The sequence below is a fragment of the Amaranthus tricolor genome, chromosome 4 (genome assembly GCF_026212465.1).
Source record: "Amaranthus tricolor cultivar Red isolate AtriRed21 chromosome 4, ASM2621246v1, whole genome shotgun sequence".
NCBI lineage: Eukaryota > Viridiplantae > Streptophyta > Magnoliopsida > Caryophyllales > Amaranthaceae > Amaranthus > Amaranthus tricolor.
This window is the reverse complement of record NC_080050.1, coordinates 30,816,293-30,888,381: the sequence shown is the minus strand read 5'-3', so window position 1 is coordinate 30,888,381 and position 72,089 is coordinate 30,816,293. Positions and strand designations below refer to the sequence as shown.

At 34.2% G+C, this 72,089-nt stretch overlaps 6 protein-coding genes and 1 long non-coding RNA gene across 9 annotated transcripts in view; 4 read left to right on the top strand and 3 right to left on the bottom strand.

Moving 5' to 3' along the window:
* LOC130810221 (uncharacterized WD repeat-containing protein C17D11.16-like) overlaps positions 1-2,545 on the bottom strand; it is a 7,122-nt gene extending 4,577 nt beyond the window's left edge. The window contains exons 1-6 of the mRNA XM_057676198.1: positions 2,378-2,545; positions 2,113-2,254; positions 1,192-1,358; positions 959-1,032; positions 779-874; positions 304-424 (exon numbers count right to left, since the gene is read on the bottom strand). Of these exons, the coding sequence (XP_057532181.1) occupies positions 304-424; positions 779-874; positions 959-1,032; positions 1,192-1,358; positions 2,113-2,231 (577 nt within the window). The 5' untranslated portion in view covers positions 2,232-2,254; positions 2,378-2,545. The remainder of the gene's footprint in view (positions 1-303; positions 425-778; positions 875-958; positions 1,033-1,191; positions 1,359-2,112; positions 2,255-2,377) is intronic.
* A 2,726-nt stretch (positions 2,546-5,271) lies between these two features.
* Positions 5,272-7,541, bottom strand: LOC130810454 (uncharacterized). Its single transcript, XM_057676526.1, has 3 exons — positions 7,167-7,541; positions 6,593-6,648; positions 5,272-6,032 (listed from the first exon to the last, which is right to left on the bottom strand). Exons 1-3 carry the CDS (start codon positions 7,258-7,260, stop codon positions 5,823-5,825), a joined length of 360 nt encoding a protein of 119 aa, XP_057532509.1. The 5' UTR covers positions 7,261-7,541; the 3' UTR covers positions 5,272-5,822.
* Positions 7,542-9,152: 1,611 nt separating this feature from the next.
* LOC130810406 (uncharacterized) lies at positions 9,153-15,012 on the top strand. 2 transcript variants are annotated; one of them, XR_009041044.1, is made up of 3 exons: positions 9,248-9,752; positions 12,199-13,913; positions 14,374-15,012. It is a non-coding gene; the product is annotated as an uncharacterized LOC130810406 (long non-coding RNA). The 2 variants fall into 2 exon arrangements; XR_009041043.1 differs by having other exon boundaries at positions 9,153-9,752; positions 12,199-15,012.
* A 5,050-nt stretch (positions 15,013-20,062) lies between these two features.
* Positions 20,063-22,726, top strand: LOC130810641 (subtilisin-like protease SBT1.7). The gene has a single exon (XM_057676775.1). It carries the CDS (start codon positions 20,126-20,128, stop codon positions 22,451-22,453), a length of 2,328 nt encoding a protein of 775 aa, XP_057532758.1. The 5' UTR covers positions 20,063-20,125; the 3' UTR covers positions 22,454-22,726.
* A 16,940-nt stretch (positions 22,727-39,666) lies between these two features.
* LOC130810522 (uncharacterized) lies at positions 39,667-45,152 on the top strand. 2 transcript variants are annotated; one of them, XM_057676620.1, is made up of 6 exons: positions 39,667-39,787; positions 40,000-40,099; positions 40,422-40,536; positions 41,249-41,890; positions 41,984-42,167; positions 44,891-45,152. In XM_057676620.1, exons 2-6 carry the CDS (start codon positions 40,023-40,025, stop codon positions 44,914-44,916), a joined length of 1,044 nt encoding a protein of 347 aa, XP_057532603.1. In that variant the 5' UTR covers positions 39,667-39,787; positions 40,000-40,022; the 3' UTR covers positions 44,917-45,152. The 2 variants fall into 2 exon arrangements, with proteins under 2 accessions (XP_057532603.1, XP_057532604.1); XM_057676621.1 differs by lacking the exons at positions 39,667-39,787; positions 40,000-40,099 and having other exon boundaries at positions 40,422-40,532.
* Positions 45,153-46,963: 1,811 nt separating this feature from the next.
* Positions 46,964-51,809, bottom strand: LOC130810596 (uncharacterized). Its single transcript, XM_057676713.1, has 3 exons — positions 50,294-51,809; positions 48,177-48,524; positions 46,964-48,096 (listed from the first exon to the last, which is right to left on the bottom strand). Exons 1-3 carry the CDS (start codon positions 50,732-50,734, stop codon positions 47,461-47,463), a joined length of 1,425 nt encoding a protein of 474 aa, XP_057532696.1. The 5' UTR covers positions 50,735-51,809; the 3' UTR covers positions 46,964-47,460.
* A 3,375-nt stretch (positions 51,810-55,184) lies between these two features.
* Positions 55,185-63,499, top strand: LOC130810506 (QWRF motif-containing protein 2-like). Its single transcript, XM_057676597.1, has 6 exons — positions 55,185-57,809; positions 58,774-58,893; positions 60,045-60,161; positions 60,256-60,345; positions 60,960-61,067; positions 62,475-63,499. The coding sequence occupies exons 1-6, from the start codon at positions 55,635-55,637 to the stop codon at positions 62,547-62,549; spliced, it is 2,685 nt and encodes an 894-aa protein (XP_057532580.1). The 5' UTR covers positions 55,185-55,634; the 3' UTR covers positions 62,550-63,499.
* Positions 63,500-72,089: the final 8,590 nt, after the last annotated feature.

The following is a 72,089-nucleotide window of genomic DNA, read 5'->3' as shown; positions in this document are numbered from 1 at the left end:
TCTGCAAATATTATCTACAACGTTACATAAAATAAGACGTGTACATGATTTAAGAAGTCAACTGAATAGAACAAGCAATATTAATGGACAATCAAGCAATATTAACGGACAATCTAACAGAAACCATGAAAGCCAGGACCAAAATTTGGAAATTTGGGTACCATATTCATTTAATTTGTATGACGCCTCACATCTAAATCTACAACTTCCAACAAAAGTCCAACAATAGCCAAAAAGTAAAATACTAGACAAGTTAATATTTCAAATCCAATCACCTAAATTTATAAGGAATTATTATCACACCTTTTTCTCCGCCCTTTAATGGGCAATCAAGCCATGCCGTGGACAAAGGGAATGCTGAAATAATAATATCATGGTGAACATACAAGTTCGGACCATCTTCAGTTTCCTCTAGGATATAAACCTGAATGTTAAGATGCCATCAATTAGTATAGGTTGAGCCAATGAAAACCTGCATACATCCACATACCTCTTCCCTGTCCATAAGAAGAAAAAGACAGCAACAGAAAAAGGAGGAAAAAATTGTGTACACCCATAGGCTATAACAAAAAGAAACGAATGAAGGATATTAATAAACATCAATATTCTAAGACTAGACGTAAATCAGAACTTAATGAAGTGCACTGGTGCGTTTGCACATAGACATGCATATTCACATCAGTCCAATACCCTGCCTGGGTAGCTCTATTCAAGCAACAAACTGTTTCAATAACTACGCATCTCAGATGCAACAGAAAAGGTTAAGTTCACAATGTACCTCAAGCTGACTGATTTCTTCATCATTACGAGCACAAACGATTACTGAATCCTCTGCTCTTATGAACAAATCCTCCTCTTCTTCTGAATCATCATCCTAGTAAGAAAAAAAAAAAAAATTTCAGCATATATATGGTAGACTAATGAACCTAGATTGCAACATATGAAGTGTCATACTCACATCCTTATCCTTCAAGTAAGGGTCCAACTCATTACTGGGATAATAAGCATCACCAAGCCCTTTACTGAAAATGCCTAATTTTCACAACGTAAGATATAGATCAAGAAACTCGTCTTGATGCCCAAAGATATGGCACAAAACAAATGAAGTCAACAGCTAAGAAGTAAGCATAGACTAACAAACAAAAAATCCTGGCAGTATATATAGCAATGGAAATATTTCACAGGATGTACCATCTTCATCATCGTCGTCATAATGGTCCATGTCAAGTTCCTTAAAAGCATCTGCTATATCATTAGATTCCTTGCCAAGTGCCTGGGCAGCAGCTGATGCAAGTAGAGCTTCATCAATCTCCTTGGAAGTATCCAAATCCATGTCTCCATCATCATCCTCGCCATCTCTACCACATGAGAAAAGCATCAGTCTGATGGAACTTACACAATAACTTAACAAATGGGCGAAACAAGAAAAATCTAAGTCAAACTACAGTCATCCCCTTTTCACCTTCCAGCAAAATAGGCCAACAATCAACAAGAAAAACCAAAGTTACATACAGTTATCCCTAATATCATCACTAGATACTTGAACAAGAACTAAGAAAAGAAAAAACTCGAAAACATGGAGCTATGCAATGACGCGCGGGCGAGTTTATGCTATGGACTACCGAGCTTCAAACAATCACAATTTAACCGAATTGAAGTTAAAATACTATGTGTGCATTACAAGCAGTGCCTCGAGAGTGTGCTACCAAGCTCCAAACAATCTACAATAAAACAAAAATCATCATCATCATCATATTCATACCCGTGTATCCCGCTCATAGAAGCTATGATCAACATACAATAAAACAAATCAAACATAAAATACAGTTATTCCTTTGTCTAACTTCCAGACTAAATAGGCCAACAATCAACATATATTACAAGACTAATATATGCTGTCTAACAAGACAGCAACACAAAACAAGAAATCTATGCCCATGAAACAAGAGAACTAACCCAAAACTGTATACATATTCAAAAAACAACTACACCCTTGATTTTCCTCAATTTCCCATTAACAAGAAAAATAAATAAATCAATTTTAAGATTTCTAAATTCAACATAAATAATCGAAACAAAAATTAAACCGTAAATATGAAAGAAAAGGATTACACTGCATCAAGAGCACCGCTTTGAAGCATCTCTTCAATTTCTTCTTTAGAGGGAAGTTCAGCAACTTCAGGTACTGATTTAGCAACTCCCTTTGGAACCCATGAAATTGCCGCAATCATCTTCACTGTCTAAATTACAATCCCTATAATCCATGAAATACAGAAAATTTTAAATTACAATAATAATCATGGAACCCAGAAAGCAATATAACCTAATATTGTATAATCAAAGGAAAACCAATCTGAAATTTGATCAAAGAACGTACAGAAAGAGAGGCAATGACCGCTGGTGAGGCGCGAAGACAAGAGGTGGTGGAGGCAGTGCCGCCGCCGCAGTGGAGGCGAAATGAAAGTAGTGGGTTTAAGGTTTTCTGAATTTCTTTTCTAATAAGGCTACTTGTATCTTTAAACCTATTCCAAATGCAGTCTCTGGGATTCGAACATCCGACTTTGAGTAACTACAGGATACAGCCCACAATTTTATATATATTTTATTATTTGGTAGTGCCCGTGTATTGCACGGCTTTATCAAATTTTCTGACATATTTGTATAATTAAGAAATTAAAATTTTAAAAATAAATTGTACATTATAGTTATATTTCGTTTCACTCTGAATAGTTATATACATTAAGTACATTATATCATATTTTGCATTGTGCACAATATAATTATATTTATACTTTTATTTTTTATTTGAATAAAAGAGTAAATGGTTCGTATCCTGAGTACAATACGACTATTGATTATTTCCAAATAATCCAACCTTTGTATATTATTTCTAAATAATCCAACCTTTGTCCTGAATAATCCGACCTATTGCCCATCTGCTGTGAATAATCCTAATTATTGATTATTTTTTAATAATTCAACCTTCGTATATTATTTGTTGACAAAACCCCTTGCCACATTTAAACCGACTATTGTAGGTACCTACTAGTCATTACGCTCACTTCTTCTTCCTCCCTATGCTTCTTTATTGGTCTACCCCAACTCCTATTTGGTGGTAGGTAGCTATTGTAGTCGGTTAAAATGTGAAAAGGGTGATGTGAGCAAAAAAAATTCAAAGGTCAGATTATTTAAAAATAATCAATAGTAGTGATTATTCACAGCAAACTAACAATAGGTCGGATTTTTCAGGATAAATTTTATCTAAAAAATAACATACCAATTTTTGCTAAAAAAAACTATTACTTTAATTTATAGAAGTATTAAATATTATTACTATTAATAACGCACTTTAAAATCAAAGATAAATACATAGAAATATGAAAAATTATCTTATTAGTTTAAACGACAAAGATAATTTTTTCTCGTAAGAAATATAACTTATATAAAGATAGTCATAACCTAAATCATATTTGTTAAATTAGGCTGGACTTATTGTGAATGCCAGTATATTAACGGGGGACACAAGTGCACATACTTCATAAGCCAAGGAGATATATACCATCCCAAAACCATATGGCTATGGGAAGAAGGTCTCTAATAGCTTATAAAGCGTGCACACCATTTTCAATTTATCGATGTGGGATAACTCATCCCAACACCCCCTCACATGCGAACCCCCGTCAAATTCGCATGTGTGAGTAATCAATTAGGGTAGGAACGCCATTCTTTTCGAACCTATCATTTTTTTTAAATTGTTGATCGAACTATCGGCTCGGATACCATGTTTTTAGGTTTATCACCAAGTTTTGGAGTGGTTTTGAATATTTTTACTGTGTTTCTGATTATTGTTCAATACTCAGTTTCATTCAATAATGGTGAAGATAATATATACAAGAGACTTCAGGTAACTGCTCCTAATATTCCTAGTAACCACTCCACTACTCTCCACTAATAAAAAACTGTCCTATATGAATAACCGAATATAACTGTCACACAATCTAACAATATTAGAACTAATCATTGCATATTTGCATTTAAGTAACCAAGAGTATAAATAAAAAAACAAATTCTAATAAAAGTATATTGTGTTTTAACCATTTCAAAATATCCAATATACTAAATAATATTTATTTAATAAATTTAATTGAAAACATGTAACAATAACAAAAATAATAAAAACTCAAAATAAGAAAGTAGTAACTCAAAGATAATCATAATAACAAAGACATCATCATCAGATTTTAGAGAGATAATTTTTAATGAGGAAGCGACACGTAAGCAATGTTAAAAGGTGATGATGTCAGCCGTGTTTTGTTTTAGTAATAGTTATAGATTATAGATATAGATTATAGATTTTGTTAGAGAATTCTTACGGACCGGACATATAAGGGTTAAAGAAAAATGCTAAACCGTTGGGCTAACTCATATAATTTTCCTTAGAAAAGTCTTTTTTATTTTGTAATATTTTTATTTTTACAAACTTTTAGATGAGATCTCATGATAATACTATTTTTATTGTGTTGACTCATATACATTTAGTTTATTAAAATGATTGCTTATAATATTTAATAGTGGGTTTAAGGTTTCATACAAGACGATATAATTTTTTGCAACTTTTTATACGTGCATTTTCTTTTATAATTCCTTTTTTTTTATTTTTAGCACAATTTTAATGTTTTCATTTTTGCATATTATTTGTGCAAAGGTGTATATTTGTAGCCTACTCATAAAAACCAAGTATATTATTTTTACCAACTTATCTAATTTCATCCTTGAGTACTACCCTATGAGTGCCATTGAAATAGCAATATGGGCATATATCACAAATATTAAGAGAAATGAAATATGTGAATAAGATTTATATAAAGTGATGAGAGCGTTTCTATAAAAGAAAAAGCAAAGAAAAATAAAGGGGCTAAAATATTAAGTGTGGCAATTTCAAAGGGACATAAAGTGATTTTTTTAGATTTAAGGGGGGACAGTGGACCTTACCACTTATTAAGAGCACTTTGAATTTGCCCATCTACGAGAATATTGTTAGAATATTGTTGTTAGAGGTGTCAATGTGGGTTTAATATCTAATCATGAAAGATCAAAAGGCCTAAACATATACTTCATTATCATGATTAAGTACTTAAGTAAACTTGTAAATCCTAATAAATTATTTTTCATTAATCACTATCATAGTTATAATCAACTTAATTTCATTTTATTACAGAATTTAGAGGATCAAATATAGGCAACTTTACCTTATTATTGATAAAAAAATGTTTTAAATTGACTCTTAACAAACATTATTTGCAAATTACAATGTACTTCTCACATATATAAAAAGTACACATATCGAACCATTTTAATCCAAAACTAAATAAAAGCATCCAAATGAGAAATTACAAATCAAAATGTTGGGAATACATTGTACATAAAATACCAATCATACAACATAATACAACTACCTTAATTGAACCATAATCAGCAATAGGGTAGTGCAAATACTTAGCTTAGCACAAACCCAAGAATATATACATACATACATTTTAAGCATTCATGACTAGAACACAAGCATAAAATTGTCAAGCAAACACTTAGGATTATTTACTTTTCCTAATGCACAATGACTCGTTTTAGAGGGTTAATAAAGGTTATATTATTCCGACTCTTTAATAATCTGTAGTACCCATGTCGGATCCTTGACACTCGATTATGGATAGGATAAGACTTGAAAACTTCAATTTGGTACAAAATCTCGAAATTATTTCACAAAATAGCCAAGTACTTTGTTTCAGACATGGGTATACGAGTCTGAGTAACATAAGGTATGATTAAGGAGATTCGTCATGGTTAGAGGAATGAGGAGGGGAAGGTTTCGGCCTCGGGCTAGGAATGTAAGGCATCAAAGGTGTGCCATGCTCGATAGGGCCAGGTCGAACTGAAGCCTTGGAGCTTGGGCTCGGATCAAAAGGGCGATAGTCTTCCAAGTTCACTTCACCATCTGAACTTCCCTGATTAATTTTTGAACCATATTTGTTTTCCTGTAAAGGAGCAAATTTCGGGTTATTTGCAATTCGAAATCGAGAAATGGCTCCTAGACTACTAAAATCGAAGCAAGAGAAATTCAGACTCGGGCCTGTCTAAATTTTGGCCTGGATTCATTGATATCAAGGACAAACTCAACTACAAGTTTAACTAATATTTGAGGTCCCAGGATATTATATACTCTAACACATTCTTTTACATGAAAACCTTTTGGTTAGAAGTGTGGATGTATGCATACAACATAGACCCTCCTAATACATAGCGCTAAATATTCTACTTTTAAATGTGAGATGATTGAGATTCGAGCCTTGTAACACTGGCTTCTAATACCAAGTCAAAAACTAATTCAACCAAAAGTTTAAACCAATAATTAAAGCTTTAGAATATGTTGTGTACTCTAATAATTAATTTAAAACTCTATTAATGTTAGATTGAATATGGAGTAATACATAAGAATGACAGATTGAGCACACATGCAAAGATTTAGGTTCAATCCACCCTATACTAACATCCTGGATTCACCTGAACTACATTCATTCCAAAAGAATTTTTTTACCTTGAGATTGCTACTAGTTGCCCTTGAGATTGGATCGTCACCGTCAAACACGCTGCCTGTAAAAATTGTTGTGTTTAAATCATAATGTTGAAACAATGGTTTACACACTACACTATTCATTATATTTGACTAACTTTCATCCTTTAATTCATAACTACGATTATGGATTGACAATTGAAATGTGTAGCATATAATACACAATGATAATCAAGTTGATTCAGTACACATTAATTATAATCAGTATTTTGTATTCAACCCTATAGTTTTATATGAATAAGAAATACAGATGATTTAATTAAGATTAATAAAAAATATTTATAATAACTCAATCAAAAGTTTAAGTTGATGGTTAAATTCTTCATATATACTATATACTCTAACCCAACTCTAAAGAGAGTTAATTGGATTAGAAATGTGTATTCAGCATTTACGCTTCAAAATATTACACTTTAAATAAATGGTAATTGAGATTTAAATTCGTAATATCTTATAACTTTGATCCCTGATACCATTTAAAAAAATAAACTCAACCAAAAGCGTAAGTTCGTATATATAAAGAAGTAGAATCAGTTACCTGAAACAAGCAAAGATGGATTAGCTCTACTAAAGGAGTTGAATGAGAAAAGGATAAAACCAAGAAGCAACATGCAAAACCCAAAAGCCTTCATTTTGATTTCTCTGAAATTTTTTTTAAAAAAAACCCAAAAGGAAAATATATATAAAAAAGTGTTGTTCAGTACTGTAGTGGGTTGTAGTCACTGAAAAACAAAGTGATGATGACAAAACCCATAAATATTGACCCAAAAATAAGGAAAATTAGATAAGTAGATGAGATCAGAGACAAACAGAGATGGTAAGGAAGAGGTTGGACAAACAAGAAATCATCTTTCTTTTACTTCGACTTGTAAGATGATATGCCCATTGCCCCATAATGAATTTTGGTGGAAAATAATATATTTATTAAATATTTTTATAAAAAAAAATTGAAATGTTGGTATGGAAAAGAATGATGGAGCATACAGGGTAGGTGAATCATGAAAGATGATGACATGTGTTGGAGTAAATCACCTCTTTCGACCCCACTCGTGTGGACACACCCACATAACACCAGTGAGTTCGAGCTTACAAACCTATTAGTAATGAGTGTTGATTTGATACACATTTGATATGTTCACTCTTTTTCAACTCAATTATCATTCGTTGACAAATTCGATTTTACGGTGATATCATCTCTATTAGGTTGATCCAATATATATTTTATGTTTTAAAGTGATCATTTTTAACCTTAAAATGATTACTTACAATTTTAAAGTAATCATTTTTTTAGCCTTAGATATATCACTTATAACTTTAAAGTCAAAACTTACAATTTTAAAGTGATCAATTAAAGAAATAAATTAATTATATGATCTTATTTCATGATAAAATGTTTTATACTTACCTTTTATTCTTTTGTTTTATATGCTATGTGATTATGTGTTGCATGAAGAGTGGATGTCTTGGATTCTTGTCGACTCGTGTAAAAAACGTGATAAAATATATACAACATAATTTAGGTCTCAAAATATATTATATATACTTTATTAAATATAATATAAATATATTTTATATTGAACGATTTAGATTATAGGCAGATTCGAGCCTAAATTCATTTTAGTTTGGTTGTGTTTTTTTGAGTAGAAAGGGAAATGAACAAGTGTATTGATTGTGTTCTTTTATAATTTTCTGAGGGATGTCAGATCTTTCTGTAGGATTTATAGTTGAATTGCATTAAATGAAGGGAATTGAATGCGAAGTGTTAATGGAAAAACGAGTTGTCTGTCAAATTTATTTTGTTTTTGGCTTCTCCACATTAATTATTCTATCTCTTCTCTGCTTCTTCTTTTATAACATATTAAAGGTACATAGCTTTAGTTATTATATCTACCCACTACAAATTTATGCCCTTAGGTGATAGTTAATAATTAATTTTAAATAATATAATAAATACTAATAAAATTTTATGTGTAGTTGATGAATAATAAATATATAATTTTTATATCTTTAATACTACTTTGGATGAGTAGTTATTTAAATAAAGTTTTCATCCTCACTTCACCACCTCACCGACTAGAACGTTAATCATCAACAAACTTTTAACTCGTAAAGAACGAATGAATAAAATAACAATCACAATGTTAAAGTTTTTTGAAACCCCATGATATAACTACTCAAGTAGTATGAGGATATAAGGGTGATGTTTTAACTATTGTCATTTAACTTATTTCTTTTCATGGCTTTGAATTTGCCCTAATTTATGAGTCTTTTTATTATATAATGCAACATTTGATATTTATTCGATATTTTAGTCGAATTTGATTTTAATGCGGCTTCAAAATTAATTTAAAATCATGTGAAAAAAATTAATATAAATATAAAATTTAATTTTAAATCAATCTGAAATATTTAACTTAAAATCAACTCAATTATGAAAATAAATGGCTTTAATTGAAATGAAATAGGCATCTTATATATAGCCTTGCAAATATGAGTTTAGTAAATTAAGAGCCCGGCCTAGAAGTTTCCATTGAAACTTGTAATGGCACCAAACCTACCATCTATACCTATGTTCTCCTATTTAGAATAACAATTAATTGTACATCTTTTATTTTGATTAAATTTACATAAATGTCTTATTTTTGTTTTTTGGTATGTTTTTGTTAAAACTTTTAAAAGATAATAAAAAAAGTAAAACCCTTAAAAGCAGAAAAAAAAAAAATTATAACTTTTAAATCAATTTTTTTAATAAATCATACTATCATCAGACAAAACCGGCTTCTAAGATACGTGTTTGCTTGGTCAATGGGCGAAGGTCCAATTGGGTTCTTATTTGGAGATCCGATGAAATCGGTACGCTTCATATTCATCCCATTCCTATAATTCACCTTACAGCAAAATCAGTGAAAACAACTGATGAATCTCCCCTTCGCTAAATCAATAAGTTCTCGTAATGGACTAAAAGAATTGGGCATTTTCTATGTAATATGGTCAATAAATTGGCAGTCGCAAGCAATTACGAAATAACAAATTCTAGGGTTTTGGCATATACAAAATCCTGATTAAGGAGGGATTAGGCATTCAAAGAAGACCATTTGAAGGCGACTAAGAATCGAAAAACATGGTAAGTACCTGCGATTTATACTATTCAATTTCATCCCCATTTGAGATACTCGCATTTTTGTATTTATTCAAATTGTTAGAAAAATGAACCAAAAGAGTATTCTTATTGATCATTGTAAATTACTAGGAGTACTGAAGATTAAGACTTATTCTATTAAGGTGCCCGTTTGGTTGTTGTAATGACAATAATTTATAGTATAAATGTTAATGAATTGTTCACCAGCCAGGAATGATCATTAGTATGATATCATCCGATATAATATGTTTTCTTGCACCACCACTTCACCACGGAACTTGCTTTACTGACAACCATGTCAAGAAGACTCTCGATACAACATATAAGTCACCAAGACCAGATTCTCTCATTGTGAAGTCACACTGAGAACTCGTTAACACATCTGCCTTAGCAATCCAACATGCTACCCACGGTGTTGCTCAATTGTACATGTATTTTTACAGTCAAAGCTTTGGCTTTGATACCAATTGTTAGGCCACCTGCCATGACTGATCCGCATTAATATGATGTTGTTCGCTTTGTGCCGAACGTGCACAAATTTGTTTTTGGGTATCTTCATGTTTGTTATCATTTTCTTATTTTTCCGATGGTACTTGAGATGTACACTCAACTATTCCTTCAACATTACAGCAATCTTCTAATCATGAGTTATAACTAATGCAAAATGTCACTATGGTGACGAAACTTTGATTATAAAGGTTTTTGTTTACAAATTTTCAGTAGACCTGATACCACCTCTTCAAGTTGATAGCATGATCATTTACTACTGACTGAAATCTACCTACATCTAGTATGCGACTAAGTTTTTTTACAACAACCTATAACTAACTAAATCTAAAGTCTAAACTAACTACTTTGCATAGGCTGATCAAGGACCTGTCATCCCAAGTAAGTAATGCCCAGGGTAGTGGTCTTGAAGGTTGCTTGGACGAGTATTTGAGGAAGGCCAAGGTAGTAAGTGGCTTGTGCTCAAGCGAGCAACTATTGTAGCGCCAAAATATTTCTGATCCGAAAGTGATCAAGCACAATTCCGTTTTGGGCATGCTAATGTTGTTGGAACGATCACGAAGAGGAGATTCCAATGTTGTTTTGCTTGATCTTACTCGTACTAGGGAAAAGAATATGTGCTCAAACAAGCACATGTCGTCAAAACCTTGGTTTAGTTTGTGGGGTTCGATAAATGATTCCTTTGAACTTCTGTGGTATTTAAAAAGGGTGTTGGAGACTGAACTTAGAATGTTATGAGGCTAATGGAGCTTTGTAGATGTTCATCAACTAGCAAGAGAAACTCTAAGCACCTGTTTGGTATGGGTACAAAAAAAGAAATGAAATGGTATTGAATAAGGAGGAGAATGGAATGAAATTTATCCCATTCTGTTTCTTTACAAAACTTGTTTGGGAAAGCATGCCTTACAGAATCGTTTTAGGATCCCGATTCAAAACCTTCATTTTTTGCTCTCTTCCTAGTTCTGCACACACAATTAACACTTCATTTTTTGCAAAAATCAAATTCAGTTCTACATTTCTCTAGAAACTATTTTATTTCCCATTATTTAATGTGAGTATCTTTTCCAATGCACTCACTTTATATCTTCAAAATCAATGATTTGATAAGTAATATCTACTTTTCTCTTCTTTGTTTCTAGTCTTGATTTGATGGTTTATGAATTTCTCTGATATGCTTCATGCCCATAGAGTTTAGTTCAAAATCAATTTCTCGGTCCTTTGACTTGTTCATGTTGAAGATGCAATCTGTGATAGTTTTTGTGGATATGGAGTTAGAAGTTGTATGATATTATTAAGCGAATATGTGAAAATTTTTTGTGTCCCTCTGATTTCAAATACCGAAAAATAACATAAACGAAGTGAAGAAAGCTTCACCAAACAAAAAGAAACCGATTCACTCTTCCGATTCCGTTACCAAGCCATGAAAACAATACAAACAACCCCTAAGAGTTGGAGTGAGAAGTGAGAGTCACCATTGAGGGGGAGAAACTTGTTGAAGCTTCTCCATTATTGTTGGGTAAGGGTAGCTTGTGTTGTGAGCTTATTGAAGTTATCATTGATTCCTCAAACACTTATCAGGGAACGGAAACAGAGAGCCAGAGATAGCTTAGAGAGCGAATCTTCTTCATGTATGTAAGAGCAAACACGATTGTAAGTTTGAGGTTGAATGGCAAACACATCGTGAGTGTTTTATTCATTTGTAATTCTGTATATTATTACTTGATGAAATACAATTAATGATCAAAGTCAAAAATACCTGTCCTCTTCTTCAACTATTTCTCAAAATTTTTTTGTGTGCTTAAGACCATATGCCTTGCCTTTGTTCTTTGAAGTTTTTCCTCTCAATTTCACTTCCTTGTGTGCCTCTAATTCACAACATAGACTATTGATAAATGTCTTACCTTCCATTATTCTTTTGTCTAAGAGATGCAGGTAATAAATGAAAAAGCTTCTCACAAGCCTTAAGATGCCTGGAAGACTAGGATCCTATTGCATCCGTAGGGATGGAAACATCAAACTATTTTGCTGAGGGTGAGGTATACCACGAGACCTCTGTTCTTTTTTTTTCTGATGTTGGTACTAGTTGGGTTCTAGATTCCAATGTCTCTGGGAACAGTTCTGGTCCATGATGACTGTATGAAAATTGGTAATCACATTGATCAAGGTCTATACAGAATGAAAAATCTGCTTTCCAAAATGTTAAGTTATAAAGTAAAAATAAAGTTTTTTCTCATAAGTTCAGAGGTTGGTTAGGAAAAAAGAATTCATGATGCATCTATGTGAACTTAAGCTCAAGAACATTGATGTTTTCCTTGTGTTCCCATTTCTACATTTTCAAAAACTCATGTTGTAAAGGTATAAAAAACTGCATTTGGGGCCGTTTCAAGAGATATCTCATGCTTTTTGACCGATATTTGGTGTTACGATTGACCTTTATAATAATTTTGCACTATGATTGTGAGACCTACATTCTGAAGCAACTTTGCCTTGATAAATACACCCACAGGCCACAATAATGTATATAATGAATGGTCTAAACATTATACTCCAATAACTTTGTTTTAATTTGTATCCTCAGTTGTCACATCAGTTTGACAAGTACCTTTTGCCTACCAATGTTATTTTGATTACCCATCTTTCTGGTCAGGCCTGTCAAGCATATCAGATCGGGTTGAGTTTGGGTCCGTGTCATATATAAATGCGTCAGATATCCTTTAATCTAAATCTAACTCGTTTAGCTAATTGGGTCGAAAATCACAACCCTGACTTGATCTGTGACAAATCAGGTTGACCTTTTCCCTACCACTGTTGTGCCAATGCTAATTTTAATTACCCTTGTTTGTGGGTATGTTAATAAGATCCTCAAGGCAAGAGGTATATATTTGCAACTTTGTAATGATGGGTGGGTTCTTGCACCATGTATCTTTATTAAGCTTTAGCTGGACATTTCTGCTGTCACAACAAGTTATCCCTTTCTAATTCGAGAAATAGGACCCTCTTACCTCACAAATGGTTTCTAGTTGCACCTTAATTCTTATTTGTGGCCCTACTAAATTTGATTTACCAATCAAGAATGATTTTTTCGCAATTGGTTTCGTGATATTGAATGTTGGGTTTATCTATGTTGCTCAGCTCCGATTAGTATCACATAATTTGCTAATGTCCTCGGGAAGTGTGCATTGAATTATGGTCGGCTTTGGCCACCAATTTGGGCAGATTGCGAATTGAAAAGGCAAATCATCTAGCGAATTATGTTTAACGTTTAACGTCCGATCTAACCGTTAAATTGATTTATGAGTCATAGTGTTTGATAAGACTTGGAGCTTCTGTTTTGCTTTTCAGTTTCTGGGTTTTGTGATCTTGATTATTTGCCTTTTCACAGAAACAAAGCAAATAAAAAAAATGGAAGGAGTCTTTTAGGACCTTGCTTAATTGCTTTTATATTATGTAGAGTCTGTCACAAATTAATAATTATTTGGTTTTCGATGATAATAAACTCTGAATTATTTACACTTCTTTCTTATTTATATGTGCTTGGAGAGGATATTTGCATTCAAGAGTTTATTGGAAATAATCTCAATATTACAAGGTTATGATGTGTTATCTAGCCTTTCAAACTCTTAAGCACGTGACATGGGGGTAATGACATTTCTCACTTCTTTCTAATTGATTTGCTTTTATATTAGCTAAATTCAACTTATATAATATGTATTGTAATTATTATTATTATTATTATTATTATTATTATTATTTTGTCAGGACCTGTCAAAACGGTCAATCGGTTGGGTTTGGAGTCAGGTTGTTTTCGGGTCGAGTTTTGATCAACCCAACAGATCAAAGATTTTTATAGTTTTTTCTTATTTAAAATTTTTTTAAAATATATATAATAATTTATTGTTGCTTTTATAAAAAATATTTGTGTATCAAAAAAAGCAATATACCGTTATAATAAAGAATGTTAGATCAAAATATTTTAAAATTGAAAAAATATTGGTTTCCAGCAAAAAATGATGATGTGAAATTGAAAATGGATCGAAACAGTTGGGTTTGATCTAATTTTTTCTCATTTGGTCGGGTTTGACCTAATTTTTGCTGACAGATTGACTAATTTTCGGAGTTGGATTAAATTTTGAGTGGCCTAATTGTTTCAAATGTTAATATACAACTACCGTAATAGCTGTTAGTTTTGACCTTTTCTCGGATGCGGTTATGAAGTATTTACGTGGTTTTGGAAAGGCGAGCAAGAACTGTTTGGTTTGTGATAATGCTTCGTTTTTATTAGTAAGCCAGATATTCAGGGTCCCATTTGATTCATTAGATTTGATCAATACTGTGAAATATTTCATAAGCTGCCTTTGGCCGGGTCCTGGAGCTTGTTGCATCCCTCCTCGAACTCGAATCTTATCTGTGGCTGGGTCAATAAACCGTAACCATGCGTGGGAAAACGAAGAGACTATTGGTGATGTTGGCGGCAAATTTTGATCTGATGGACTTTAAAGCTCTCACCTTGATACATTTGGGTATCTCTAACAAAGCCTTTTGGAATTTTGTAAAGGAGGAAATGATTAGCTAGTCTCCTGAGAGACTGTCTCTCTAAGAGTCATCTCTCAGGCTTAGACCATTATAACTTAATGACTACGTATTGTATTTTTAATGTCTTTTTCTTACATCATGCTAAATGCATAACTACTGTATCTTTAATACTTATTTATATCATCCTTAATACCTACTTACTATATTTCTAGCGTCTATTTATAATATCCTTAATCTCTATTTACAGTATATTTAAATGTCTATTTATAGTATTCTTAATGATTTTTACATCATTCTTAATGCCTGCTTACTATATGCCTACTTATAATATCTTAAATGTCTACTTATAGTATCCCACTTGAGTTATATTTTCTTTTTCGAAAATGACTCATACTCTTACTAATTCTTTATTTACACATTTAATCCCTCTATTTTTTTTTTCTATTTATGCAATTCAAATAATTTTCTTATATTCTTTCTAAAACATAGCAAACTTAGAAGTGTGAATTTGCATTTATACAAAATTTAATGAAACAGAAAATAGGTATGTCATGATTGTCAAAATGAGGTTACACTCAAAAGGTTTGTTCATAGTTATTAGTTCATGTTAGACAAGGTTTTGTTCATAGTTATTAGTTCATGTTAGACAAGGGTAAGGAGGATGCTAATACTTTCAAAAATAATACGTCTATGATTGTCCATAGTGATGTTGATTCTAGTTGAGTCAAGTAATAGTCTAACTATCAATGCATTTTGATTTGGGTACTTATCATATCACATTCAATAAGACCTGCTCTGCTATATGGGACCGAATGTTGGCCTGTAAAGAAAATTTTCGAACATAAGATGGAAGTTACAGAAATGCGTATGCTGAGGTGGATGTGTGGACGCACTTTGATGGATCGAATTAGGAACCAAGAGTTTAGGGACATATTAGGGGTAGCCCCTATATCTGGAAAAATGCGCGAGCATAGATTGAGGTGGTTTAGTCATGTGCAGAGAAAGACTTTCGACGCCCTTATGAGGAGTGTAGAAAGCATTATAGTAGAGAGTAAGAGGAGTCGAGGAAGACCCAGGAGAACTTGGGATGAGCAAATAAGAGTTGACTTGCATGAGTTAAACCTCTCTGCGGATCTGACTAGGGATATGAGCAGTTGGAGACGACATATCCATGTCCTAGTCTTCTAATGTCCACTTAGTTTTCCTTTTAGTGTCCGTAGCCTCATGCTCTTATCGTTTCCTTTCTTTTAGTTCTGTGTTTTCCTCTGTAGTAACTCTCCTTTTTATAGGCCTTTAAGTTATCTTGCACGTGTAATCACGTCTCTTTATCTTCCTCGAGCCGGGGGACTCCTTTGGCCGCGCTCTCCTTTATAGGTATGAGTTGTCGCCGTCTTTTCCTTCCCAGACCATGCGTGAGATATACTAGGTAGGATGATGATGATGATGATCCAATAAGCATTGGTTCATTATTTATGATTGTGTTTAAGGTGAAGTGATACTAATAGAAATCAATGAAATCAATAAGAATTTGTTTGGATGGAAGAAAATGAAGAGAAAATCTAGAGGGATTAATGATCCTTTATTTGGATAACATAATGAAAGAAAAGAATTTGGAGGGATAAAGGATAATTTGTTTGAATAACGGTGGGACGGAATTTGAGGTGAGAGAGTAGATGAATAAATATTAGTTAAGGTCTTAATCTCTCTAAGAGCTTGCCTGCACTACACATAAAAACTTAGGGAGTAAATAATTCAAGGACAATGGGGAAAAAATTTGAGTGGAGCAGTAAATATTAAGGATTGGCATAATTTTTTTTTTGTACTCCTGTCACTCTTTCTCTCCTGATTTCAATCCCTCTTCTTCACAACAAAATTTTTCAAGCATCACACACCATAAACAATCCACCATGAAAACCTTCAACCTCACTCAAACCACACCACAACCACCATTATAAATTCGACAACCCGACAATATTTCTATTTTTTGCATTGCTGATTTATGTTGAAATGGAAAAATTTTTAGATATTGATTTTTTTAGTAGTTTTGAATTAAAATCTTAGTTTTCTTGCTCATTTGAGATATTTGAGGTTGTTAATGAGTAATGATTTTATGGATCTTAAAATTTTAATTTGAGTTTTTTTTTGATACATTTTGATTTTAATTAGGTGGTGACGTGGGCGGTGGCGGCAGTGGGTGGTGGGAGGTGGCAGCAGTTGTCGTTGTAGAAATCAGGATGCTGATACATAGGTTTTTTTTCCCTTAAATATTTTTGTTGGGAGAGGGTGGGGTGATTATTTATCCCCAAATATGGAGGGAAAATTTACTCCCTTTAAATTTATCTTCAAATTCAGGCATTTAAATTAATCCAGAATATTTAATTGGCACTTTTTATTTTTTAGTTCATTCAATTCAAGCAGACCCTATAGTTCAAAAGATTTCAAAGGGAACACTCATCTCCTTCCCTTTTCTTTCCAATTTCGTTCCTCTTAAATAAATAAGAGCTACTTTTGATCCCATTTCTCTTCTCTTTTTCCCTTTTCTTTTTCCCTTTTCTTCCTTTCTTTTCTCTCTAAAATTGATATTTAAACATAGTGTAAAAGTTGCAGATCGAGATGTTTAACATTATGGTTTATATTTTGCGAGTTTTTTCATCATATTCCTCATCTAAAGAACTTAATTTTGCTAGGTGAGTGACGATAGTAGATGCGTGATTAATAAGGATAGATTGAAGGTTGCTATAAAGTTTCTACTTGATAGCAATGATAAAAAGGCACAAATAAGGGTTCACTCCAAGTATGTCAACTTAGACAATTACAAATTCTCAACGTGTTCATTAATGACTGATTTTGACTTACAAAATTATCTATGAGGTCCACTATGTGATCCATGGGAATTTCTTGTGCTTTAACAAAGGGGAATGCAAAGCATACATAAAGTTAGTATTAATATTGAGGTGTTCATTAGGATTATTAAGTTGATTTCAGATCAAGTGTTTTAAGATCGAAACTTGTATTCATATTGGTTTTTAAATAATTGTAAATCTATTTGAAGTCGGGTCAACGTTGAGTTCGATTACAAGTTCGAGTAAATATCAAATCATGAGTCTGTTTTGAACACAAAGTATAAAGTTATAAAAAGTTTTCCACTTTGTCCATAAAACAAGATACCTTAACTACCATTAAAATGCCTACCTTATAGTTATAGGTGTAGGTAAAGTCTCATCCTCAACATGAATGCTTGAAGTAATATAGTTGAGGGGCCAATTTCCAGCTATTAGCCTAATGAAAAGCACTTAACTCATGGCAACAACTAACAAAATACCAACAATTAGTAGTCTAATCCAAATGTCACTTTCTACCCATTTTATGTATTTCCTCTTTGAATCTCAACCGTTGGATTTTGATAATTATGTAAAAATTTATACTCCCCACCTAGAGTAAACTCAACAATATCCTATAAAATACATACAATAATTGATCCACTCATATTATAAAAGTTACTATTGGTGGATTGTTATGTGGAAAAAGGAAGGCATTATTGTACTAACAAGTTAAGCTTAGTCAAGTGATTGGTGGTAAGATATGATATTTTACATTAATTAACTTTTTTGTATGGGATAAAAATATCCTAAATATGGAGTTGAGTATTTGAAAAGTTTTTACTTTGTATTTTTTTTTCTACATATTTTTCAATAAATTTTCATATGAAGAATTTAAATATTGTAAATTTTATGGGAATTAATATCGTTTTAGAAGCTACTATTTATACGGATTTTAAAAGTTAAATGTGTGTAAGTCTTATTATTGTAAAATTAAAGAGATTGTTTTCGATTGATTTTGATGGTAATAAATGTGTATTTCACAAATTTTTTTTAGCCAACTTTAATTGACTTTTGACTTTTGGTTTAGTAATTAGCGATATAATAAGAAATATGTTGGTTAAATAACTTCTAAGTTTGACTTTTGATCCAAAATCAAAAAAACTTCTATAAGCACCTTTTTCATTAACTTTTATTTTTTAACACATTTTTTTCCAATAAACATCCATAAACTAATAACTAATTTTTAATTAAACATCTTATTAACAGTTAACTTACTAAATAAAAAAACAAACATTACCAAAAAATAAATAATAAAAAATCAATACTACCAGCACTTCAAAGAAGTTAGTATTATTGAGAATTATCAAACACCTTATAAAAAATAATTTAGGAAATGGATGACACCATGACAGCCATATTATTAGTGATTTATGCAATCAACAATCATCACACATCAAGACAAATGAAATATCCTCTCCTTTTGGCAAAGCAGTAAAGCACCAATTACTACTGACTACTGAGATAAAGGACCTCCAGAAATAGGGTACTTTGAGCATCATCAATACATTATGCACTACCATAATAATTGTGATAACAAAGAAAAGAAGCATTTTTAAATGTTGTACTCAACTTTTTATAAATTATGCTCCAATATTTATAAGATCACAATCATTTAGTGATTTATATTTTTTGTTACTTTAAAATTGTTGATAATAGTCATATATTATGAGATTATGTGAAAAATTTACCTTTTTAAGCCTATAATAAGTAAATATTACGATTTACGATGAAAATCAATTTAAGTAAATAATCCTAGAACTTTACTAAAGGTATGATTCACTAATTGAATTACTATTGGACCAACAACATCCTAAATATTATTATATTGAAAATGATATGAAAAAGAATATTGCATTTATGAATATACTTACAACTTGTAAGACACCTTTAGCCCACCAAAGAAGTAAACAAGGGAGTAGATACTACATTTGTCATTTTTTTTAATCCGATTTTGATCTATTTTCTAAAATTTGGTAAATTTTAAGTTTTATGCTAATATTTACAGCGACAAAGTCAGAATTTTAGGTGAGAAGAGGGCCACAAAATTTTATATAACACCACAAAAAGTTTTAGTAGGGTGGATGAAAATTTTCAAGAGTTTGGAATGTTTGAGCACTCTTGTGACATTGACATTTAGAATAGTGAATAATGTGACATAAATGTGGTGTTAAAATTATTTTTATAGGCCAAATGCTCCATACTTACCATATTTTTTCATATTTCATAGGGTGGGTTGTGACTGACCTTCGTCCACTAATAGCTATAAATCTAAATGTTAAACTAGACCGATTTAAAATTTAACCAATCGAACATTTTGACAAGTTTGTCTAATATGTACTACTCCATATTATAAATACAAGTACCAAACAAAGCAAGATACTATCACATTTAAAGCAAAACTTCTCTCCCACGCCCAAATCAAGTCCATAACTAACTATGAAAAATATGAAGATTCAGAAATACCAATTTCCTTTATTATTCATTGTTATGCTTTTAGTTATTAATCCCTACCATATTTATATCTTAGCAGATAGAATACATGATCATAATGAGAGAAGAACATACATAGTACATATGGATAAGTCCCATATGCCAATGAGTTTTACAGACCACCATGAATGGTACTATTCTTCCCTTAAGTCCGCAACAGATTCTGCAGAGATGCTGTACACATACAACAGTGTAATTCATGGGTTCTCGACGAGGCTAACCGATGAGGAAGCGAACTCACTACAAAATCAACCAGGGATTCTGTCACTTGTGCCAGAAATTCGGTATGAGCTTCACACAACTCGAACGCCCGAGTTTTTGGGGCTTGGAAACAATGATCATCTCATCCCTGCATCGACTGCACAGGGTGATGTAGTCGTTGGGGTGATCGACACAGGAGTGTGGCCCGAACAAAAGAGCTTCGATGACATGGGTTTCGGCCCTGTGCCTGTTTCTTGGAAGGGAAAGTGTGAGTCAGGCACAAATTTTAAGGTGTCAGATTGTAACAGAAAGCTTATAGGAGCAAGGTTTTTCTGCAAGGGGTATGAAGCTGTTCTTGGGCCAATCGATGAATCGACAGAGAGTAGATCACCAAGGGATGATGATGGTCATGGGACTCATACAGCAAGTACAGCAGCAGGTTCAGCTTCTGGGAGTGCTAGTCTGTTTGGATATGCAAGCGGGACAGCTCGAGGGATGGCCCCACATGCTAGGATTGCAGCATACAAAGCTTGCTGGTTGGGTGGGTGTTTTACCTCTGATATATTAGCGGCAATGGAGGCTGCAATTGATGATGGGGTGAATGTTTTATCCATGTCTATTGGCGGTAGTATCTCTGACTACGACAGGGACACGGTTGCTGTAGGCGCCTTTTCAGCGATGAGAAATGGGATCTTAGTATCCTGCTCGGCTGGGAACGCAGGGCCAGACTCCGGTATCCTGTCTAATGTGGCTCCATGGATAACCACTGTGGGCGCTGGTACAATAGACCGTGATTTCCCAGCACATGTTATCCTAGGCGATGGGCGGAATTTTACTGGTGCGTCATTGTACAGTGGTAAAGCTCTTCCGAACAGGTTACTGTCCTTGGTTTATGCAGGAAAAGCAAGCAACATGACAGGAAGCAATTTCTGCATGAGTGGTAGCTTAAATTCTGAAACTATTTCAGGAAAGATAGTCGTGTGTGATCGAGGGGGTAACTCGAGGGTCCAAAAGGGTTTGGTGGTGAAGAAGGCGGGTGGCGTTGGGATGATCTTGGCGAACACTGAAGCCTATGGAGAAGAACTAGTAGCCGATGCACACCTCATACCGGCAGCATCTCTAGGACAAAAAGAAGCCGGTGATATCAAGAAGTACATAACATCTAATAAGAAACCAACGGCAACAATCGGGTTCTCAGGGACAAAGCTTGGGGTGGAGCCCTCACCGGTAGTAGCATCATTCAGCTCTAGAGGTCCAAATCCAATTACACCGGAGATATTGAAACCGGACCTGATTGCTCCCGGTGTTAACATCCTTGCCGGATGGACTGGTAAGGTTGGGCCAAGTGGGTTGGAGGGCGATAATAGGCATGTGAACTTCAATATAATATCGGGAACATCAATGTCATGCCCACATGTAAGCGGCCTGGCTGCTCTTGTGAAGGCTGCTCACCTGGAATGGAGCCCTGCAGCTATCAAATCAGCTCTTATGACTACAGCATACACAGCTTATAAAAACGGAAAAGCGATCATTGATATTGCCACAGGGTTCCCTTCGACACCCTTCGACTATGGAGCAGGACATGTAGACCCGATTGCAGCACTTGATCCAGGCCTAGTGTATGATACGACAGTCGATGACTATCTTGATTTTCTCTGCGCTTTAAACTACAGCTCGGACCAAATCAAGCACACTGCGAATCAGGAATACAGATGTTCTAAAGCCAAGAAATACAGAATTGAAGACCTGAATTACCCTTCGTTTGCTGTCAATCTCGAAACAGCTTCAGAAAATCGTGACAGTAAAGCAGTGAGTACTGTGAAATTTACAAGGACACTAACAAATGTAGGCACACCAGCAACGTACAAAGCTTTAGTGTCCGCGCATAGCACATCAGTGAAGGTTGTTGTGGAGCCCGAAACACTCAGTTTCAACCGGGTAAATGAAAAGAAGAGTTTCATGGTCACAGTTTCCGCGGAGTCCATGCCTTCTGGCAGTACCGGCTTTGCTCACCTGACGTGGTCGGATGGGAAACACACAGTGAGCAGCCCAATCACTTTTCAATGGACTTGAATCTAATACAGTTAAAGGAGCTATAAGAGGGCTAATTCATTAGCTTGTAGTAATGTAATTGTCCATTCTCTTAGTATATATGGTAAGGTTTTAGACCACTACAAAAGGGCCAAATCATGTGCGCTTCTTATTATGTGAAGTTGCATATAATGTTTGCGTACACACAGTTCCTTAAACTCTGTGTATTGGGGTAATGGAATGTTGTTGTAATGTTTTAGACCACTACTATAGAAAGCAAGGAATTAAATTGGGGAGCCAACTACTTTAAACTTACTCTAAAAGATACTCCAAGAGAAATCAGTCAAGGTGATTGTATTTCTATATACTTTTCATATTATATCTCATCCATTCTTCAGAATGTTGTCCAAAAAATTATTTTTTGCGGCTATTTAATTTGAGGTAACTAGGTAGGCTGGAGAATCCTCTACAGACAAGGGGAAAGTGAAATAAATCCTTCATGTTGTTGGCAGTCAAACCCTATCTCAAGTATAAAAAAGGAAAATTTTTATGGCTTCAATGTCCACTAGGTCAAACCATGATTCTCATATATAACCAACTCAACCAAAAGCATAAGCTAATGGTTGTCGCTTTAGGATATATGTTAAATATACTCTATTGCGCCCCCTCACACATGTAGATGCATCGCATACCCTCTTCATACCCGACACTAATTACTTCCACTTAAAATCAGAAGAGGATGGTCTCTTGAAATTTTTAGGTTTATGCTCTACTCTGGGTAACGATTTGCCTAATTTTGATTTGCCCATATAGAACAAATGTTTCCAATACCGCTTGTTTTTTTGTTCAAATTCCCCTCTTTTTATTTACTTCATATCTTTTTGATTTGAACCTGTGACCTTCCGTCGCCTTGGCTTCAAATACCATATAAAGAAATCAACTCAATCAAAAGCTTATGCTGATGGTTGTAATCTCATGATATGCTTTCGATTGACTGTCAATAAGTACCTTACATTCATCAAATCAGTACAACGGTGTTAGGAGTTTTATTTAGATACCGCAAGTGCACTGTTGTTGTAGCACAATTATGGGTTGAACACGAGGAGGCTTCGTTCAAGAGTAATTCGTTTAATCAATCGGTATCGAACAACCGATAAACAAAGAGTTTGAACTAAACTACGTTTGCAAAAATATAAAAATGACTCGATTCGAAAAAGAAAAGCCTAGGGTAATGGCCATCCCCACTAACATGCATATGATTAGACAACTAAGTTCAATGTTGGTTATGTTATCTAGGTTTTAGGTGAAGAGTTAATTATTCCTTTTGGGGATGCTAATCAGCTAATCATGGATTGAATAATGCTTTATCTTAATCTCAACTTTCGTAATTTTAATTAATTTAACCATCAACAAGACCAATTAAAGACCAACTCTTAACTTTCGTGAATTTAAATGGCGATAAAAGGATTTAATTTGATTTGCACTTAAGATTATTACACAATTCTACATCAACTTTCGTATTTTGGAATATGAAAAGCATAAAAGACTTTAACTTAAGGCATGAAAGGGGAGGTATAAACCTCACTCAAGGATCACAATTAAGGTTTAAGTGTAGGTTTGTGTTGTGTCTTAGTGTAGGAACTAAATAATCAAGTTAGTGATGAATGCCAATAATAAAGAAATAATTAGCCTATGATTAATATTAATGTGTTTAAAGAAGAAATACAAAACTTGAAGAAATTACGGTGGAGATTAATGTAAGGGAAGAGGGGAGCTAATTAGGGAGTATACTTGAGCAAGTAAGGTAGCTCACTATAATGACACTTTGGTGCACCTATGACTAAGTAAATGGAGGTGTATTTATAGAGGGAGTAATATAAAAAATGGGGGCAGCAGTATAGAGTAACAGAACAGCAAGCAGTCACAGTGACCTTCGTTCGACCTGGACTCGGTCGAGCCAGGGGTCAAGCTCCAGGTCGAGCCACCTGCAGCAGGTTTCTGAGCATCCTTTTCTTGCTTATCTTTCCTTTTCCATGTCTTTCACGGTCTTCCACGCTCATAACCTTAATTATAGGACTGAATGTTTGTACATCAAACCCTTCACATGTCAAGTTAATACTTACAATAGTACAATGTACTATTAATTCCCATTCAACCAATCACCAAAATGTGATGAGTCCTCTTCTAATCTACACTAATATATATGATTAATTTTCTTAATCATGTTCTTGATTACTTGGTGAACATAAGTAATCAAGTCATCCATAATCCTAACAAGTGGATTGCAGCATATTTAATCACTCCTAGACAATAACCAACAAATTCCTTGAGAAACTAATCCATATGCATAGTTCATATCAAGCCCTAAAAAGGAAACTACTTACTAATCATATTCATGAAAGCAATAAAATTAGATAAAGAAACATAAACAACAATATTAAACATAATTAAAAGATTTAGAAATGTAATAATACCTTAACAATGAAACTTGATGAAGAACAAAACCCTAAATTTCAAATTACATATAAGTGCTAATTAAAATTAAAAAGAAAGATTAAAGAAATTCCTTTACCAAAACTTAAATAAATTAAAAGGGTCTCCACTAAACTAAGTAGATTAAGGAAATTCGTTTACCGAATCTGCTAGAGACTCGACCGAATCTGTTGATCTCGACCGAAGATATGTTGCTTTCGGCCGAAACTAGCGACAAACCCATCAGAATCTTTGTTAATATTAATCTCGACCGAATCCTTAACAACTTCGACTGAAACTTCAAATAAATAATCAGTCCAGCACTTGTATTTAACGTAGCTTCGACCTTAGCTTGGTACAAAGTACTCGAAATGACTTAAGTTCTCAACAAATGATTATCGAAATCTCTTCATCATGATCGTTGATTAGTAAGGGCAAAACGAGCTAATATTAGGCTCCGAATTTTTTAAGCCCAAAAATTCGTTTACATGTACAAGATTGAGATTAACTTTAATTAAGTTTTAGATATTACATTTTTAGGAAATTTCACGTGATAATTCTAAGGTTTTGGGTTTTTCCTCGCGGTCACCAAAATTTTTAAAAAATCCACACAATAACCTTGAGGTTTACAAATTGTACCCCATGACTTTTTTGCACATAAAAACGTTAGCAAACGTTAATTTCAAAGCTTTAAGGCTACTGTACGCCTATTTATGCGACACACCATTTCAAATGCCATCTGTTTCAACGTTTTCCCCCAAAACATAAACCCCAACTCTACCATCTTTCATCCAAATTATATTTTTTTCCCCCAAATTCAAATGTTGAAACTGAAGGCATTTGAAATGATGAGTCGTATAAATAGGCATACAGCAGCCTTAAAGTTTCGAAATTAACATTTATTAACGTTTTTATGTGCAAAGAGGTCACGGTGGAACAATTTGATAAACCTCAGGGTTACTGCGTGAATTTTTTAAAAATTTTGATTACCACGTGAAAAACCCAAAACCTCTGGGTTACCACGTGAAATTTCCCTACATTTTTTTTCTGATATATAATACTATGAGTTATTAGAATTTTTTTTAAATAGTTAAAATATCAACAATACAAAACGAAATGAGTATTAGGGTCATTTTTATCATTCGCTCTAGGGCCCAAAAATAAACTAAATGACCCTGCTCTTCATATCCACAAAATGATGTCTAAACATGTGATGATACTTCGATGAATTCCGATGGGCACGGTTGAGGGTCGAGATAGTTAGAAATTTGCTTGAAAACACTTGAATATCATCATTATGACACGAAAAAGGTATACAACGGTGAATGAACTCAAATTAGCAATTTACGATCACATTCAAACTTAAATTGCTAAACAAAGCTCTCAATAAACCATAAAAAGACGCAATAAATATAAATTAGAAGCATATTATAGATTATTTTTTAGCTTTAGGTTAGTTGTCAAAGCAGAAATGTTGCAATTAATGCAGAACGTGCAAGTAAAAATTAATGTTTCTATCATATTTATAGCTAAGAAGAGTTTAGTTCAGTTTCTTATCTTACAAAATGCTAATTGGGCCGGTCCTATAAAGAGACAAGAAGGAGAAAATTTGAAAAAAAAAAAGATTATTTAACAACTTTATTCAAAAAACAAGCTTCATTTAAACTTTGTTCTCAAAATAAGAGTTCTTGGCTCCAAAGATAGGCTTGGTGTATTCACGCTCTTACTAACAGCGAATTAAAAGAAATAACATCGAATTAAAAGAAATAGTCAAAATTTTGGTCAATGGATATGTCGCTGTTACTAACAACGACCTAATGTTTGACTGGTCAACAAGGTCAAGTCGCTGTTAGTAACAGCGACTTCATGCGTGTTAAATTTTCAAGTTCTCCTTCTTCCTCATTTCAGTTTACTTCCTCATTCAACCTACAAGATCTCCCTCTTCTTTTCACCATTATAATCAATTTCAATCCTTCAATTAATCTCATCAAATTCCAAATTTCTACTACTAATTAGTTCTATCATCTTCCTACGTTCACTTAAGGTACTATTTTTTTGTGTTTTTTTCCTTTTTCGAAAATTAGGGTTCACAAAATGTTCATGAACTTTCACATAAATGCAGGTTCTTAAACTTGCAATTTATTACTTCTTGTTGATCTACAGCTTGTTAAGGTACGTTTTTATTATAAATTTTTTAGTTCTTGTTGATTTTAAAATGTATGACATTTATGGTGGTCATTTACACTTAAACTCTATGAATATGTCAAATGTACTTGTTATTTGCCATGATCTTCATATTGAGGTTGTTTGTTCATGAATTTGATGTAGAAAATGTTTGAGTTTAATGTAGAGAATGTTTGAATGAAAACCCTAAATTTGAGGTTAATTTAGAGAATGTTTGAATGCAAAACCTAAATTTAATCAATGTTGTTATGCAGTATATATTTATGAACTTGATGGTGATGTTGATTTTGTACGTATTGTTGTAGAAATGCTTCATTTCGTGTGACTGTTGTATGTTTTTTGAATGGTTCAATTCGATCAAGTAGTAGCAATGTTAAGTATGTTGGGGGAAGACGTAAACTGTTTGCATGCAACTCAAACATGGATTTGAATGAATTTAAACATCTTATATGCTCTAAGATTGGCATTGACACTACAAGAAGTACTGTTAATGTAAGTTTTAAGTACAATATGAGTGGGAAACTGTTAGCTCTTCCGGTTGAGGATGAGGAGGCTATAGATGCAATGTGGGAGTATTCAAAGTCTACCTCTATTCCTTCTTTAGAGTTATATGTAGAAAAGGTACCCCTAGGGAATCAAGATGTCAATGTTGTAGAAACAAATGCATTCCTGAATGTAATTTCTTCTGCTCATTCTCATATGCCCTTCCCTACCCAGGAAACCCAAAATCCCATTAAACCATATTTCTCTTCTCCTTCTAATAAACCCAATCAACTTCAAATTCAAATCTCAAATGATGATACTTTTAACTTAGAAGATACAAATGAGCCTTGGGGTGATGTTAATAATGAGAGTAATGAATTCGTTGAAGCTCCAACTGAGGACGATGTGGGTGTTGACAAGGAGGCTCTAGCTAATGACATGAGCTTAGGCAACATTCCAACAATCATTGCTCCTACACCTTATGCACTAGTTCCCCCTCTAGATGAACACATTGAGAACAACTCTTGGAGGTCTTGGGCTTGTGATACAACCTACACCGATGAAGGAGAGTTTCAAAAGGGTATGATGTTTGATAACAAGGATACGTTGTTGGATGCTGTTAGATTGTATTATATTCGTAGAAATGTTGAGTACCGAACTGAGACTTCAAATCAAATCGTGCTCACCTTGAAGTGTAAGAGAGAGTGTGCTTGGAGGCTTAGGGCTAGGAAGAGATCCTATTCACCTTCATGGGAGATTGTTACATATAAAGGGAAGCATGGGGGTTGTGTATTAAGTACTGAAAATGTGTCAGCTGGACACATTCATTTGTCATCTTCCGTGATTAACAATCTTATTAGAAATTGTGTTGCTGAAGACCCATCAATTAAGGTCTCTGTGGTGCGACAAATGGTGAAAGACCAATTTGGTGTCGAAGTGACCTAAAATCGGGCATGGTGTGCTAAACAGCAAGCCCTTCTCTCCATCTATGGGACATGGGAAGCTTCTTATCCTCTTCTTCCACGCTTCTTGAAAGAAATGTAAGTTTCTAACCCCGGGACTGTAGTTGAGTGGTTCTTTAAGAAAGATAATGATGTTAGCGTGTACGTCCGTCCTAGTATTAGAACTTTCGAACGTGTGTTCTGGGCTTTTAAACCTAGTATTGAGGGGTTCAAGTATTGCAAACCCCTTATTGCCATTGACGGAACACATTTGTATGGTAAATATCGTCATACGTTGTTAACTGCGATAGCTCAAGATGGGAACAAAGGAATCTTCCCGCTTGCCTTTGCTTTGGTAGAGAAAGAACGCATAGCCGTGTGGTCTTGGTTTATAGCGTGTGTTCGTAAGCATGTGATGCATAGTCCAGGTTTATGTGTTAATTCTGATAGACATGCGGGCATTCTAGCAACCATGGAGGAGCCGGAATGGCAACCTTCAAATGCCCATCATAGGTTTTGCTTGCGGCATTTGTTAAGTAACTTCAACCGTCAAATGAGTAATGTGAAGCTGAAGAAGATGTATCGTAGGACTGCAGAGCAAAGACAACCACATAAGGTCATCGAGGGATTGAAGGCTATTGGTGTTGCTAATCGAGAAGCTCTTTTTTGGCTTGATCAAGCTGGTGATATGTGTAAATGGTCAATATGTCATGATGGAGGGTATAGGTATGGTGTTACTAATACCAACTTAGGCGAAGTATTCAATAACGTGATGAAGGGTGTACGTTTCTTGCCTATAACTACTCTTGTGGAGTTCACCTTCTACCGTGTTAATGATTATTTTGTTAAAAGACGCGAGAATGCAAATGCATGGCTAATTGGGGAAAGTAAGTACACTTCACACGCCACAAGAATTATCACCCGTAACACTGAGAAGGCAAACTTCCATGAGATCGTCGCATTTGACTACAGACGAAGCCTTTTTCAAGTTAAGACTGGACGTGGTAATAGAGGATCCGCCAAGGGTGGCAAAATACAAAGTGTAGATTTGAGAGAAATGAAATGCACTTGTAACAAACCCTCCATATATCAATTACCTTGTTCTCATGTTCTTGCCATTTGTATTAAAAGACACTTATCGTATGAGCGTTTTGTCGACTCTTGCTACACTACCCAGAGCTATGTAAATACATATGAATCCATATTCATGCCGTTGATTGATAAGAGGTCATGGCCTCAATACACCGGTGTTGAGGTGATACACGATCCAAATCACATTCGTGGACTAGGAAGACCTAAGTCAAGGAGGATCACCAACGAGATGGACGAAGGATCAAGGAGACGCAACGTTTGTCGACGGTGTGGTAGTGAAGGTCACAACACTAGAATTTGCACGTCAAGGTAAACAATATCTGTATTTGAGTATATAAACATAAAGACTATGAAACAAATAAATAACATAAGTAAACAATTTGAGTATAAGTCTTTTTACGTATAATCATAACTACAACTTAGTTATTGTTGAATTGCAGTAGAGATGGATCCAGCAGCTCCAGGCCCTCGACACCCTAGTGTACTGACGATGCAGGCGGATCACAGGAGCAGTGTACTATGGGATGTTCAGGTTAGTGAACTTAGTATTTTGAATGCACATGCCTTTATACTTTAACTTTATGCTAATATAATCTTTGCGTGTAGGTCTCCGACGTGGAGACCATATACATCAGACATCCCGACTCTGCTCCGTGGGCCATTGACGCGCGGATCATCCCCTACCTTCAGCGAGTGAGGTTGTACGATTTCCACCTCATCACTTATGGGAGAGTCGATCGGGCGTTAGTCATGGTTTTTGTAACACCCCGTATTTTATCGGGTTTTAAAAATAAACTAAATAAATAGATATTGTCAAATTAAATTATTTACATAGATAATTATCAGAAACAAAGTAAGTTAAATTTTAACGGTAACGCGTTTTATCGCGTACGTTGTTATTGCGTAGCGTTTCTTTTTTGTTTTTTTTAAAAAATAGACAATTACTTAATTAATTAATTAATTTAAAAAATTTTAAAAAAATTATGTTGTGGGAGGTGAAGGGGTGGCCGGTTGGGGCTATCATGGGAGGAGTCTTGTAACTCCTCTTATAATTGAGCATTATGGTGTATTAAGTGAATTACCTTCTTAATGGCCTTTTAATCCCATAATCCTTCACATTTCTATTTTTCAAGTGAACAAAAAATTCAGAAAAATCTCCCTCTTTGCTCTCTTGTTTTCGGCACCTCAAAGAAAAAAAAATTGTTGTTCCATCCAATCTTTTGATCAAAGGGGTAAGTTTAGTTGAATTGTTAATTATAGATTTTATTTATAAGATTTCTAAGATGAATTATATTTTATGTATGATGATATCCTATGACTTTTAGGAGGATTAATATTTTTCTTTATATAATCTTCTCTAATAATCCTTTAATAAACTTTAATTTGTTAAAAGGATTAATTTATATTTCTTTCAAAAAAAAAACTTCTTGATTTATATTCTTTAACAAAGTTTAAATTTGTTATAAGAATTAGGAATTAAGTTTATATTGTTAAATAAATTTCTTTTATGGTCTACATTCCTCTAACTAAATTACAATTTATTAGAAGAAATTTAAATGGTATGGATCAAGTAATGTTGTCATCCAAGAATTTATAAATCCTTTAGCAAAATTTGATTTGCTTGAAGAATTGTGTTTATATATATGTCTTGATTTAAAAGGGTGATTTGGTTTTATGATTTTCTACAAAATTTTAAGAGAATTAAGTATTTAATTTAATTATCATTATTTATGAAATTTTAAGTTTTCTTGAAAGATCTTGTGGATGGGCATGTTTTTTTTTTAATTGATGGCTTTTATGTTTTGATGATGGGGGTTTTGTGTATTAATGTATGTGTGGAAATATCTAGTGGTTGTGTGATAGAAAAAAAAAACTTGTCTTGTTTGTTTTATCTTAATAGTTGTGAATTTGGTCTTGTTAGATTTATTTTGGTCATGAGATTAAAAGGGTAAATAATTTGAATAATGTATATATAAAAAAATAATAATAATAACAATAATAATAAAATAATAGGATTTCCGGGCAGCAGCAGTTTCTGCCTCGGTATTGGCGCCGATCCGGAAATGTTAGTCGTGTTTAGTTGTTGTTCTATGTACCCGATGCGTTAAAAAAACTCGTTAAACGCTTAAAATAATTAAAAATAGTAATTGGATGTTAGAAATTATGAAATTTGGTATCCAAGGTAATTGGCGCGTTCCGGACACAGTGGCGAAGTCGGATTTTCCATTTGAATTTTCTAAACTGTCCGAATTGACCATTTAAGTTTCTGGTTAAAATTTAAAGTTTGGAACTATTGGGAATTGGATGAAAACATCTAAAATAATCAAGTCTTAGTAATATCTTAGTAGTATGGAGTAGATTAAATGCGTAAACACGTTCTAATACGTGATCGTTTTATTTGTGTGTTATTTAGGACCTCGATTCATAAAAGGGTGAAATTTCTGTCGTGCTTGAACATCTTTTGTTTGCAGCGCTTAAAGGTACACGCTTAGACCATACTATTTATATGGTTGTGCAAGAAGTGTTGTTTCATTTCTAACCGAGGCATTGTAAATCAAATAAGGATTAGACATCTCAAATAATTTGAAAGAAGTTAACTTGGAAGTTGAGGATTGATGTGTTTGTTACCCAAAGGGGTTAACGTTTTGGTTTGAATTATTACAATTATTGTTCCCATGGCAGTTTTGGATCATTACGGTCACCATGGGGGTATGCATACTTTACCTCTGACGACCCGCACAGGACGGGCAACGTCTTAAGTCGGTGGTTGCCTTGGGATTAGCTCTCCCAAGTGTATTCCTCCAAAAAGGATTTGGATTTATACTTAAACGACCCGAACAGGACGGGCTACGTTACAAGTTGGAATTATCTAGTAGTTAATGTATTAGAGCCTATGCATGTTAGGATGAACACATTGCTTGCATTCAATCTGTTTGACAATTGTATGAAGTCTCTGACGTGTACTGGATTGTTCTTTGGAACCTGCTACGTGTTGTCACACGACGACTAGTAGGTTGATTGCAGGTGGGGACTGGAGTGAGGACTCGACTTAGAACCCGTAATCATCAAGACTATGTTTCCTTTTTATAATAAGATTATGAGTAGATATAACTCCAAATTATGTAACAAAAGATTGTGTTGGTTTCTTTTTGCTTTCGTCTATTTTCTTTAGTTTATCTAGAGGCCATTAGGCTCTCGAGTTGTACGTAAGAACTTCCGCTGACTTGTTTCTTTCGCGTTGGCACTGTTTTCTGTCTTAATTATATTTCTTTATCGACGAAACGTTGACGATCCTAGAGGAGACTTTTCTCTATAGTCCAAAGAGTGAACCGAAATTCGTATTTTCATATGAATTTTCGAGTCACTTAGACCGGGTTGTTACAGCTTTAGCCGAGTGGTGGCACCAAGAGACACATACCTTCCACCTACCTCTAAGTGAGGCTACTGTCACTTTACTTGACATAGCTGTGCTTACACAGCTTTCCATCGAGGGACATGCCGTCTGCACCGTTGGACGCCAACTCGAAAGTTGGCAAGATAAAGTCCATAGGTTATTAGGAGTCCGACCTCTCGCAGAGGTAGCCAAAGGGAGTGCGTTGCGCGTAACATGGCTTGTGCAGATTTTCTCGCACCTCCCTGAAGGTGTTGATGAGGCTACCGTTAATATCTGATTGGTGCTGTCTTGTTCTCCGACAAGACTGGCAACAGGGTACAGCTTTTGTACTTGACGTTGCTTGATGCGCCATGGGAGGTCATCTCCGGTTACAGCTGGGGTTCCGCAGCCCTACCTTATATGTACATAAGACTCTGTGAAGCTTCACGGAAGAACGTGAAGGAGATCGCTGGGCCCCTGATTATTTTCCAGGTAATACTAACTTTACATGTTAACGCTTTATTTGTTAATTTGTTTTTGTGTTTCGTTTACTTACTTATATCTGTAATTCATAGCTTTGAGCGTGGGAGCACATCTGTCATCAGCTCCACCCAAGAGGAGTCTGTACGAGAGATTGCGCAAGGCATACTCCTAAGCACACAGTTTCAGCACTTCATTCCAGAAGTCGATGTGCCTGACACCACTATGGACGAGCAAGGGTCATCTCCTCATCATGCCGACGTTCATCTTGAGGAGGTAGACTTAACGTGCCCCGACTATGGTGTCGGATCCTCACAGGGCGCTGGATCATCACAGTATCAATCATCTCCCCTACCCAAGCGTCATGCGACGACCTCTTACTATCGTAGGAGGCGTCGTAAACCATCACAGTTAGACAGGGTATAGGAGGAGGATTAGCATTAGTATACTGTTTGTATATATTGAACATTAGTGACATTTTGTATATATTGAACATTTGTACATATTCAATATTTGTAACATTTGGACTTTTGTGTATAATTTGTAATATATATGTAGATGTATATATTTTTATCGTATTATCACATGTTTATTATGAATGAAATGATGTTAGGTACTCATCAAATTACATAGTTGATTCGTTAAGTTAAACCACCGCTGTTAACTAATATTGCTTCTTCAACTTTCTCATAATTCTTTCAGTCTCTTCTTTCCTATGTTCCATATCATCTATTTGTCTCTTGAGATTAAATACCTCATCTTTAAGCTCTTTTTTTTTTCTTTTTCAAGCGATTTGGTACCCTTCGGAGCAACCCACCTAAAGTACGTGCATCTGAATCCTTCATCCAAGTAGAAAGGACAAGCAACAAAATCACGGCCAGGATCGACGTCGCTCCAATCTGTATTAATCTCAACTTCATAACCACAATCACAAAGCTCTTCAATAGAATGCTCCAGTGACATCTACGGAACACATAGTAACATAAGTAAACATTTAAAAATAATATTAACATTTATAAATTGAGAATAATACTAACATAATATTTTATGTTACCTTCAAAATCGATTAACTTGAACAAGAATGATGGAGTTTGGATATAATGAAGTAGGGAGATGATGGAGTTATTTATAGAACATAATAACAACGACTGTTTTCTACTTCATAACGGCTATTTTTCAATTTTACAACGGTTAGTTTAAATCATGCAAAAAGATCAACAAAAGTCAAACCAGGTCAAGGGATATGTCGCTGTTAACAGCGACATATCCCTTGACTAAAATTTTGACCATTTCTTTTAATTCGCTGTTAGTAAGAGCGAGTTTACACCAAGCCTAGCTTTGGAGCCAAGGACGCTTATTTTGGGAATAAAGTTTGAACGTAGCTTATTTTTTTAATAAAGTTGTTAAATAATCTTATTTTTTTCAAATTTTCCAAGAAGGACATATATTCTGGGCGCATATAAAAATATTAGAAAAATGATGTTTTAATAGTTAATGGCTATTCTTGTGAGAAACTATCTTTCAAAGAGACGACCTCAAAGCAAGAAACTCACATTCATATTTTCTCAATAATTTGTATTAATTGGGCTATTTAGCCCATATATCTAATGCGTCTTTCGAAGAGACCGTCTCTCACAACAAATTGTGAATAGTTAATATTTAGGGGGTCATCTCATAATAGTATTTAATTATCAACTATTCTTGTGAGAAACTGTCCCTCAAATAGACGACTTCAAAACAAGAAGTCCATATTCTTATTTTCTCTTTAATTTGTATTAATTGGGCTATTTAGCCCATATATATAATGCGTCTCTCGAAAAGTCTGTCTTTCACAACATTTGTGTTTATTTATTCAGCAAGTCTTGTATGAGACCGTCTTACCGTGAGACGAGCTCATATAAACAGCCTATTAGTAAAAAAACATTAAAGAAAATAATAAAATTTGTATTCACACTTGTATAGAAAGCAATTTTTTTTAAGAGTTTGGGCTGACCCAATTGAGACTGTCTCACAGTAAGACGGTCTCAATAAAAAATTAGTATAATAAAAAAGCCCAAATCAGTGTAAATAGTGTAATAATATTGTCTACAAGGCACAATGGAAGACTTATAGAAGTCTGGGTTGAATCCGATATGTGGCTAATAGCCATAGCAACCCAATATTAGAGTATTAAAAAACTTTTTACATAATTAAGTGATTAATATTTACAAAACATTACTACCTCCTATTCAGCTGAATTGTCCCATTTTTTTTTGGCACTATTCACTTATCACTCTTAATTTGTATTTTACTCTTAATCTATAAGTTAAAACATAGTCATATGGGATCTTGTTTGATTTGTCTCAATACAAGGATTATTAATATCAACTTTTTATAATTTTTAATTAAGCATAATTTGAGATATTAAGAGTTAAAATGTTGCCTCGGCAAGTGTGAAAAGTCAAATGGGACAGTTCAGCTGAATAGGAGGGAGTATAAAATTATTACAATTTAATTTACAAATATCTAATTTACATTATGAATTTCAAAAAGAAGTCCTCGCCTCACACGTAGCACATAATACAAGTATGCATCGTCTCCACAGCAGAGCTAACTTGAAAATGGATCTATTCTCCGTAAGGGATAAACCCATCAAAGACTGTCAACAATTGAATTGTGGAGTAATCCAACCAACTATTACGTCTATATACAAGTCATTAACAAATGTCTCCAATTTAATCTTTTGCTCATTTGGTATCTCCTTATGAAACATTAATTTATAAAAATCCAAACTCTTTTAAAAGACCGTTTGGTATCGACATAAATACGACTAAGAACCTTTGGTTCATAGTGAATCAAAACACGGCTATAACTTTACAAGTTAATAGCGAAAATCAAAATGCGGCTATTAGTTTACAAGTCAATAGCGAAACAATACGGCAAATGAAACATATGATTTCATTTGCGAAACAAACAAAACTTTATATACCAAACATATTTATTCAAAACTCATATTAAATCAATAATATAACAACACTTTAAAACGTGGGAATATATGGACCGTCAGGAAGTAGGCTTGATCTAAATCCCGAGAACACAGGTGATTGTCATCACCGAAAATACGGTTCTTGCAAGAATGAAACAGGATCGGGGGCTCGAGACCGATCCGAATAACCATTACCTATTATCAAGCTATAGGATTGCACAATTAATCCGGATATAAATATCCGTTGCCAATTCCCAAAAACGGACAATTTTCAATGTCGAATATTTTAATATAAAACAAAACAATAATTCAATTGATTTTCTTTGAAATCAACAAACATACTTCATTTTCATAATACGATATTTTAAGACTCATATTTTATAAGTCAGTAACATACAAAACATGCTTTTGTAATCTCTTTAAATAAATACAGTATTAACATACTTTTTAATCAAATATAATTTTTATAACATGATTAATTTTTATTAAAATCATTTTACAATGCTAATAATATTATTACATAAACAAAGCAATCAAACCAATATTTTTCCATCAACAATTGAACATAAAAATACTTAAATTAGCTTTAAAAGATATTAGATGTTTGTAGGTTACCTTTATGAGAAAATTCTTCAATCAAAAATTAGATTAGAAAACTAAAGAACTTCATTGATGCATTTGAACAAACACCTTATGTGCATCAACTTCTAACTCCAAAAGATAACAATCCAAGCTTTCTTTTTGCATTGCCATCAATAATACTCAACAAATTCATACCATTCATAATTATACAATAAATAAATATAAAGTAATCTTAAATACTTGATTAAAGGAATACCTAATTGAAATCCCAATTTGAACAATTAATCTCATAATTGACTATTCTTGATTTTCATGGCAGTCTGTTAGTATTTTAGACATAACTCTCTCATATGAATTCATTTTGGGGCGATTCAAGTGCCCATGCGACCTTAACTTAAAGCTTTACAAATCTCATGCAGGAGTCAGAACCCAAAAATGACTCTAACTGTCTCAAAAATAGCCAAACAGATATGAACAGAACTTGCTCAAATAAACTGAACTTACTCTCAACTTTGAACATGAATCAACAACCATTTAAGAACTTAAAACTACTTTAAAACATTTAATTTATGCTTAAATAGATTAGTTTGTGAATTACCTCAATCACCATTGAAGGGCCTTCCAACTTTTAATCTTGAACTTCAATTTGAGTCACAAAATCCCCAATTTAAATCAACAAGAACCCTAACTTTTGATTACTTAAATGATGAATCTCAAGTTACACTTCAATCAAAACCTTTATCTTAAGTTCCATTAATAACTCAAAGATAATCCTTCAATTGATGACAGAAAATAGAAGTAAATAGAATTCCCATAATTGTAAGAGGGATTCGAAAACGGGGATGGAAAAGAGATTGATTTTCATAACATAACCTTAATTTATTATGGATTATGCAAGGGATAAACTCAAATTCAGATTTATTTCACAAGTAGTGAAGATTATAAAATGATTTAGTTTTTGTGAAATGGTAAGGATTTTCAATCCTGAAATATGAGGTGATGGTGATGGTGATGGTGATGATGAGTCAAGAGTTTGATGACTCTTAACTCAAATAATGAGCCACCTAAGGGGTTGCGTGTCATTTTGACATATAATCATCTTTCATTTGTTTTTCTTTTACCTAATTTCTATCGTATAACTTACTTAGTTTTCAAATTTTAATTAGACTGATACCCAAAGGTGATAAAATAATTCACTCAGTCAAAATAAAATATTACGCTTAAAATTAAATAATCCATTTACACTTAATTAATTATAATTAATTAAGCGGGAAATTTTAAAGCTGTTTTATGTAATAATTAGAAAACTATGACTAATGGTTCGCTCCGAGCCTCTCAAATCTTAAGGTTGGTCGCCTAAACAACAAAGCTGACTAGTCAACAACTTTATTAATCAAGCAATGTTCATTAAAAGACTTGTTAACAACCCATAATAGAATACTTTTGTCCGGTTTGGATTGGTTTGGTTATGAACGCAACAAGAATATGAAATGTTCGGATTCTGTGAAGAGTTTAATCAAATGTGAAAATAAACACATAGTTTGTGTTGTGCCAACATAAGATGCCATGGGCCATGCCGAAGCTAGTTGTGCCTTGGCAAGCTGCAAATAGTACAAATTGTGTTGTATCATGTTGAACACATTTGGATATTAGCCTATGACGTAACACATTATAATGCACCCAAGATCAGTGATTAGATTCTAAATAAAGAAATAGACAATCTGTATGAATCAAGCATCAAATAATCAACACACACAATTTAACTAGGTTCATCTAATGTGGGTTACATCCTCCCTAGCCTACGTGTTTACATTGACGTAAAAATTAGCTTCCGTGAGCTTTCATAAAAATTACTTTGAAGATTCAAAGAGGGTTGGAGAAGAAAAAGAAAAGGGATGAAAAAAGATTACATCTTGACAGAGAATAAATTAAAAAAAACTCACTTATATGGGTATTTATAATACATATCCACTAATACATAGCTTTAAAACAGAGCAACTAACAAAACGACCAAGAACAAATCTAAGTCGATCAGGCATAAAGCCGAGTCGGCGTTATGTGCACCTTTATGACCAAACAATAATATCTACACTTAAATCTAAGACTCAGGGCATGATAGAAGTTTTTGGGCACACGCGAAATTTGTAGTTGGACCCAAATAAATATTGTATTATATTTCTACATATAAATATTTAATTACATCATAATTTGTACAAGAATATTTTTGTGGGATACTTGTTCCACACATATACACTCTTCACTTATGTTTTTATGTGAGTTTATATCTCACTTATCAATCTCTTTATTTTTGCATAAATATTTTATGATTTGAGCTCATGGCTCAATCTTTTGTTTTGTAGGAGCTTCTTGCTCTACATGATGCAAGTGTTATAATACTCTATTTATACTTGCTATGGAACATTCTAGTAGTTAAGCTAATATTTTATCTATATTTTTCTTTTCTTACTTCACAGTTCACACCATCCTTCCACTATATTCTAACTATTACTTTTTACTTAACTCTAAATTATCTTCTAAATTTTTCTAATTAGCCTTTCTAATAAGGCATAGAGTATAATAATCAATTTTAAGAACACGTCTCACGAAGAAAACTAGCATTGTCGACACCCTAATATCAAGATTGAATTAACTTCTAATAACGACATACCAACCGTCCAACCCCATACATTGAGTTTTCCCCAATTTTATTTGGATTCTCCAAACCAGGAGAGCCCACTAACCTCAATGTACGTCTCTCTCCCACATTGCCGCACCTTCGTTCTTACCCTTCTCTGATCTCGTCGGTAGTAGAATTTTCTCCACTCTTCCATTCTCCACCCGATTATTTTTCTAATTTTGGATCTAATGATTTCAATATTTTGATCTTTATTCTCGATTTTTCACTCTTTGAAAAACTAAATTATTATGGGTTATGATGGGAATTGCGGATTATAATCAGGGTTTTCTAATTTAGTGTTTAATTTTGTGGAATATTTCGTGAATTTGTGGATTGAAGAATATAGAAAGGAGAAAATTCAAATGGCTATGCATTTTGATCGGTGGGAGAAGGATCCATTCTTCTCTGCTGCTGAAGAAGTTCAAGAATCAGCTGATAGGTATCTTCTGTGTTAAACTCATTTTAATTTCATATTTGAGTGTCATATTTTAACTAGGGATTGCCGATTGTTGAAATTTATTGTTCAGTGTTAATTTTTCATAAAGTGTTTATATTTGAATCAAATTAGTTGATAGGTTACGTTGATCGAAAGTGGCCTGAAATTTTAATCATATATTATGATTCTTTAGTTAGTGTTTTTATGATTGATAAGAGAATGTCATTATATGATTCAGGTGAATTGTAATGGATTATTGTTTAGTGGCTGAATTGTGATTTGATCTCTTTTAAGTTTGAAATTCTTGTCTTTTTTGTCTTGGAAGGATGGAGTCTTCGTATAGAACATGGATACATGCTGTAAAGGACACTTCTTATAGGTGGAATTTAGAAGAGCTTCAGAGGGATTTACGCGCAGCTCTTGGCACAGCCAAATGGCAGGTCTCTTGCTCTCTTTGATTACATTCATTATGTTCTTATCATGGGTTTTAGAGTATAACTTAAACTATTTATTGTTCCCCTTATATAATAAAGCTTTTCTTTGTACCTGAAAATTTCCTGCATTGTTTCTGCTCCTGTATTGCCTTGGTTCATGTAACCGACCTCGTATAGTTGGGATTAAGGTTTTGGAATTGATATGCTCCTCTTTTAATCAATTTCATGGCATCTGTGGACAAAATATTTGCATTGTCCCCACTGTTGTGTTGCCTCTTTTATTTCTGTTAACTTGCATTGAGGCAGTTGGGTTATTTTATTTTGGCTATATATGAGTGTGAGTATATACTTTATTCTAATTTTTATTTGAAAACTTTTTGAATTATCTTTTGTGAAATATTAGTTGTAACCAAGCTTTGACTTATTGTGCTATTGCTGTTTAAAGATTTTTAGTGCGATCACAGCTTTGGAGTATATAATGATGCTCGAATTTCACTTCTTTGTAAAAACCATTTGTCCAAAAGATTTTATCTCAAACTTTTCTAAGTAATCATATTATAACTTGACTATGCCCATGGTAATGGGAAGTAGTAACATTATTTGCAGTAAGAACTTTTAGTGGAGCATTGGGACATTGTTTAAAATGTTGATCTTACAAAGGCCGTTAATGTTTCCTTGACATGGTGGTCATGATATTAGTTGGTCTTTCATGATGTAGCTAGAGGAGTTTGAGCGAGCTGTGAAAGCTAGTTACAAGAAACATTCTGCCGATGAAGCCATAGATAGGCACCATCAGTTCATTCTTGCAATGGAGGAGAAAGTTTCTGTAGTTGAGAATATGTGGCAGGAAATTTCAACTTCTGATAGCAAGACACAGACTCAATGGGTGCGCCTTGATGAAGGAGAACGAGATGAGTTTGCTTTGTTCCTCGCTGGGCCTACCGTCTCCAATGAAAAATTGGACATTAGAGTTGTTCGTGATGGTGATGAACTGGCTAATCCTTATAGGAGTGCAAAGCCTGAAAATAGTACGTTGAAAAACAAGTCTTATGCTTCAGGGTTGCACCTAATAGAAGGTAAATATGTAAAATCACCTGGGCATCGAAGAACTGCTAGTGCTAGTGCTGACATAAGCTCATGGGATATATCTGTCTATGATGATGAAAATAAACGCGATTCTACCAAGACATGGGCTGAGCCACGTCCTCGTAGAGTCCCAAGTTACTCGGGCTTAATAAGTGCTGCTATGGAGTCTACCCCCAAATTAATTTTGCCCAAGAATTGTTTTAGGAAATGGAAGGCTGGAGAACAACTGCAGGATGATGACATTGCGTTATTGAGGCCTCAACAACCAAGTCAGGTTAGAATTGAAGTATAAATTTGGGCACATTCTTCACTTCTTATGATTTGGTTCTAATATTATTGTTTTGTTTTTTATTGTTTAACCTAAAAGGGAATGAGTGCATGTTGTGAAAAAAGTAAAAGTTGCCTGAACACTGGTGATGATTGCTGTAACAAGCAACTATATGGTTGGTATGGTGCTGCTCAGAGAATGTGGCAGAGGTCTCAGTATCAAGTGCAATATAGTCGCCCTGTGCAGCTTACCTTCTGGACTGCTCTTCTACTTCTGTCCATTGGTGAGTGTACTCTTGCATGATTTTGTGTTTCATACTTTCATCTTGCCTATATCCTTAGCATAAAGAGGCAATGGCTGAATTACATTAATTACTTTCCGTTGTGTCTCTTCTACCTAAATCTAAAATTTTCATGTCTGCGATCCCTTTTATTTTGGAAGGAAGCCGCTTTTTATATTTCAGAATTAGTTGGATCTCTCTTATCATGCATGCCAAAATGGATTGTCATATACTCTATCATACTTTGACTTAGTCTAAACCCTTTTGATTATAATGATTGCCTTTACATTTTTTAGCTTAGCATTGACCAATCAAATTATGCATCTTGGAACTTTTCTCTATATAGTTCTTGTTGTTTCATCTAGGACCCAAGCAAACACGAAATGGCTCAAAACAAAACCTTATTGTGGATTAATTTTTGTTGGGAAATCTTAAGTTGCTCCTCCATATTTTGTGACATTTAGTTGAACTTTCTAGTACATATCTTGGGTTATATTGATATATTTGTGTTGCATACTTTTCTTTTCTATAATGCACCAAAGTATTTTTCTTTGTACCTTATCATATGCATGCTTCAAATAATTAAGATTAATTATCCTTTTTCTTTACTCAGTTTGCATGTAGTACTCCATTTGTAGTCATATTAGATGGATAGCTTTCATGGTTGATCGTCCTAACAATGGTTCTCAAAATTGCTTATTATGGCATTAACACCGTCTGCTATTACTTCATGATTTGGCTCATAACCTTAATGGTCCTTTTGGTAGTTAGTACTAAATGGTAGTAATGAAAATGTTTTGTAGTGTAAAATTTCATGATACGTACCTTGTCATTTTCATAATAATGAAACTTTACTCATAAATATGTTAATCTTTGATCTCTTTGTCTTGGATAAGAGTGCTCACTTGTTTATTGATGACATAGTTGAATGAACCCACTAATATACTTCTTTCAATGTACGCATTCATGCATTATGACCACATTCTAAAGGGTATTGAGCTTATTGCGACCGCAATATAAGTTGAGTGTTGAAATTTGAGAAAATTGCTAATCATTTGCATTAGCCACTAACGTTGTTTTGGATCGCGCCCGAGGTTTTTCACTATGTAACTTGTCTCCTTTTTGTCATCCTATAAAATATTTCTCCTTTCTTTAGAGTGACTAGCCTTAGTTTTTTGCTTACTTGTATTTTATAGTGTGTTCCTCGTTCCTACGCATTTCTAAAGCTAAATTGTATTCTTTACACCACGTTTGGACTTTATTCACTAGCATACTACCCTTTGCTTTGTCCAGAATGCCCTTGGTCACTGGAATGTTACAATTCTTCATGATTGTTCATGTTGAATCTGCATTCTCATCCAATCAGGTTCTTTAACAAATTTATTGACAAAACTTCTAGATTCTCCTTTTTTAAGGTTCCTCCATTTGATATTTCCTTGTCTTTGAATTACTCTTGCGCAAGCTTGATTGCATGTGACCATCAACAACTAGGAGTTTGTGTTGGGTGACTATATATTCCCCTACAATGACCTTACAACTTGGGCAATTTTCCATATCATTTCTCATTGTCTAGAAGCAATTCGACCTTACCGTTTAGGCAATGTTCAGTATCATTTTTTTGCGGTCAAGTAATCAAATTGGGTAGAATTTGCTCCACTTTTGTAAGTCACCAAATGGTTTTACACTTTCTATACCAATTATTAAGTATTAACAAATCATATAGTTGCGGTGGGTGCTTTTTCGTAGAAAATTAGGTTGAGTATTTTTTTGGTTAGGGGGTACTTTTTATGGGATGAGGGTGAAAAATCGGTTGGGTGAAGTAGTTTTTTCGGCAAGGTGAGGGTTGCAAGGGTGCAGCTATAATGACGAGAGTAGGGGAGGATTTTGCAGTTTTAATTTTTTGTTTTAAATTACAATTTGATTTTTTAAATTAAAGTTTATAATTTCATAAAGAAAAGGACTGATAATAGCTTGGCTTGTGCCATTGTACCTCTTCAACTAGTCGCAATAGGTTAAGGTCCTCCAAGTAAAGATTTGTCTGAAGTTGGGAATTTTATAATCTGACTACCTAAAGGTGCAACTTTTAGATTCAGTGTATCTTATTAGTTTTATTTCTTTTACAGTGTTCTAGTGGTAAATTTTGCTGCAAGAAAGTTTATCCTTCATTGTGTTTGCATCCATGTTTAGCTTGGGTTTTGGAAGATTGAGCTATCAATGTTTCATGAACTCTCTCAAGGCGTTCAGGTTGAATATGCCCGAGTGCTCCATTTCAAGTGTTTATATGTTTTTTTCTTTTTTGTTTATTATTCTATCCTTCTTTTAGTTTCACCTATTAGACACTGGCTGAAACTCACTAGGGCTTATATCATTTATATGGCTCTTTTGAACTTATCTAAATTTCTTGATGCTATTTACGCTATCTGAATTTCTGCTTGTTGTGGTTTGAAATTGGACAATTCAAATGATCTCATTGTGTTTATGAATTGAACCTGGGCAACCCTTATTCAAACTTATATGAACTTATTGGCCCTTGTTAACCCTTGCCATCACTTTTCTGAATTTATTGGCTTTTGTTAACCCTTGCCATCGTGAACATGATCTTATTTTTGCACTATGGTGAGTGATGAGTGTTCTCACATGCCCTTCTTTCAATGGTGACTATAAATTATAATACTGTTCTGTTACATGAACATAAATACTTAATTCTGCAATATCTTTGTGTGCAGTGTTGTTTGTATTGCGTGCAATATAGGGAGAAGAGCACAGCCATATTTATCAATTGTAGCAGTTATATCATTCGCGAAAACATTTGTAAAGTTTGACATGCTAGGGGCCACGGCAAGATTTCATGTTAAAGTTACCTTCTAAATTTCTCGTCTGCTAGTTTTTAATCATTTAGCAGGAGGAGATTTTTATACTTCCAAGATGGCAACCTGGTAAAGGGTGGATATTGCTGGTTTACGTTGTGTACGTATTGGCTAGTGAAAACACCGGACTTCAGTGTATCCCGAGTTTTACCTGTTTTAGGGTGTAAATTTCTTGAAATATTGATATCCATGCTAGTACTCCTATATCCTACCACCTTTCCTGGCCCGTTATACGAATACTATATTAAGATTGGTGTAATTATTAGTCTTCTAATGTATCACTTGTAACACGTTTCAACATTCAAAGCTCGACTCTCATTGTAATGCCCTGTCCGCCTCAAATATGTGGTCATTCAAGCATGTCTAAGACAATGCTAAAAATGGCGACAACAATGTGGCAAGGGATGAAGCTTCATGATATGTTCCGTTTTAGATGGGAAATTTCAGTTTTAATTATGAGGACATTCTGGCTGTTCGGTTTGTGAAAACGAAGCCAATTGTAAGTCTTAATTCGTGAAACAATTCATACCATTCTACATTGAAAACACCCGAAACATTTTATATTGAACTCGTGTTGTTTCTTTAAAGTCCGGTTCCCAAGCCGCAGCTTGTATTCACATGGCTAAAGATTGTACTAGTTATTCCTTCTTTCAAATTGTTACCAAAGTGGATCCTAACCTAGCTCATGACTCATGAGCAGAGATGGGATTTGGGGATAGATCTGGACATATTTGAAACAGCATCCCATCCATAATCTTGCAAGTTGCTAACATATTAATGTAATATATTATTTTATTGATGTAATATATTTACAATAAAATTAATTTTAAATTGTAAACTAGCAAATATTCTAAACTTTTAATTATACTATAAGTTTTAATTGCATTACCTAATATATCATATATTTGGAATTTATCATCAATGTGTCCAAGTATATATATTATTTTTATCTTTTATTTTGTAATTTATTCTTTTGGATATATTATTATTCTTGTTATTGTATACCCGGGGGCGTTTGTTAGCATTAACTTATCATTTTTAATTTTCATTTAATATATTCTCCTCTATTTGGTATTCAAAATTCATTAATAAGATTTAACTCATTTAAGATTAAGAAGAATCGGTTTTATTTTCATTGAAATAGACATTACTTTTTATCTTTGAATCGATTTTCATTGCCCCTTTGGTCCTCCCCATGCATATCTTGTGCTAAAAAAATTTAAAATTAATAAAAATTTATGCATAATTGACACAAATATTAAAAAATTAGTAAGATTATTAAATTTGCATGGGTAAAACTAAAACCGAGAGAAATTAAAAAATATATAGAAAAAAATTAAAGAAACTCTATCCAAAACAAAATATTGCAAGGATAATGGATAAAATTTAATAGAGATTGAGGGAGTAGGTCCCCATTTCACACTTATTTTAAACTTTGTCTTCTTCTACTTGTTTGCATTTTATTATTTATTAATATATTCTTTATTAATTAATTTAATATTTCTTATGTAATAGTCTATTTTCTTGGAAGAATTGTACGTAACGTTGAAAATCAATATTAGTTAATTTTTATAAGAGAATTTGTTGGCTGGCCAATTACTTGTTTTAATTTGGACTAATCTTTATTGCTAGCGTTCCACTATAAAAGACAAACCTCGATAAATTAATGTAACTAAAACATCACTTTATACAAGTACTACGAGACAAATTAAGGTCATTTATTTGCATATAAAAAAATTTATTAAATTTTTTTAATTCCTCTATTTAGAATTTTGCTTTTTTTAACAAAAAAAAAATTGTGAAATTTAAGAATATAAATTTTTTCATAGTCAAAATATGCACTACTTTTCTCATAAAAGATTAAGGTTCAAGTTTCACTACTATTTCCAAAAAATCGTAGAAAATTTAAATTCATAAGATATTAAAAATCTCTTAACGTCAAACAAATAATATCAGTGGATTTCTAAAAATTATAAAATTAGAGCTTCTCAGGGGAAATTTCTCCTTACTAGTGCAAGAGAAACTCACAAAGATGAACAAGATATATCATCATCAATTGAGATGGATGATCCTTTGATACCATCAAATGTAAGTACTAAAATGCAGAATCCATCAGATTAAAGATCCACATGAAACCCGTCACAGACGACTGGCCAGCCCGGCTGTCCATCAGATTACCCCTCCCATGGACGGCCAGTGGGTGCAAACACGAGCACCATAAACACGAAAACATTCGGAGCCCCATTTTGTAAAAACTACCCCCCTCTTGTGAATCACTGCCTATTTACAGATTCAATGGCAACAAAAGTATCCGATGGAAAATGTAAGCTAAAAAGACCTTACGATTTGTCGATTACTATGCCTACAAATCTAGCTACCCTGTCGTCTACTATCTGTGGCGAAGAATTCCCTGAGTTAAGCCTCCATTGTCAGACATGCATACTGTCCATCTGCCAAGCAATGTTGCCCATGTTGTTCTCGTATGTTCGGTCCATCGAAGCAACTTTAGCACGATATGCTGCTGCCGTAGCTGACATCGTTCTTAACCTCTCGCCATGTGGGAGCTCACACGAGTCGCCAACCGAGCTATACCTAACCTCAGCAGGGGGGATAAAACAGTCGATAGACAAGCCAGGGACGTTGAAAGCTACTTCTTCGATTGACCAAGCTTCTTCCATCCTCGTCTTAGTGTGGCTCATTGCTGTTTCTCCGAATCTGAAGAGGGTTACCACCGAACGGCCTGAATGAGCTATCATGATTCCTTCGACAGGCCTGTAATCATCAAGACATGAGTTAATAGTGGTCTCCCAATACACGGCATCTCCTCCATTAGACTGAATGCGGGTCAAATGTGAATCTTCGATGTGCACAAGAAGCCCACTCTTCTGACTGAAGTAACCGAACAGAACATGTCGTATGATCTCCGCTGGCCCTTCACTCCTGGCCTTCAACGTCTTGGGATCAGCACATAGTTTCAGGATGAAGCAGTCTTCACCGTTGATCTTCTTCTCGCCAATGCATCGTGCATCAGCAAACATTGCAGCAGTCGTTCTTGGATCAAGGCCCTGTGGTTAAAAGGAGCCGATATATTTAGAGACAAGCATGTTTTATTGAACAGGATAAGATTAGATAGCGACAGACTCACCTGAAGTGCACGACGTAGGGGTCTAACAGGCCCTTTAGCAGCATGAGCACCAAGCCAAGGAGTGTGCCTCCAAACCATGTTTCCATTACAACCAGCATGAACCTTGCTACCACCGAGTGCAAGCTCAACATACCACATATCGGGATTCATCTGCCACAACACAAAACCACCAGACTCTGCAGACTTAGAGGAGTTTCGGTTTTTGATAACCTTGCTAGGAGTCTCGATATCAGAAGCTAGCATCTTCAGTTTTCCCATGGCGTATGCATTATGGATAGAGTTTTGGAGCTTCAACCCCCCAGAAGCAGCTGTGTATTGCTGCAGGATATACTGAGCTGATGAAGTCTCCTGCAAAAAATAACCGGATCAAACACCTAATATTTCGATACTCCCTGAAACACATATAAAAAAGAAACTAACCATAGCCCTATGTTACTTGGACTCGGGTACTAATGTTGGATACTGGTACGTGTCCAAATGTCGGATATGTCTAAATATTCAATTCTACACCTAAAATGAAGTGACTAAATGCCATACCAATGTCCGAGAATCAAGGGTTGGACACGGGTACGCGAAGCAAAATGAAGAGTCCGAGAAATATAGCCATAGCCCAATCTGCCCCACCATCATTTGCCCTTTAAGGGCTTTCCAAAAATAGAAAGTGAGCCCCATTTTCAACACGAATCATACATAGTTCAAAGTAAGGACATTGACACCTGACCAGTCATCTTGAAAATATATAATTGTACATTCTGCACTAAAAATAGTAAAAACAAAAAGGATATTACATATCAACAATAGAATCACATGCATAGAACGATGACGAGAGTCGAGAGGTCTCAATCCGAACATGGCACGCCAAAAAACTTGATAAAACAATCAATGTCGAAAAAGACATACTCCAAACCACCAAACACAGTTTGATTCTTGAACAAGCGAGCGAACTACACGCTGCTTATTGCATGTCCAATTACCTAAACTACATGTCTACATCCTACAAAGCAACTTACCTAAATGTGGAAAAACATTCCTCACCTAACACAAAGACTATCTCAAATACAATAGCTAATTAGCTGACTAACTGGTACACATGAAAACATAGGAAAAAATATAGGGAATATGCACATAATAGTCAAAAAGAAAATAAATCATTTTCTCATGATGAAATTACAACCCAACTCCCACTTGGTCCCTAAGCAAAGACCTTACAAGTTACAAGTTGCAAAGGTCAAGTATGGTACAGTCCACTCAATGGAAGGATAGATGTTAACAGATAACCCCATGAACAACAATACAAAAAACTAGTCCCCCCTTTCCCACATTTCCATGTTGAGTATATTTGACAAATGACACCCCGACAATTTCAAGGAGCTATTTCCAATGCCTATGTTTAAACAGCCCGTCTTGTACGAAACCATCGACAACAAAACAAAAAACCCATAAGCTAAAAGTTCCTATTATTGGGCTATTTAACCCAAGTATGAGGCACGTCTCACGATGAGACCGTCTTATACAAGAATGGAAAAACTAACTACATTATCTCAAATAAATCCTAAACCCCGCTTAAGCAGAAGCTAAATTGGAGTAATGACATGTTGCGATCAACCGTTCGTAAGTAACAATCCAAACTCCATGAGATTGTGGAATAAGTAATGACAAATACTTCTACATTACACAACCAACTAAATATAAAGATTTTGAACTTAGCACAAGTACTTCATAATCAAGGTTAACATGTCATTTACTTCATAATCAACTATAAAACAATTTTGAACTTTAACATAATCTTCATAATGAAAGATTAACATGTCAATTCTTCCATGAATAGGATTAAAAACAACAATATAAAAAATTTTACCATTATTTGTAGACATTGTTTGTGGGAATTAAACAACTGATTAATTTTATTCCATTTCTCTACATTTACCAATAACACAAATCAATAACAAAAAAGTTCAAACCCACTACTCCAACATGATTCATGATACAGAACAACAAATAGATCAGAAGCCATAAAAATTCAAGAAATTTTAATTTCAAAAATAAAATTCAAAGATAAAAGAACATGCAAATGAAAAAGACAGATTAAATTAAATTAAATAATTGTGAAAACTTACAATTGGGGTATCCTTGATGCTGAGATGAGGAAGAGGGTCATTAGCGCTAACGTGCACCGGAGCAAGTGGCGCACCCAAGACACCGAGCAAAAGTCTCAGATCCGACCTCTTACAAGCACCAGAAGATGAAGAAGATGAAGACCCAGAAACAGATGGGTTACGCTTCATCCAATGTGCCCAACCTCCGTCTTCTCTCTCATCACGTGCACTGCACTGGTCAGGTCCTTCTCTCAAAGGGGACAGCATTTCCGGTGGCCTTAAACTACCGGATCTCGCAATCAAAACTTCTGGGATGTGCTTATGGTGGTTTTTCCGACGTCGGAGAAGACTTGTCATGGGAGACCCACTTCTAGCTGGACTTCTAGACCTTGATTTTCCTGGGGATAATCCTCGAACTACTTCCTCTTTTAGAGTTTGGAAAAACCCATGTTTTCTCTCCATTCTCAAACCCTAAAAAGTATAAAAGTAAGTACAAAAATAAAATCAGAAAAATCCTAAATCAAGTAATAATTGGTTCTGCTTCTTTGTAGAGATTTTGCAAGAACTAGGAGTTGAACGAATGTTTGAATGGATGAACTATAACTGGGTTTGGAAAAAACCCTGTTTTCTCTCCATTCCTTCAACCTTTTCCGTCTTCTCAAACACTAAAAATCTAGAAAAATAAAGCTAAAAAACCCCAAATCATGCAATAATTGTTCCTGCTTTTTGTAACGATATTGCAACAAATGGTTATTGAATGAATGAACAAACTATAACTGGTTTTTCAGTGCATACTTTTCTACTCTCCTACTCCTATTCAGTTGGTGAAAAATGAGGAGAAAGTGAGTGGGATAGTGAGGAGTAAGAATAGGAGAGCTCAGAAGAAGGAAGAAGAGAATGCCGTTAGAGAGAAGCAAGCAAATGGGAAACTGTGATAACTTTGTTGTTTATTTTCTCTGCTTTTGGTTCAAATGGGGCCAGTTTACAGCATAAAATAAAGTAATCAGAAGAAAAAACAGTATGAAAAAAAGATAAAGAAAGAAAGTAGAGAATAGATAAAGGGAAAGAGAAGATGGATATTTGAAAAAGCTCAAGAATGGTAGGGATTGATGTGGGGAAGAGGGAAGAAGATAAGAGAATAGGATGTTTGATGATCCGCCATTAAAATGGAGCTTGAGAAAAGAGAGTGATGATTGTAGGTGTGAAATGTGGGGTATGCTTTGAACGGCGCAATCAAGGATTCAGGCCGTTTGTCTAGCCTTTATAGGGTAATCTTTTTACACTTTTGGTGATAACTTAATACAAGTGCTTATAGTGTTAGTGAGGGATTAGGGTCTTTTTGATACCCCTAATTAATGACAATTAGGATCTTAGGTTATTCATTTTGAGGGATTTGATAAGTCATTTATTAATTGTTTGTTTAAGATGACTTCACAAGACTACTACATCTACAATAATAGTTTATTGAAGTAGTAGTGTGTGTAGTAGGCATGGATTGTGTCTAAGTTATGTCATAGCGGCTATAGGTAGCAAATAGTATTGTATCGTATCGTACCAGCCATATTTAAATAATGGCATATGACATGACACAAGTACGTGAGTCGTACGATTCACACAGGTGTTTGTTTAAGAAACTAAAATTTGTTATAAAATATATGGTCTATTATGTCGTGTCAGTGAGTCATGTGTTATGTCATTTTAAAAAATGGTGAACATAGCCTACACATGACCATTTGTATCAATTAGAAGGTCGTAACTTGTCGAGTCAGGCCATGAGCTGAAATGAAATAGAAAAAATGTATAAAGAATACGAATGTTAATATTGCTTAGTCCTAGTATTGTTACTATTTGTTTAGTATAAAGATGGGTAAGGATATGAGAAGGAATAAGAGAAAGATTATTGTTAGATCCATAAGATCCAAATGATTCGCTTGAGTATGATATTATACGTTTTTCGTCGAACCGCCACATATTCATTTTTCTAGAAAACTTTCTAAAAAGGCCTTATCAAAAATTATATCTTCAAACTAATGACCACAATACACATGTCCTCTTCACCAACGATATAATTTATCTTATTGTGTATTCGCTTCACCGTTGTACATGCTTCCTATGATGGGCAACATGTGTTTAGTCAAGCACCAAATCATACCATGGATTGTAGTGTTTACCGTATATCAGAAATCAGGTGGGGCAAGCTATGTCTTGCATTGATGAGAGAAGTGTTAAAGGAAGCAAAGGAACTCACGTGCCAAGAACTTGGTGCAAGATAATAGGGAAAAATATGAAGAAGTATCGTTGTTAGGCTGAGCATTAGGATGGCTTGATTGAGTAATAAATATGAGCGGCAGGGAATTACTTTTGATTCTGCTCGATCGAGCAAGTGGTTCTTATACTTTTATGGTAAAAAAAAAGTATAAAAATGATGACAAACACATTGTTTATGAATCTATAATCCTTAAAGTGAGCAAGTGTATTTATGTGTGAGGTAACTCCATATGGGTGAACATCGTAATCAATCTCTAGAGAGTTAGTTTGAGTGTGTGAGTCTTAATGTAATTATTGAATTCATTAAACAGCTAGTCTCTTGAGAGACCGTCTATTTGAGAGACGTATCTCAGGTCCAACCTATTAAAGATTAATGCCTACTTACCGTATTCTTAATGCCTACTTACATTATCCTTAATGCTTACTTTCCGTATTCTCAATGCCTACTTTCAATATCTTAATTGTCTACTTATATCATTCTTTATGCCTACTTATAATATTTAAAAAAATATATAATGGGCCAGTCCAATTAGAGATAGTCTCTCATAGAGACCGTCTTTCACAAGAATTTGTGATATAAATTTTGTGAATGATGTTTTCGAATCTGATTTCATGATGTATGTTAGAATGAAGAATAAGTAAGACCCAAAGCCTGCAATCGGTCCGGTTTGGTTCGGTCTTAACCGGTTTCGGTCTGGATTTACACACTCTTGATAATGCATTGAAATGAATTTTATGAACAAAATAAGATGATTGAAGTTGGACAAGTATAGCCATTAACGTAGCCAAAAAAATTTTCAATCAAAATGATACTAATTTTCATTTTTTTACTACTGTTTATTACCACCTACTAAACAAGCCGTAAAAAAGATAGGATTTTGAGTTTATTGAAATTCACTTTGAAGTTCAAGCTCATAATAATAAATTCCACACATATTAGATAAGCAATGAATTAACCATAAAAATTGTTCTCAAATCATTTTATATGTATTTACACATAACATTGTTGCACAATCAAAATGTGAAAAAACTCATCAAAAAATAGCAATTATGCCATTTTTTTAAAATTTTTGTGATTGAAAATTCAGATATTTGGCTTTTTTTTTTTTTACAAAAGTCATATTGCATTTACCAATATTTAAATTTTAAGATATTCTAATTGGATTATATGCTCACTTTTACAAACCTCTATAGCAAATGCCACAATTTCATAATCATATTTTATTCACATATCTATCATGAAATTTTCACTTACTCTTCTATATTGACTGCTACAATGATACGAGTAGATTAAAGAAATACGTAAATGAGACAAAAGAGAGAATGAATTCAGGGAAATTTTGTGTAATAATTTAGAATTTTCTGTTTTTCTATGTGGTAGACAAACTTTTTTTTGATTTATATGGTTATTTTGACTTTTCGATTTTTCCACGTGGTAGACAAATGAGAAGTTTTTCTTGTTAATTTTACGATATTTTACAACATAATGACATTTAAAAAAAAACAACAAATGTGATGATCATCCTAATTGACCACATGTTACGAAATTCAGTCGAAATAAATACTTAATAAAATAAACAAAATCAAAAAAGATTTATTAAAATCACAAAATTCTTACCCTGTTAAATCTTATTCACAAATTACAGTTATTTATTATAACCTCTGTAATATTTCCTTTAAACTATATTTTCTTTAATTTTTATGTTTATGGATTCATAGATCCACATTTAGCTTGTTAGAAATTGGATGGTATTTAAATTCGTAGGTTGAGAAGAATTTACTCCATCTATTTTATTTATTAGTAGCATTTGCTTTTTTATTTTTTTTATTTTTTGTATTTTTTTACAGTTTTCAAAACATAATTCAAATTTCAGTATCAATAAATATTTTTCCTAAAAAGTATTAAGAAAGTGGAGGGGACCATTATACCCATGTGATGTAGTGAGTATTGGGGGGTTAAATAATATAGTTTAGTAAAATAATATGAATGTTTGGTAATTACATAAATGATATAAGGACAATTTGGTCTAAAAATTATGTTCTACAATAGAAATAGGACAATTAAAGTGAACTTTCCAAATAAAAAATTAAGACAATTTCAAAAAATTGAAGGGAGTATACATTAAAATACTGTAAGTTGAGATGAATTTAATAAAATCAAACCCACATATACTCTTACATATCCATTAAAAGTTGTTTTTACTCTCTAGTATAAAAACATTCCAAACATAATCAACAAAACGAAGTGACCAATGGAGAATACTCACAATGATTCAAAAAGCTAAAGTAATAGTCATTATAGTTTAAATTATGCATAAGAGTCGTGATTGAGATAGCAAAACATTACTGTAGTAACGTAAATAATGCAATAATTATAATGTCTAAACATCGATTGAAATTATAAGATATTTCTTAATGTATTTTAAAATGTGATATTTAAATATAAATTTATTTATTTTTAAAACCTTAACAACACGGCCGGTGCGAATTTGTTTCTAGTGAATGATACTAGGGTATAGGAGTAATGAGTCACGTGAGTTTCTCGGTAAAAAATGTGCAAAATGGGAGTGGGCATTGAAATAAGAATACCTTGTTTGCAACGGCAGTTCCAATCCCCACCTTCCAAAACACGCGCGTGATAGTCATCTTCTCACCTAACCGCAACAATGTCTCTTACAACTTTCAAATTTCTCACTAACATCTGACACATATTCTTCAACTCCTCCTGAATCCCCAAATCCCTAAATCCTAATTCTTAATTCCTGATTCCTAAATCCTAAATCTGATACTGTAATAAATTTAATTCTCAATTCTATGAATTTATTGAGGATTTCAAATTCACGAATTCCAATTTCGAATTGCAATTTTCAAAAGTTTCTCTCATTTTTATTGTAACGGAAACTGGAATATTTCGCACAATTTAACCACTCACAAATCAACCCCTAATTTCTCTGTTTCCATTATTAGCCGTGATTTCAATTTTTTGACGTAATCAACAAATTTCGTAGTTTCAGCAATTGATTTTTTTATTCTACATTGTGATTTGCGAATTAGGGTTTTTCTTGATGCTTCGATTTAGAGAAGAAGGTCGATAATGGTAGTAGCAACATCCACAACACCTAATAATCTTAAGAATTTAAGGTCTCAATCAAATCCTAAAAGACCTCCATTGTTGCCTTCTGAGGGAGATATTAGCAACAAGAACAAGAGCAATGATGGCAGCATTACAGGTTTTGATCGGCGTCCCAAATCTCGGGAAGTTTCTTCTCGTTATTTGTCAATATCTTCTTCGTCTTCAACATCTGGTTCATCTTCTTCAACTTTCTCCAATTCTTCCTACTTTTCCCCTTCTTCTCGCCGCCGATGTCCTTCTCCCCTCCCTTCCAGGATCAATACAACAGCTCCTGCCACTCCGGCGACGAATCCTTCGCGGTTGCAGTCAGATGCCGCCAAATTACTCATATCTTCGTCTAAAAGCATGTCAGTTTCCTTCCAAGGTACGGCCAAGAAATCTACGAAACCATTGCCTTCTCCTGTTGCAAGTGTAAGAAGGGCAGCTACTCCTACTCCTGATAGGAAGCAGAATTTGCTGAGGCCGAGTGGCGGAAATGCTAGATTGGTTGAGCAGCAGCAGCAGCAGCAGCATCTTCATCCATGGCCAGGTAGGTCTCGACCCCCTGTAAGTTCTTTGACTAGAAGTGTGGATTTGGGGGGTTTGGAGGGGAAGAAATTAATTAATGGATCTACAACGAAAGTAGTTAGGGATTTACGAGAATCTTTGATTGGGAATTGTAAATTGAATACAAGTATGTGCAAAGATGATAAAGTAAAGGTTATTGGGGATGATAATGCCAGCTGCTTTAATGGTGGGTCTAGTTTGGGTTCTGAATCAGCTGTTTCTGATAGGGAAAGTGTGTCGTCTGAGTGTAACTCTGGTTCTCAAGATAGTAATAGTAATGCCAGTGTTCGTCGTAGTAAAGGTGGAGCTCGGAATATTGTGGTTACTGCTAAACTTTGGCATGAGGCCAATAGTTCTCGGTCAAAACGTGTACCTGACCCGGGTTCTCCTGTTGCTAGAAGCAATTTGTTGAAAGGATCAGTTCCTCCTAAACTCATCCCATCGAAGGCGTTAGTGACTGGTAGTCCAGGGGCATCTCCGAGAAGAGCTGTGAGTAATAGAGGTTTTTCATCTTCTCTTCCTGGGTCTTTGAGGCCTTCCTCTCCAGGCCATATAAGGACATCTTTGCACTCTACATCCAAGGGTTCATTGGGTACATCGTTGCAGCCTGCCTCACCAGCAAAGCTAGTGTCATCGTTGCCGCCTGCATCACCTGCTAAATCGGGGGCATCTTTGCGTCCTGCATCACCTTCTAAATTGGGGGCATCTTTGCGGCCTGCGTCTTCTTCTAACTCGGGGGCATTTTTGCGGCCTGCGTCACCTGCGGAATCGGGGGCATCTTTGCGGCCTGCTTCACCTGCTAAATCGGGGGCATCTTTGCGGCCTGCTTCACCTGCTAAATCGGGGGCATCTTTGCGGCCTGCTTCACCTGCTAAATCGGGGGCATCTTTGCGGCCTGCTTCACCTGCTAAATCGGGGACATCTTTGCGGCCTGCTTCACCTGCTAAACCTGGGGCATCTTTGCGGCCAGCTTCACCTGCCAAACTGGGGGCATCTTTGCGGCCTGCTTCACCTGCTATATCTGGGGCATCTTTGCGGTGTGCATCGCCAGGGAAATTAGGAACATCATTCCGGCCTGCATCACCAGGGAAACCAGGAGCATCATTGCAGCCTGCAGCACCAGGGAAACCAGGAGCATCATTACGGCCTTCAACTCCAGGAAAACCAGGAGCTTCATTGCGGTCAGCATCACCAAGTAAGGTGGGATCGTCTTTGCGGCCTGCTTCGCCAAGTAAGGTAGGGTCATCCTTACGGCCACAATCACCTGGTATACTAGGAACTTCATTGAGGCCCGCATCACCAAATAAACTTGGAACTTCTCTGGCATCAGAAAACATTTCCTGTAGTGGGATGGGACGAATGGCTAGTCCTTCCAGGGTGCGACAAGCTATTGCAGCCTCATCTGCTAATGCTATGAACAGCATGCCATCAGTTCTTTGCTTTGGGGCAGATGTTAGAAGAGTGCGAGTGAGTGATAGCCGTCTTGGTGATGCACATTTACTGCGTATCTTGCATAATAGGCAGTTACAGTGGCGGTTTGTCAATGCTAGAGTAGAGTCTTCCTTTTCCATTCAGAAATTCAATGCAGAGGTAAGATTTTTTTAGTTTCATCGTCATGAGGGTTCAACCAAAGTTTGAAATTTTATTGTTTATAGCTCTAACCATTTGGGATCTCTCAACAACATTTCATTACGCCAATGCAATTTATAGCTCCCATATAGACGGGATTTGGGGTCACATGTGCGCATCTTAGCCTTGTTGATTGTTAGTGATAACAAGGGTAAAATTATTTTCGATTGAGCTTTTGTAGCAAGCATCATTGTGTGATAACACATCTATTGAACCTAAGAAATCAGGATCGATTAACAATATCTACAACTTGAAACACGAGATTACCTGCAAGATGAAAATGTTAGATCGATTCATTGCCTATGTTAGACCTTGGCATTCAAACAACGATGCAATAGGTCACTTTGATTTTATCCTATGCAGTATGAACTTGTGACAATATGTTGATATGTTCTTGATCAACCTGTTCATAAACGCATATTGGAAACTTTCATCTACGCAGTTGATTTAAGATATTAGTATTGAAAACACTTAAATAAAGATACCATTTTGAAGATAAATATATTGCAGTTCATCAGTCATTATTTCACCAATTCACATAAGTCGCCATTTGGGATATGTGAGCCGCTGCTTGGTCGGCAGTCCTGCTCAAGTCCTTGTGTTTTTAATATCTCGTTTTATGCATAAGATTTTGTGAGACGAGAAAGGGAATGTATTTTCCACATTTCCTAAGGGGATGAGAATTAAAGGGGTATGCCGATGAGTGTCGCTTACGGCTTGCCACTATCAACTTATTTTTAAATTGCAATCATAGACCTTGTTCTTGTGATCCTTGGCAATGAATCTGGATTGTGCCTGATGCTATATAAGCCTTTGTATTGTAGTTTGTTTCATTATATGGTTCTAGTATTTAACTTATTTACCTAACTATGGAAGCTCTTTGGATCACCTCTTACTTTGTCGAAATGCCTTTTTTATGTACCAGAGGAGTCTTTACAATGCATGGAAAGCAACTTCAGATTTGCGTGACACAGTCTCTTCTAAAAGGAAGGAGCTGCAGTGGTTGAAGCAGAATATGAAGCTTGTGTCTATTTTGAAGGGGGAAGTAAGACTCAGCGGCCCTGTCATTCATATATTTTTTTCCTTGCCCTGCCTTCTAAAGATATTTAAGTAAAACTCAGTTTTGGTTCTGCTCAATGAGACAACCTTTCTCCCCCATCGGAGATCTAAAATTTGCAGTAATGTGTGGGCTTGTCTTGGATCGTTATCCCAAATTTGACTGATTGATGAGTCGTAGGAACAAATCTTTTGTGTGGCTAGTCTGGCAACCAAACGGTTAATGGAATGCATTTATATCTGAGGATAATGTTTAGTTTGTGGTTGATATGATAAGTTATGCAATTTCTATGAAGTGAGAGGTATGATTTGTGTTGCTTTCTAGCAACATGTCAGCTACACATCTGATCTCTGTTGCTATTTCCATTTTTTTTTTTATGATTTTGGTGGAACATATGTGTATTGTTTGGGATCATTTCAGTTTGTGCATTTTGATAGTCTCCAAGTCTTGAATGCTTGAGATTTTGACAGTATTCGAAAGTCAATCATTTTATAGGCTACCCTTTTTCCTTTCAATAATTCTTGTGAGAGACGGTCTCTTTGAGGGACTATCCCTAGTTTGGTCAGCCCATTATCATTTTCTAGTTTAATTAAGTTTTAATGGGCTTGGCTTGAGAGACGTCTCCGGCTGTTTTCCTTTTGGTCAAATAAGCAGATGCATAACTTATTTTACTGTAATTTATGCAATTTTTAATAACAATGATGTACAACTTCCGTTACAATATGCTACTGTACTGGATTTTTAAAAGGTGCCTCTCCCACCCTTGTTTTTGGTTGGATATATCTGTAGTTTTTTATATCATTTCAGTTTGTGCATTTTTTTTTTATGTCTTGAAACTTGAGTGTTTGGCACCATTGCAAAGCCAATTATGTTGTAAAGTAGTTTTTTCTTTTTGGTAACTAAAGCACTATAATTACCAAGGGTCGATCAGAAACAACCTCTTGTTAGTTCTATCATTAACAAGGGTAAGACTATGTACACCTGACCTTCCCAAACCCCACCCTAGGTGGGAGCCACCTAATGGCATTGGAGTAATGAAACGTTGTCGTAATGTAACATTGGTAACTAAAGTACTATAGTTTTATTAGGTTCCTGATGTTGAAAAATTGTTTGTTCGTTGTGTGCTTCTTTGCGAGCAGATGTTATACTTGGAAGAATGGGCACTTATGGTCACAGAACATTGTAGTTCATTATATGGTGCCATTGAGTCGTTCAAGGCCAGTACAATTTGCCTGCCGCTTATTGGTGGGGCAAAGGTAAGTGTCATAATTTCTTAAATAATTTTTTTTTTTTTGGTTTAAGACATTGCAAACCTTAGCTTGACTAAAACCCCTAAAATTGTTTTTTCAGGCTGATATTCACGATGTAAAAGACGCTATATGCTCTGCTGCAGATGTAATGCATGCTATGGCTTCTTCAATATGTTGTCTATTGGAGAAAGTAATTTCACTAACTCCCCTTACCATGCCCCACTTTTTATCATTGACTGTAGTCTTCTGGGTTGGATTGTTTGCTCTGAGGGATTACCACATAGTGATATATAATGAGTGAAGCTACTACTTGTAAATAGTTTGCGGTAGATCAATAAGCTCTACTTATGAGTGAGCAATAAAGACACTTCTCTAATATTAGGCAAGCGGTTTTATGTAAATATTCTGTTAACCAATTTTGGTGTTTTCAAAAAGGATTGGAGTTTTGGGAATGGAAACTGTAAATCTTTTTGCTCCTGATTAAAAACCCTTTTTGGAATGAAAGTTTTTTATACCTAAATCAAATAATTCGGTAAAAATATATGACAATTTCCGAATGTAAGAGTTTTTCTTTACAAAAATCTTTCTATTTAAAATAATCAAAAAAATGTTGAATGGAAATTCGGTTCTAGGATTTGGATTGAGAAAAGTATCTAGTGCACTCATCTGATCCATGGATTGTGATTTGTGCTTTCATCACTGATTCCTGAATTGGACAAAAAAAAAGATTTGGCTAGTTTTCTGTTTGAAATAGCTTATATTTTTCAGCTTCTTTTGATTTGTTTTCATTGTTGTGATTCACAGGTTGAGGAAGTAAACTCTTTGGCTACAGAGGTTGCTAGTGTTACCTTAAAGGAGCAAGCTTTCCTCAATGAATGCAAAGACATCCTGTCAATGTTGGTAGCCATGCAGGTAAACACATGATTTGTGTCTCTAAATCTAATGTAGATGTTGTAATTGACTTGGGTGATTTTAGCATGGTTCTGGTTCTGTAAAAAGTGTTGTTTGTCTTGATTTTTTATGACTTACCATTTTTTGGTGGTAGCATTTGGAACTTCTGATCCAGCATTCCTTCTGTTAGTTGAAATTATTAACTGTCTGATTTAACATTCCTGTCATCAATGGAATGTCATTTGGTTAGTCGATGATACCCTTCATGTATTAAAATTCAGAGGCAGGTCTGTGGTGAGCTGTTCAAGTGTTGACTCAAAAGTTAGTTTGGTCATCTTGTCAGTAAGGTATCTCAATCGTAGACATTTTTTTCTCCTTTTTTTTTCTTTGTAGCCTTGTCATTTTCTTGTCCACTCTCTCTCTCCTCCCTCGGCACCAATCGTTTCACCACTTTTCTCCAACTGGAGTAGGTGTGGCTGCCTATATTAGTTTCATTTGCAACTTCTCATTTTAATCAGTGTTTTTGATCCCATCACACTGCCTTTTATGCCTATTGGCCTACATTCTTTTCTGCAATCATATCTTCCCATTCATGCTACATCTTGTCTGCCAGTTTTGTGGATGCACAATTGAGGCCTCATGGATTGTCTTCGTCTCTAATGACACCTATCTACTTTCTCTGAATTGTCTTAATTATGCCTTTGACAACTCAGTTTGCTGGTATAGGTTTATGTGCTTCTTAGTGGTAAAGACAGCTATTAAAAAAGGGACGCTTTACTGAATCATCTACTAAAGTGAACCAACAATTCCACTCTGTCCGACTCCTGTATAATTTGCACCCACATTCCGTTTAAGGTTGTCCCTCTCATTTTGCACAATTTCCTTATACACACCAAGGGTCTTTTAAAATCTCCTCACATAATCATTCTCTCTTTTAATCTCATTAAGTTATTTCTTCCACCCACCTTTATCTAGAGGTGTTAATTATAAGGGACAGAGGTAGTATCCTCTGTTCTTGTCAGTTAATAGCATTGACTAGTCCCATCTGAGAAGTATCGAATCATGGTAGCTCGACAGCCTGAATGTTAGTATTTTTAGTCTTTGGTTTTATCTAGGATAGCTTTGCCACCCGTTTTCACAGAGTGTCTTGTGCACCTGGTGCTCAATAATAGTTGGTGTCACTGTCAGTAGCACACTCATAGGAACAAAGGGAAGAGTACATACTTATTGTCTTGTTGAAGTCGGTATCTCGTGTCTGCATTTTGAGTAACATTGACGAGGTGCATGAATGGCAAACTCAGACCCTATGCTTTGTTCCATTATCTTTGTCAATAATTTATTAAGCCACCTACTTATTACAGCGCTAGCTTCTTGCTTTGCTCAACAAAGTTGGCTACTTATGTTACTTATTTTTTGCACGGAATACAGGTCAAAGATTGTAGCCTCAGAGCACATATGTTACAGCTAAAAGGTGCACCGTCAATCCTGGCTATTGAAGTGTAAAAGTTGCGCTCGACCTGACTTGAATCTAACTTAACACTTTTAACCACCCAATTCGCTACATTTTTACCTGAAGCTATCTATTTGAAGGCGTGCTTGAGTGTGCTAATCTTTTGGGACTTTGTCGAGAAGTATCTGATCATTTCGTGGAATCCATTACGACTTTGACTGCTTTTTATTGCCAGCCTGTGCTGGTTGTCTAGGCGTAGCGTGTCTCTTAGTATACAGGTTTTTCTTTACACTAGATGAGAAATGTGCAAAATGTACATATTGTAATGTCTAATTACAGCGGCTCTTGTCAATAGTTTAGGTACAGTTTTTTGGGTTGTAATAGCTACGAATAGTAATCTCTAAAATCGGCATGAGTGATGTCAAAATGCAAACTTCCGCTCAAATGTATTTTAATGGTAGAATGTGATGCGCAACCTCACATAAAAAAGACTCGCATTGGGACTGGCAGGATTTGTGCCCAGTCTGATTTTTCGAGCCTGATCTGTTCGGATGTAATATCGATTACGGACTACTGGAAATCATTTTGGAAGTTGCTGCCAGAGAGTATGCCTGGAATAAAAAGAATGAAAGGTTGCTTCATAAACACACAAATCCCTTGTGCACACAAAGTTGTTATTGAGCACAAAAGTCGCCATCGATTCTCACTTTTTCTAGGCAAGCTTCCTAACCTGACCAAGACGTCCTTTAATGAGTTGATGAAGGAGGACTGTAACAGACTTGAAATTCCTAATTTTAATCATTTTCAACTAATTTTTAATTCCTTCAATTTAATTCCTAATTCTCGATTTTTAATCTCCAACTTCATCTAATTTATAAATCTTATATTCCAACTAACTATATATTTATTGATTCAATTTCTGATTTAATTTCCAATTCGATTTTCAAGTTATTTAATTTTTTAATTTTCTTTCAATTCCTAATACTTGCTCGATTTCTTAAACTACTCCGAATATGAAATTTTAAATTTTTATTATTTCTAAATAATTTTTTAGTCCAAAAGTTTCTATAATTAATTTCTATAAGAAAAAAATTCAAAATCATTCAATTAACTTTTGGTTTACGAAAACTATACGTTTAAAAATTCCTATCTTAATTATTTTCGTTAACGATTATTTTAACGACTTTAACACTTTTATTTAAATTATTTTAAACTACTCCTAGTATATTTTTATTAATAACTTTAATTAAGGTTTTAAGCTAGTTTTGCACTTAAAATAATCATAATTACCTAAATCTATTAGTCAAAACCTACCTATATTCTTTTTATTACTTATTTACTTATATAAGTAAAGTAAGTTTGAAAAGAAATCAAACTTCATCCTTACCATCATGTTGGATGGTTATGGGTAAGCTATGGAGCTATGATTCTTTTTATTTTTTTATCCAAATATTATAAGATCTTGTCCCATAAATATCTTCTTTATATACTAGCTATTTTCCTAACATTCTACCTTGCAAAATTAAAACAAAACTCACCCAAAATATATCATTCTAATTGTGTAGTATTAAGGAATTAAGTCATCCACTTTTCTTCCATTTTCTCCTAATTTCACTTCATTATATCAATTACTAATTCTCTAATCTATTAATTAGTTGAAGAAAACCAAGAAGGAGCTTAATGCATCACCTTAATAACTTGAATTATCATTTTTCTTGCGAGCATAGTTGAGTATTCTTTTGGGTACTTGAAAGATCATAATTTTGGAACTTGGAGGATCATATTACTAATTTTCTTTGGTGTTAGTATGGTATAACTTCTTACCCGACTCTTTATATGGAATTTTTACATTATATTTACTTTATAATATGCAAAGTATGCAATATGTTGAGTATGTTTAAGTGAGAAATTAGTTTAATGAAATTATGATTAAGATTATTTAAGTATGTTTATGTTAAAAGTATTTTTAGTATTTTAATTAGTAACTTTTGAACATGTTTAGAAAGTTGGTGAAAAATATCATATTCTATTGATATTAAGTATTATTTTTATGTGTTACAATAGAAATGCTATTATATTTAAGATTTTTTTTTATGTTAGAATTTTTGTTAATATGTTTATGTTTGCCTATAAACTAGTTTATAAAGTTGTGTGCTATTTTACGAACATACTTTTACGAAGTATGGTTATGTTAAAATTATTGACATTATACTTTATTTTAATATTAAAACTTATCCTTAAAGTTATATTATGTTTCTATTTATTGTGTAAAAGTTATTATTTTAGTGATTACGTGAATTATTAAAATTTAGAATTTATTATGATAAATTAAATTAAGTTTTTTTAGTGAAAAAGGTCTAAAAATAATCATAGGCCATTTGGCAACTATCATAAAAAAAAAAGGTTTTATTTACTATTTTAATTTATTACAAGCATTTTTTTATAATAATAAAATAATAAGTTAAAAAGAAATTATTGAGAAATTTTTTATAAGTTAAGTGTTTCCTTAAATATATGAGATTTTTTTTATAAAAGTAACTTTTGTGATATTAAATGACTAGTGTGTACCAAATATTCTTTAGTTGACTATTTGACCAAAATTTATGTAAAAAGGTAAAAGTAGTTTTTTTTTTATTTTTTTTTATTATTTTTTTTTATTAAAGTTGCCTTTATGTGTCAAATTTTGATTTTATGAGAATATTAAAAGAATAAAGTTTTTACTAGTTTTATAACAAGAATTATTGATTTGTGTGAAAATATAAGTTTTACATGTTTTATAACTAGAAGTAATGCTTTTGGTGACTTATAAAATATTATTTGTTTTATAACTAGAAATATTGATTTCGTAAACTTATAAGTTCTATTTGTTTTATCATTAAAATATAGATTTTTGTGAACTTAATAAGTTTTACTTGTTTTTCAACTTGAAATATTGATTTTTGGTGAATTTGTTGAATTTTGGAAATTTATCCATAGAATATAGTTTTACTTGATTCAAAAGTATAATATTTGTTTTGTGAAAAGAATAAAATATTTATTTGTTTTAAAGTTAAAAATGTTGATTATTGAAACTTATTTCAAGAGAAATAAAATTTAATAGCTACTTGCGAAAAATATTAATTTGGAGACTATTAAAAATAGACTATTAATAGAATATTAAGTTATTAGTGTAAATTTAATTAGCAAATGATCTATTAAAAATAAAGTTCTAAATAAAGTTTAATGTGTAAAACTTTAGTAGTGAACATAGAAGGGCATAAAGGTAAAATCTTATTAAATAAAGAAAGTTACCATCTAAGTTGGTCAACGTTACAGTCAACATGTAGTAATAAAAATTATGTGATGTGCTTGTGTGAAATTATCTGTGTATTGATTGAATGACCCTGATAGTAAGGTAATGTCGAACCATGGACCGACATGTAAAATCCCAGCGCCCGTGTTAGTCGGCACGTAAAATGCGGTGTAAGACAGGGGGTTAGCTACCTATCCTGTAGAAGTTCGAGCATAATTGTAGTGGAGGGGTGACGACTCCCACCACAGTTAGATGTAGAGTTTCGATCCTAATCTAGCTAGACCCTTACATATATCAGGTGTCACATTGTTGTGCTTGTTGATCAGTGATAAACTTGATTATTGTTCATGCTATGAGGCATGGTACGATTATGAGTATTAACCAACTAAACTTGCTTAAGTATTAAGATTACCGAATTGTATAAGTAGCAGTAACATACTTTTGCCATGGTTGAAAATTGTATCTTAATGACTTAAAAGTGTGGAACAGTAAAAGAATAAGGTAAAAGTATATAGTGATGTCAATTAATTATAAGTTCGTACTCTAATTATTATTTTGTAAATGTAGTGTATTATTTCTGTATTTTGAGCTGGATAGGGAGTTATGCTCGGTGTTAAGCGCTGACCGATTCAATTGGCTGTCATCCGTATTATGGGTGGCAGCATGTTGCAGGATTTAGTTTCAGGTTCCGATCCAGGCCGCAGCTACAATTTATTTATGATATCGAGGACTTAGCTGCAATTTTTTTTTATATACTTCATGTTTGATGATTTTGACGTATTTAATTTTAATTATTGTGTATTTTTGGAGCGAACGATACATATTTTTTTCTTTTCCTACTTTTATGTAATATTTATCATATCTAATAAACATTTTTTTTAAATTTTAAAGGTGTTTAGCAAATTGGCATTTTCAGACTTCTGCATTATTTTGTAAAAATTTTCATTAATGCAAATTATGTATCGAGATTGCCGCTCCTACTACAAGGATACACCATTAGAAACAATTCTTTCGATCCTCCAATGTACATTGAACCCATTGCATGATACATTTTACACAAAATTCGAAAGCTAATTAAAGACTTGGCTTAAGGCTCAAATTTGCAATCCAATCTATAAAATATTACAGTTTCCAAATACATATATATTTAAAATTAGGAAAATTTTACATGGTAGCATCGAATTTTCATGAAACGCCAGTGGTAGCACTTTCGTAAGATTTTTCTACATGGTAACATTCAGTTTATGCTTTATCTAATTGCTGTAGCATTTTCCGTTAAATCTTTATAATTTGCTTTAAACATTTGAGAGCATTGATGAATTACACGGTGAATTAAAAGTCAAAAATTGTGAATAAAATATTTGAGAGCATAAAAAGGGTTTAGGGCAAATTATAAAGACAACAACCAACACATAATAAGGGAAGAAACATCAAAATGGTGAATTAAACGGAAATTGACAAGAATTTAACGGAAAATACTACGACAATTAGATAAGGTATTATCTGGATTTTATCATGTGAAAAAATCCTACCAAAGTGCTAACATTAACCTTTCTTAAAAGTTCAATGCTACCATGTGGAATTTCCCTTAAAATTAAAACAACAAAAGACATCATTTATTGCATTTCTTTTTATTCCTTACTTTATTTTAAATTTATGTGCAATTCTATAAAACAAGTCAATTTACTCAATTTAAAGAGTTATGATAAAATAAAATCTAGTTCTAGAAACAATTGACTAACTTTATATGGCTTATACTTCGATAAATTTACTTGGCAGATAAAAGATCATTTAGTTTTCTTTCATTCATTCACCAAGTCAGGGATGATGGTAAATTCACTATTTATTTTGTAAGAAATGAATATTCATTATGTAAGAAATGAATTATAATAAAAATTTTGGTTGTTTTTATATTATTAAATAGATATGTAATTTTTCTTTATAACATTCAAAGAAACAAGCTAATATGTTGTAAATGAATCACACAACACAAATTTTCAAATGAGATAGTCTCATAATGATTGGGCAGATTTAATATACATTCTTTAAGTGATTACTCATAATTTTACATTTATAATTAGAGAAATTGCTAATTATATAGATTTATCACATTAGTAGACGATCTCATAAAAGACTAATCGAGAAATTTGAAAAAATAAGACCATTTAAATAAAATAGTTAAAAATCAAGCTTTGGAGAAACTTTAATCCCAAAATAAGTGTGCTAGCCTCCAAAGCTAGGTTTGGGTATACACGCTGTTACTAACAGCGAATCATTTATGTGCTGAAATTTAAGGCAAATGTTTGTTTGCTGTTAGTAACAGTGAACAGAGACATTGGTAAAACAAAGTCAACATATGTGTTCGCTTTTACTAACAGTGAACAAAGATGTTGACTTTTTTTTTACCAAAGTCTTTGTTCTCTGTTAGTATCAGCAAACTAACACGACCCTAAATACAACACTCCTTCTTCCTCATTTCACCAAAACTTCAAACTCTAAGCTCTAAACCCACGAAAATCTCCCTTTTATTTCCACCATTAAAGCAATTTCATTCCTTGATTTGATCTCATAAATTTTCAAGTTTCTATGACTTATTAGTTCCAAGATTGGGATTGACACTACAATGGCTAGTTCAAAGCATAGATAAAAGTCAACAAAAGTCAAACTATTGTTCGCTGTTACTAACAGCAAAGACATGCTTGACTATTTTTTTGACCAGTTCCCTTAGTTCGCTGTTAGTAACAGCGAGTATATACCAAACCTAGCTTTGGAGCCAAGCACGCTTATTTTGGGATTAAAGTTTGGCCGAAGCTTGATTTTTGACTAACTTTGTTTAAAAGTCTTATTCTTTTCAAATTTTCCTTGAAACTTTATAAGATTTGGGCTTAATTGGGTTGGGTTTATGCTGAAATAGGAAAATTTGAATCCATTAAGAGGAAAAATAAAAAAATTTAACAAAATAAGCTAAGTTTCAAAAGTAAGCGTAAAATTCCAAATCTGTGGTTTGGAGCTATTCGCAGTTACTAACTGCGAACAACCAAATAGGACAAAATAGCTTGGATTGGACCCTACTAGAAGTACCGTAAATATAAGCTTTAAATATGACATAAGTGGAGAAGTGCTTGCCTTTCCTGTTGAGGATGATGAGGCTATAGATGCTATGTGGGAGCATTTAAAGTCCACCCAAATTCTCTCTTTGGAGTTATACGTAGAAGAAGTACCCTTAGGGAATGTAGTTGCTTCTATTCCTATTCCTACCCCTATGCCTATATCAGCTCAGAAAACTATGAATCCTTTTGTTCCTTTTGCATCTTGTACTTTTTCTCAACCTCCTACGACTCAAGTTCCAATTGATTCAATGGTTAACTTAGGGGAAACTGCTGAGATGGGACCTTGGGATGATGGAATGAGAGTAATGAGCTCATTGATGATCCTTCAGAGGACGATGTGGATGTCGATGAGGATGCGCTAGCAAATGACATGACCCTAGGCAACATTCCTATAATCATTCCTTCTACACCTTATGCCCTCTGTCCACCTTTAGACGAGTATGAGGAGGACAACTCATGGAGGACTTGGGCTTGTGATACCACATACACTGAAGACGGAGAGTTTGATTAGGGTATGATGTTTGATAGTAAGGAATCGTTGTTGGAAGCTATTAGAGTGTATCATATTCGCAGAAATGTGGAGTACAGAACGGAGACCTCGAACCAAACTATCCTTACCTTGAAGTGCAAGCGGGGTTGTTCATGGAGACTTAGGGCTACGTTTGATTCTTATTTATCTTCATGGCGTATTGTTACCTATAAGGGTAAGCATGGTTCTTGTGTATTGGGTTGTGACACTGTTTTGGCTGGACACATTCACCTGACATCTTCTGTTATTAACAATGTCATTAGAAATTGTGGTTCTAAAGACCCATCCATTAAGGTATCTGCCGTACGGCAGATGGTTAAAGATCGTTTTGGTGTGGATGTGAATTATAAGCGAGCGTGGTGTGCCACGCAACAAGCCTTGTTGTCCATTTACGGAACCTGGGAAGGTTCTTACTCACTCCTTCCACGCTTTTTAGAAGCTTTGCAACATTTCAACCCGGGGTTAGTACTTGAGTGGTATTTTAAGGAGGACAATGACACGGGTGTATATGTGAGACCTAATATTAGGACCTTCCAACGTGTCTTTTGGGCCTTTAATCCTTGCATTGAAGGCTTCAATTATTGTAAACCTCTTATCGCCATTGACGGCACACACTTGTATGGTAAATATTGTCATACCTTATTGACTGTCATTGCCCAAGATGGTGATAAGGGAATCTTTCCATTAGCCTTTGCCTTGGTAGAGAAGGAGAATATAAGTGCATGGTCGTGGTTCATGGCTTGTATTCGTAAGCATGTCACAATTTAATTAACATATCACTTACATTTTCATAACATGTATTTTAGTTTTTGTGGGACCCATACCCTGCGGAAGCTTACGCAACCGTACTCGAATACTCGGGGATTCATTCAGGTGTGTGGAGGGCTTCTATGCCACTCATATGCTTCGACATTGTCGAAGTACATCTACCGGAACGCGTACTGCACCAATATGGGTTGGTACAGGGCATTGCACCGCCTTATGACACTGAACCCCAGCTGCACCAGATTACGCGCAAAAATCAAGGTGCGGCAAACTGGATGGACATCAACTGGCGTCACATCACTCGTTGGGATGGTAAACTAGAGCTGCTGGCGCAAGGAGGGCCGGTTGATGTTTATGGTGCACCTACTACACCAGACTATATGCCGTGGTTCCTCTCTATCACGCGCCGATGGATGACACCACGTGCCATCTTCGTAGCAGCACATTACGCACCTGGTGCGCCTACGATGACCCAATTTGTAAGTCTTCATTTGCATTTATATGATTAAGTTCCCGATTAAATAATATAATGTTATATTAACTAAATATTAATTGCAGGCACACGGTGCGGCAGCAGTGATGCGGTACAGCCACGAGGAGCCGGTGAGGGAGATTACGCATAGCATGCTCGTCGGCTCGCAGTTCCAGCACTTCATACCGGAAGTGCCTGCAGAGTCCTCACTGACTACCGCCCATACGCACGTCTCATCTCCTGCTTATGACTATCATTTGGAGGAGATGGACCATTCATACCCCGTTGACGTTGCAGGGACCTCGCAGGCTGGGCCATCACAGTCATCACAGTATCAGTCCCCTCCACTGTTAGAGCGACACCCGAACGCCTCTTACTATCGTAGGAGGCGTAGGAGACCAACTTAGTTGGATAGGGTAGATGAGGGTCGTGAGCGTTAACGTTTAACTTTTGTGTATTTGGATCGACTATGTATATATATATATATATATATATATATATATATATATATATATATATATATATATATATATATATATATATATATATATATATATATATTGAATTGTATATTTCAAACATTTGTATATAATTTGTTGTATATATATGTTTCATTACTTTATCATAGGCTCCAAGTTTTCACTTACGATTGATCGGAGTTTTGGCGATGAATCATGCCGCCTGAAACATACATTGACTTGTAATTACTTATTCTAATGTCTCTAATGCAAATACAACAAATAACAACTCAAAAATTAAGGAAAAAAAATATTAAATAGTTGTTCGCAGTTGGTAACTGCGAACAGCTCCAAACCACAGGTTTAGGATTTTTCCGCTTACTTTTGGAATATTTTTAAAAGTTAGATTATTTTGTTAATTTTTTTTATTTTTTCGCTTAACCTTTTCAAATTTTCATGAAATAGGAGGTTGGTTGTAGGACTCTTATACCAAGCCCATTATAAAAACACAAATTTTTAAATAAGATGGTCTCATGGCGAGACCAATTTTATTAAGTTGACTATGTATATTTAGTGTGTTAAAGTGATCACTTATAATTTTAATGTAATCAATTAAAAAATAAACTAATTATATAAATCCGTCTCATAGTGAATAGTCTTATATAAAACGAACTGATTATATAAAATAATATAAAAAAGGCACCCACCCACATAAAAGTAAGAAGACGGTGTCCGCGTGAAACACCAATCACACTTTTGATGATGGTCAAAATTTTCATCGCTGTTGTTCAGAGATGCTCGATCATACACTATACTCGTCTTCAACACCTTTCGTACCCGTCAAGCTTCATTTGGGTTATCAACTTGATTACGAATCAATTTCGGTGCATATTAATTTTTACCTAATTGTAAATTTATTTTTAAATTCGGATAAAAATCAATTTTAATAACAATGTTAAATAAATAA

Excerpts from the sequence above, each read along its gene's own strand:
- LOC130810596 (XM_057676713.1), bottom strand. The coding sequence starts at position 50,734 with ATGGAGAGAAAACATGGGTTTTTCCAAACTCTAAAAGAGGAAGTAGTT. Across the intron at positions 48,525-50,293 it reads GCATCAAGGATACCCCAATT|GAGACTTCATCAGCTCAGTA; the intron begins GTAAGTTTTCAC and ends TATTTTTTGCAG. Across the intron at positions 48,097-48,176 it reads CCCTACGTCGTGCACTTCAG|GGCCTTGATCCAAGAACGAC; the intron begins GTGAGTCTGTCG and ends TTTTAACCACAG.
- LOC130810454 (XM_057676526.1), bottom strand. The coding sequence starts at position 7,260 with ATGAAGGCTTTTGGGTTTTGCATGTTGCTTCTTGGTTTTATCCTTTTC. Across the intron at positions 6,649-7,166 it reads TCCATCTTTGCTTGTTTCAG|GCAGCGTGTTTGACGGTGAC; the intron begins GTAACTGATTCT and ends CAATTTTTACAG. Across the intron at positions 6,033-6,592 it reads CAACTAGTAGCAATCTCAAG|GAAAACAAATATGGTTCAAA; the intron begins GTAAAAAAATTC and ends GCTCCTTTACAG.
- LOC130810522 (XM_057676620.1), top strand. The coding sequence starts at position 40,023 with ATGGCTATGCATTTTGATCGGTGGGAGAAGGATCCATTCTTCTCTGCT. Across the intron at positions 40,100-40,421 it reads GTTCAAGAATCAGCTGATAG|GATGGAGTCTTCGTATAGAA; the intron begins GTATCTTCTGTG and ends TTGTCTTGGAAG. Across the intron at positions 41,891-41,983 it reads GGCCTCAACAACCAAGTCAG|GGAATGAGTGCATGTTGTGA; the intron begins GTTAGAATTGAA and ends TTAACCTAAAAG.
- LOC130810641 (XM_057676775.1), top strand. The coding sequence starts at position 20,126 with ATGAAAAATATGAAGATTCAGAAATACCAATTTCCTTTATTATTCATT.
- LOC130810506 (XM_057676597.1), top strand. The coding sequence starts at position 55,635 with ATGGTAGTAGCAACATCCACAACACCTAATAATCTTAAGAATTTAAGG. Across the intron at positions 60,162-60,255 it reads CGCTTATTGGTGGGGCAAAG|GCTGATATTCACGATGTAAA; the intron begins GTAAGTGTCATA and ends TTGTTTTTTCAG. Across the intron at positions 60,346-60,959 it reads TATGTTGTCTATTGGAGAAA|GTTGAGGAAGTAAACTCTTT; the intron begins GTAATTTCACTA and ends TGTGATTCACAG.